At 50.9% G+C, this 70,265-nt stretch overlaps 1 protein-coding gene and 2 long non-coding RNA genes across 4 annotated transcripts; 1 reads left to right on the forward strand and 2 right to left on the reverse strand.

Annotated features, from left to right (window-relative positions):
* Positions 1 to 2,462: 2,462 nt before the first annotated feature.
* Positions 2,463 to 38,195, forward strand: TBC1D22B (TBC1 domain family member 22B). Its single transcript, XM_067531539.1, has 13 exons — positions 2,463 to 2,641; positions 8,501 to 8,557; positions 9,731 to 10,032; positions 12,864 to 13,043; positions 13,444 to 13,514; positions 15,641 to 15,769; positions 16,302 to 16,367; positions 18,512 to 18,626; positions 33,715 to 33,821; positions 34,646 to 34,721; positions 35,490 to 35,617; positions 35,926 to 36,021; positions 37,219 to 38,195. Exons 1-13 carry the CDS (start codon positions 2,586 to 2,588, stop codon positions 37,345 to 37,347), a joined length of 1,512 nt encoding a protein of 503 aa, XP_067387640.1. The 5' UTR covers positions 2,463 to 2,585; the 3' UTR covers positions 37,348 to 38,195.
* A 573-nt stretch (positions 38,196 to 38,768) lies between these two features.
* LOC137142276 (uncharacterized) lies at positions 38,769 to 45,106 on the reverse strand. Its single transcript, XR_010916876.1, has 3 exons — positions 44,927 to 45,106; positions 40,136 to 40,187; positions 38,769 to 38,898 (listed from the first exon to the last, which is right to left on the reverse strand). It is a non-coding gene; the product is annotated as an uncharacterized lncRNA (long non-coding RNA).
* A 1,183-nt stretch (positions 45,107 to 46,289) lies between these two features.
* Positions 46,290 to 57,313, reverse strand: LOC137142450 (uncharacterized). Of its 2 annotated transcripts, none has more exons than XR_010916932.1 (3): positions 57,169 to 57,313; positions 48,014 to 48,177; positions 46,290 to 46,422 (listed from the first exon to the last, which is right to left on the reverse strand). It is a non-coding gene; the product is annotated as an uncharacterized lncRNA (long non-coding RNA). The 2 variants fall into 2 exon arrangements; XR_010916931.1 differs by lacking the exon at positions 57,169 to 57,313 and adding an exon at positions 55,033 to 55,146.
* Between the last annotated feature and the right edge of the window lie 12,952 nt (positions 57,314 to 70,265).

Consider the following 70,265-nt stretch of genomic DNA (forward strand, 5'->3'; position numbering starts at 1 on the left):
GCAAGAAATACTCCTAGTGAATGTCGGTGAGTACTGCTTATTTTTATTATTAATACCAGGAGGAGAGATGGGGCGGGGCGCTAAGCAAACAGTCCCTTATTTTTTAAATACAATGTTGGTAACCCTATGTGTCGGGATGTCTTTAGGTCTGGGGTTTAAGCTCATGCCAGTCTGACTGCCTGCAAAGTCACTTTTAGGATCATATTAGTTAACATGTTCTAACGACCGTATTTTCTAGTGAACACCAGCACTGACGGAAGAGGGGCTTTTCTGCACTTGTTCTTCTCTCACACGCTTCTGTGTTAAATCAGGATGCAATTCCACTGATGGCAAAGCAGCAATGATGTGAAATCAGTACAAGTGAAGAGAGATTCGGGCCAAGCTTGGAATAAATATGCTGCCTGGGGCAGGTTTCTACTGAACTAGAATCTTTGGAACTTTCCCCTCTAGAATAGCAGGTGATATTGGATAGCTTCAGGTAAACGGGGGAATTCCCAAAGTGGTGTCATGATGAGTAGTTGCTGTACTACAAGAGAAAAAGATGGGGTGAAAACTGAATACGTTTGCTGAGGGGAAGCCCACAAATGAACATTAGAGACTTCCCAGACAAAGCAATGAATCAGAATTCTTAGCTCATTATGCACAAAAGCATTTTGGACTAAACACACTGTCTTCTGTTCAGTATGACTACTGGTACCCCTGTCTGTGTACCTACATATGCGTTTTATACTGCAGCCCTTCACTCTAATATCTGAGCACCTTTACATAAGATCAATAGTGAAAGCAAAGTCCCTAGTGAATTACATGGACTTTCTGGCACTTCTCCCATTTCAAAACTCTGTGTGGGGTAGGGTGGTTGGTTTTTGGAGGTTTTTTAGATTTTATTAGTTGCCTTTGTTAGTTACTGGTTTGGGGTGTCTGTGTTGAGTCTGTATGGAAGAAAGTCTGTATATTCTGAATACATTATATATACATAATAATAATATATTTTATTGTTTTATAAACTTGAAAATTAGGTTTTATTTGGTACTGGGTCTGCATGGTACAGGTGCAGGTTGCTTAGTTTGAAAAGTTTCCTGTTTGTCCTGTGTTGGTAATTTTGGTGTAGTAAACCTTCATAAAACGTTATTATACATATAGGAAATAATCACAACAAATGCTCCTGAAATAGACTGATTTTTACACTTTGATCCTTCTATCCAAGCGCTTCCAGTGACCTAAGCAACCTCTGGACCCCTGCTGAAAGTTGCCTCCTCCCCATTGAAATCTGAAATAGCACCGCTGCTTTTTGTGAGTTCCTTTTTAACCATCCTCTAAAATTCTATAGCAGGGTTATAATTATCTATTGTATTCGATAGGATGGTTCAAAAACACAATGGAAGGAGAGAGATGTGATGCATATCCATCTTACTTATTTTTCCATCTGCCTATCTATATTTCTGTGCTCATCACCAGGATAACTGAGTGCCTTATTTTTTGTTATCATTTTCCTTGTGTAACCCCACTTGCATGACCAAAATAAGATGTTTTTATCGTTCCTAGTTTGGGCAAATCAAGGTAGATTTCCAGCACGATTCCAAGAGGCGTGTGTTCCACCTGGGAGCTGTGTTTTTGATGCAATCCAGGATTCTGCCCCAAACCGCTCAGTGCTAGAACTGTTCGAAACATCTAAAATAAAATAAAGTTGTGAGAATGTTTTAATGCTAATGGAGAAAGCGCTCCCCCTCCCCTCCCTTTAGCTAAAAGTGTCAGAAACGTTTCCAGTCCAACTCAGCTTACAATCAATAAAAACAAACTTTGTCCTTGGGCAGAGGCCAGAACTGGGAAATTTCAGGTCACCCCCATGGAAAGTATGGAAAAGTTACAAGCAAAGGAAAGGGGAGGAGAGGGGGGTGATATGGAAACACTGGTTGGACTTAACTGATAGGAGTCCAGCAGCTGCCCCCCAGTTTGTATTAGTGACATCACTGTCACCCACTCCCTCTCAGTGCAAATCGTTTAATCCCACACCACCTCTCCTCCCCAGTGCAGATGGTTTAACCCTCTCCACCCCGCCTCCCTGGTGCACATGGTTTAACCCTCTCCCCAGAGCAGATGGTGTAACTCTCCAAGAGCAAAGAGTGTAACCCACTCTACCCCTCCTCCCCAGGGCAGGGGATTTAACCCTATTCTCCCCTCCTCTCCCAAGCAGAGATTGTTTCTCCCCTTCCCAACCAAAGACGATATAACCTAAGACTCCCCCCTCCTCAGTGGACATGGTTCACTCCACCCCTCCAATTAAAATGGTTTAGTCCCCCCCTATGCGCAGGTGGTCTCTCCCGCCTTGCAATCCCGCCCTCTCTGCCAGGCCCCGCGCTCCCTCGCTTCACGTCCCTGTCGGATCCCGGCTCGGGATTGGCTGGTTCGGAGGCCGTCGAGCCAGGCAGCCAATGACCGGGCTTTGCCCTCCCGGATCCAAGATGGCGGCGCCGGAGCCTGGGAGCGGGGCCTACAGAGGGGCGAGGTGAAGCGGCCTCGGCCCGCGGCTCCGGGACCTGCCGCCCCCGCTCGTCCCCCCCGGAGCCGGCCGGGGCCCGGCCCCAAGCATGGCCGCCGAGAGCAGCAAGCAGTTCTGGAAGCGGAGCGCCAAGCTGCCGGGGAGGTGAGTGCGCGGGGGGCGCCCGGACCCCGGGCTTGGTCCCGGCTAATCGGTGACTCCCCCCCCGAACCCCGGACTCGGTCCCGGCTAATCGGTGGCAGTGACACCCCCGGGCTCGGTCTCGGCTAATCGGTGGCAGTGACACCCCCGGGCTCGGTCCCAGCCCCGGCTAATCTGTGACACGCCCTGGGATCGGAACCGTCTAGTCGGTGATACCCCCCAGCCCAGTCTGGGAGTGGGCAACACTCCTCCCCGCTCCCCTCCTGATCGATTATCGATACCAACTAACAGGGACTTCCTAGCCCCGGCCCGGGGCACCCGCTCTTTGCATCCACTTCTCAGAGAGTGGGGTCAGACCGAGTCTTAGTGTTTCGTGGGGGCCCATTCCTCTCCCCCCATTTACGCAGGGAGCTGAGGAGCTTGCCCAGGAAGGGAGAGGGAACAATTTGGCCTGGATATTGGGGGGTGGGGAATCAGCAAGTCCTTTCTCCTTCCCTCCTTGTCCTGAAGTGGGGAGGGAGTGGGGCAGACAGGAGGCAAGGTGGAGAGGGGCTTTCTGGTCATCCAAAGGGCAACTTCAGAGCTGGGGTTATACAGTGCCCCCCTCCCACAAATGTCGAAGTAGGAGCCCTTCCTTCCCCCAAGGTTATACACTGCCCTGGAAGCTTCTCCTTGAACAGCAAAATCTCCCCTCACCCACAAGCAGGGAGCAGAATGGGTGTCTTTGCATCCCGCATGAGATTGTAATTCACTGCACTCCCCTTAAACCCTGCTTCATCCTCAGGAAGTGTCTATGATGCAGGCTGTGGGGGCACCTTCCTCACCTCACTTCCTCTGGCTGGGGAGCAGTAAGGTGCTGCTTCCTTTAGAGCAAGAGACACTTACTTGGAGGGAGAAATGCACAAAGCATTGTGTTAAAAAATATTTATGAGAGCTGGGGGCAGGAAATCTGCTCTGGAGAGAGACTCCTCCCATGTGGTTTTGAGAGGAAGGTTCCCGTAGACAAATACAAAGTAAAGGACTGGGGAGAATCACCCATGTCCCTGAGAGTAGTATTGTAAGGTTAGATTAAAGTTTGTGTCTGAACAGTTCGTTTGGCCTTCAAGGTTTCTGCACCCCTATTAATCTCATCTTGATCCTGCAATCTCCTCCTAGTGTGCAAATGCATAGCCTTTGAAATGCTTAGCTGGCTTTAAATCCTGCTTGACTAGTTAATTCTCTTTCTTTCTGATGCACTCTCACTTTCACTCACTGTCCCTGCTCAAACTCAGATTGTTGGGACAATCCAGACTGGGGGGAAGCCACAGACATAAGCCACAACTCTTCCTTTTCTTCTGGAAAATAAATTCCACAATGTGCATGCACGTGTCTGTAAGTGTAATCTTACTATCTGGTATGTTCCTTATCTGGAGTTCACATCCTGCCAGAGTAGAGAGGAGGTCTTTCAGATAGCAAGTCTCTTCCATCTCTAACCACTTTGAGATCAACTTTTGAGAGCTTAACCAGGCAAACTGGTTTGGGAAAATAACAAGGAGCCAGCCAGCCCAGACAAGGAACTCAAACTTCATAAAACATTGAATTCCTGTCTCTAAACAGGTCAGAGTGCTAATATTTGATCAAATCCAGCAGTGCAAGGTGGGGATGTCTCTGTTCTTAGATCCCTGCATTCTGATCCTTTCCCATAACCAGGAACCCTCAGGGTATCCCAGAGAAGCTCTGAATCACCCACATTTTGAAGCCATCACTCCTGGCAAGTCAGCAGAGCATGGAGGAGGGAAGGAGACTCAAGGCTGAGGGCCACAAGAGATTAAGGTTACCTAAGAGCTGCTTATCCAAACTTTCTCAGGTCTTTTCCTTTGTGTTTGCTGGCTCCTTCCCTCTATGCTGATCACCCTGGAAGGGACCGGAGATGATTTCAAAGGGTTTGGATAAGCACTCAGGCTTTCTTCATCCACCAGTTCTCTGATATAGAGTGCTTTTCATCCGCAGATCTTAAAGCACTTGGTGGGTGGTGTCATTCCCATTTTAGAAACTAGGGCAGGTGGAGGGCAGTGAGGCATAAGGTGAAGTGACTTGCCTGATATGCCCCAGCAGTAGCAGAGCTGGAACAAAACCCAGACTGAGTCTACCAAGCCACACGGCCTCTCAAATTAAAGACAGGCTGATTAAATGGTACATCAATATTAAAAGGTCACAGCTTCAGGATAAAAACCAAAAATCAAAAAATGAAGGTTTGATTTCTTGCTAATAACCATGCACTATTCCAATGGGAATAATGAACCTGGTTGATTACTTGGATTTTGTTCAGTGAAACAAGACAGGTCAGTTTCACTTGTTCTCCTGCACAAGGCTTGGTGTTCAGGTTTCCTGTGCTACAGAGACAGGTTCTCTAGGGCACTAGGAAGTTTGGGCCCATTGCTCGGGGTTTTAATGATAAAGTAGGTTGCAAAGCCTAATGGGAATAGAAATGTGATATATTTTTGAGTGGCACTGACAGGCTTCTTGGTTTTTACTTTCTGCTGTGGCATTGACAACCCAAGCAACTTTATTATCTATTTATAGACAGTAGATCTTAGAAGTCCCTGCTGAGGTCAGGACCCCGTTAATCTAGGCACTGAATGTGGAGAGAGAGTTCCTGCCCCAGGGAGCTTCCAACTTAAATAGACAAAGGTGGGAGAGGGAAGAGAGACACAGAGAGATGAAGTGACTTGAGCTGCTTTGTGATCTTGAACGGTGCAGAGATGGGAATTAAGAGTATATCTCCTGACCCAGTGCCCTATTCACTGCACTACACTGCTGACCCAGAGCCTTTCACTAGTGGAACAGAAGGAGCAAATGAAACTGACTAGATACAGAAAGTGGAATTGATCACACTAGCTAAGCTGAGTAAATGGCATTAGTGGTGCAAAGGAAATGAAATCTCTACATTCCATGAGATGACTTATTAAAAATTCCTTACTGGTCTCATTTACCTCTTCCCCTGCTTCAGTTTCCCGAGCTGTAAAAGTGGGGAAAGTTTGACCCAATATTGCAAAACGTTTGAGATCCTCCAATGAAGGGACTTTGTAGTGACCTGATCCTTCTCCCTTTGAAGCCAGTGGGAACAGGATCAGACACTAAGGACTGAATATTACTTTTAAAAAAAAACTTTTAAATTGCCATATGTTGGCTGCTAGGCTGTTCCCAGTCTTGTTCTGGATATTTTTGTATCGCTGGCTGGCTCAGGCAGGCCATTGATGTGAATAGCTCTTGAAGCTGATAGATTTTGCTATCCACCTCTACAAAAACTCCCAGTCCAACCACCATAAAGTTAGAGTTAAATGTAGTCATTTTCAGCAATTCTATAAGTAGCATGGTTAGGGGAAGTTTGCAATGTGCTAATCTCATCAGCTGGTCCTTATTGGTGTTATGTTTCTGGCCTGGTTTACTGGCTGGGGATGGCAGGCTAAGGAAGTGAGGCTTTTTCTTTAAAGTGAAAGCTCATGGAATTGCCAACATACCCTAGAAGTCATTGTAGCTTTCTCCTTGGGAGCGTTTTGTATTTCTTCCTCATTCTGCCCTTTACATCATCCCGTAAGGGCGATGGCAGTGAAATGAATGGCAGAACAAACAAAAGGAAATGTTGCTTTTGTCAGCCTGTGGAACTCGCTGCTTCAGGAAGCCAGTGTCAGATGCTGCAGCTAGCTTCCCAAAGGGGAGCTGGGAAGTGCTTGACCGATGACATTTTTAGCTAGTCGTATGAAAATAACCGTAGCTTGTGGGCTACAGTTTCAGAAGTGACTTGTGATCTGGGTTATCTCTTTTTATGGGTGTTGACCTTGAGATAGCTTAAAGAGACCTGCGTAGAAAATCACCCCACCTCCTTAAGATATCTTGCATTGATTAGCGATTTAGAGTGTGCAATCTCAAAAGTTTAGATCTGTGCTTGGGGGTATTAGCTGATTGCTCTGGGACATAAGGAAGCATTTCCTGCCTCCCTAAATGGGCCCAGCCCTTCAGGATTCACCATGTGCATTAAGGGTAGGGGTTTCATCTTCCTCCGCAGCATCAGGTATTGGCCACAGCCAGCCTGAGGCAGGATCCTAGAGTTGAGGCCAATGATATGTTCCCAAAGGGGACTTCAGTATTCATGTGTCAGTCCTTCCCTAGTGCCCTCCCTGTGTGTCCATGTCCCACAAGGAGCGTGTGGATTCTCGGTCACATGTGACACTGATCAGTGTATAGAGAGGGACGGCTTGGTGAGCTGGTTACGAGATTTTTAAAACTCCTGTTAAGCTTTAAAACAACTTGGCTGGCTTCTGAAAGAAGCTGATACGAGTCATTTGTGAGCAGCATTGATCTTGTTTTGCCCTAGATAATCTGCTCGTTATGCCCACCAACACAGCCACCTCTGTTTAATGGCTGTCCTGATACCTAGATCTTAATTAGCCAGCAAACTCCTTCCCAGCCTGATCACTGGTGGGTAAATACAGCTTGTCTATTGGGAGCTTCAGCCTGAAAGATGGGAGTTGCTGATGCAGCAAGAAAAGCCCACATGTCCGGCACCCATTGCTTTTCCTGGGTTCAGGGCCCATTGTCACCCTGTGGCTGCACTGCAACTGCCTGTGCCCTCGGTCACTCTTCTGTTTCTCCATCCTACCACATTGTATCTGTGCTGCCGCCCTCTCCCTCCCCTTAGCCAGATTGTTCTCAGCACGTTCCCCCGCTGCAGCCGGACTGCCTTCTCCCTCCTGTCCCGTAAGGCCCAGCTCTCTGTGCTGCTGGCTCTGCCTGGAGTCAATGGTGGAAGCAATTGCAATTCCATTGACTCAGATGGAGCTGGGTCTGCTGACACCGGCTAAGAACGGGCCCTGTTGCCTCTGCCGTTAAATAAAATATGTGACGTGTGCAGAGGGATGAGGTTTGGTTAGAGAGAGCGTTTCCCATCCTCCAGGAATGTTAGCGCCTCTCAGAGCATTACTCTAGAGCGGTGGAGGCAGACACAGCAATAGAGCGCACAGGCCTGGGGGTTGGAAGGGGAGTGGGGTGAGGCATGTATAACCAGCTTGAATCTCGGCTAAACGTTGGAATGAATCCCCTACTCCCCTGTGTAAATTGCCTTGGGGATCTTTAAATTGCCTGCAAAAGTAGTGATGGCCTCAGTTTACATCTGTGAAGGATAGGCCTCGTTGCATAGTCGTTTAGAGCTTCAAAACATTCTTGCCTCCTTTGAATGAGGGGAGTTCTAGTCCTGTTCCTCAGGTAGAGAACCCAAGGCATGAAGGTGAAGTTACTCGTCCCAGATGTCACTGACCAAGCTGGGATTTGAGCTCCAGTCATGCCTCTTTATACCGTGTTGTCCTCATAACTTTTTGCACTACTCAGCAAGGACTGAGAGCCCAAGAACTGGGGAGAGCTCAAACCCCCACCTTTTTCGTCAAGAGCTGGGAGTGCTAGTGGCTGTAATGCTTTGCCCTTCGCTGAGCACCTTCATCTGAGGATTTCAAGGCATAATGAATGACGCCTCTGATGCCCCATTGATGTAGGTGACTGTTGGCTTGAATTTACAGGTGAGGGGAAACTGAGGCTCATGCTTTCACAATGAATCAGTGACCCTGCCAGGAATAGAACCCAGAAGCCAGACGCCCAGTGACCTGCTCTCTCCTTCCCAGCTGAGCCAGAATGCGGCTGATAGTTTACAGTGTCTTTTCTGCTCTCACAAAGAATAAACCTTCAGCTGATTGTGGCTCTTTGGTCCAAGACTTTGAACTCTGACTCCTAATGAAGTTGCTCTCGGCTCCCAAGAACAGCTGAGGAACGTGACCCTGTCCGAGGCTGAGGCAGTTATTCGCAAATCTTCTGTGGCTTTTGTTTCCCCTGCAGTATTCAGCCTGTCTACGGAGCCCAACACCCTCCCCTGGACCCCCGGCTTACCAAAAAGTAAGTGCCGCATTGCCCCCTTCTGGCTCTGTTCCTGTTGGGGGGCTTGTAAACTTTTGCTTTGCTAGATGTTCTCTGTCCCTCTCTGAGCAGGGACTCCCCAGAGTTCGCATACTCCCTTGTAGCCTTCCAGCTGTAGGGCATCAGTTGGAATCTGTTCCCTGTTGATGGCTTTTTGATGGCCTGTGAGAAATGAGCCCGTGGCCTCCCCTTAGTGGAAGGAGTCCACATCATAGAACTACTATCACAATCACCACCTCGGGTGCTGTCAGCAGGGAGAGCAAGGATTTCTTGGGCCGTGGTGACTGAATTCCCTTCGCTCTTTTAGGGGATCCCTCCGGGGCAGCGGGGAGGACCTGGCAGAGTGTGTGTGGGACCGTGTCTCTACTGCTTCCCGTGCTGCCTCTGCTCTGAACGGACAGCACTACAGCCCCTAGGACAGTAGAGTCGGCCCCTTTCCCCAGCACTGAAAGGGAGACTTGATCTCCTGGCTTTGGCTCCTTATCACAATCAGTCTCATGTAGCGGGGAAGGTGCCTTCAGCTTGTGGACTTTGACTGTTGGCGTTTGCGGGCAGTGGGAGCACTCTTCCGGTGTCTGAAAACATCAGCAGGCCAGTCTCTGGTCGGTGTGAGCGATCACAGCTGCATCCTGCGTGTGTGCACACGTGAGCCCAGAGCTGCTCCTGTCTCCGGCTCTGATACACCTCCCCCGGGATGGGATGAACGTATCCGTTATTTTTACTGTTCTTTGTATGTGAGTGTGGCGGTTGCGAGCCTAGGAGCTGAATCGGTTCCTCTCCTTTCCCCTGCTGGGTAGAGTAGACAGACTTTGGCACCTTCCTGCTAGGGACGATTAGCTGGAGCATTGGCCTTCCATGCGTTGAGTCTGTACCAGCTCTGTTCTGCCTTCCAGCATTGTATTTGAAGTAAGGGGGGTTGCATGGAGGGATTTAATGCATTCCTGGTAAGGGGGGGAAGAGATCGTACCATGAGATGAAGAGGCATTGGGAGCGTGAGGCGTACCAGAGGGCAAAGGGAAGGAAGTGTTTGGAAGGGGAAGGGATTGTACCGGGAAGGAAGAGAAGAGGGTGCATGGGATGGTATTGTGGGAGGAGTAAAGAACATGGGGTTGGCTTTTTCTGGGGCACTTACCCTATTTCCCTTGCTCCCAGCTTCATTACGGAACGTTCCAAAGGCAACGCGCTGCCCCTGAAGAATAAGAAGGCCTCGAGCTTTCACGAGTTCGCGCGCAACACCAGTGACGCCTGGGACATCGGCGACGACGAAGACGAGGACTTCTCCGCTTTCCAAACCCTGAACTCTAAAGTGGCCAAGGCCACAGCGGCCCAGGTGCTGGAGAATCACAGCAAGCTGCGCATGAAACCCGAGAGGGCCCAGTCTGCTCTCAGCGAGATGCCAACAAACTGCAAGGTCATCAAGTCTAGCAGTGAGGCCCAGCTGTCCAGATCACCTGGTAAGAGAGCCCCTATCCAGAGGCATTGCCCAGCCTGTTGCTCATATAGTATCCTAGCTGGCTGCCTTTGCATTTTGTCTCTAGCTAGTGTCCCTGTGCTGTGTTGGTTGACTGCAGAATTCAGCCTCCAGATACTAATTCCAAAGCCTTCGTTTGCCCAGGTGATCCCCCTCCATTCTATTCCAGTGCTTCAGCTCCAGGCCGTCTGATTCAGCTCTGTCAGAGATGCTTGGCCCTACAGTTCTGTGGAGCTCCACGTGCTGCTCTTGGACTCTCAGGGCCAAATTCAGACCTTTCTGAAGCGAATGCAGCTCTGGTGGAGCTGTGCCCACTTGGAACAGGTCGGAATGGGATCCTTTGAGTCTGATGGGACACACTGCCTTGATCCCATATCTGGTGCACTATATTAACTCCTCTGGCTTAGGTGTCCTACCAGGTTGGTGCCGCATCCTGGTCGGATCCCAGGTATGTGATTGCTCTATCATCTGCCAAATACCTGTCAGCATCCTTTCAGCAGGCTGCAGGCCGATAGGACACTAGATGAGGAGGGCTCTGAGTCTCTACAGAGAATTCTTTCCCAGATGTCTGTCTGATGGGTCTTGCCCATATGCTCGGGGTCTAACTGATTGCCACATTTGGGGTCAGGAAGGAATTTTCTCCCGGATCAGATTGGCAGAGACCCTGGGGGGTTTTCGCCTTCCTCTGCAGCATGGAGCCTGGGTCACTTACAGGTTTAAACTAGTGTCAATGGTGGATTCTCTGTATCTTGAAGCCTTTAAACCATGATTAGAGGACGTCAGTAACTCAGCCAGAGGTTAGGGGTCTGTTACAGGAGGGGTGGGTGAGGGTCTGTGACCTGCATTGTGCAGGAGGTCAGACTAGATGATCACGATGGTCCCTTCTGACCTTAGAGTCCGAGTCTGAGGTCATACGAGCATGTCCTTTCATGCTGTTACGCAGCATTTCTCAGACTGGGGGGTCCTGACCCAAAAGGGGGTCACCAGGCTCTCGTAGGGGGTCGCGAAAGCGGTGGCTGCTGGCCAGGCACCCAGCTCTGAAAGCAGCGCCGCCACCAGCAGCAGCGCAGAAGGGTGGCAGTGCCATGCCATACCACCATCGCGTCTGCGCTATTGCTGGCAGTGGTGCTCCCTTCAGAGCTGTACACCCCCCGCAGGGTCCTGTACTTGGGAACCTGAAATATGGTAACCCTGCTGCAGGGAGAGGAGGTGTCATCACAGCCTGAAATATTTTCAAAGGGGGGGGCCAGCAGAAAAAGTTTGAGACCCCCTGTGCTAGTGGATCTAGAAACGCCGTCGCAGCTCTGGGCTGGGTCCTCGCCATGTGAAAAGGAGCCGGCAGATGAATCCAGCCACCAGGTGGCATCAGGAGACATGTAATTCCTCTGTTTCTGTTCAAAATCTGATCACTTGTTAGCCTAAAGGAGGCAAGGTGGGGCACACTTCACGGCTGGTTTCTCTGGGACTCCCCAGCTCCCTTACTTCTCTGCGGTGTGGCGGAGTGGTCAAGCATCAGGCAGGCATGCTGAATGCCAAAGGGGGGAAGGAAGGAAAGGAGCAGTGCTGGGAATGAGAGGGAAGGGTAGAACAGGAGGAAGTTATGGAAGAACAGCTGCAGGGAGCTGAGCTGATGGGTTTGCAGCCAGGCCATCCTGGCATCCCAACCTGTGCTGTGACATCCTCAGGCTGGGTCAGTGGTTCATGGTGGGAAAGCGTATGAGAGCTGCTACTGCAAAGCCGGGACTCCTGCTCTCAAGCAGCAGCTCTTGCATTCAAGCTGGAATGTGGATGTGATACAGGGTGGGGGAAAGCAAGTGAGGTGGTGATTGGAAAGGGGGTAGGGTGGGGAGGGGCAAACTACTGAATTAGTTTGAAGGGAGAGTCGGGCAAATGTGCGAGCGTGATTGTACGCTGCGTTACTTGTGATGGTGGACTGCAGGGCTTGGCAGCCTGGTCTCTTTCTGGTTTGTTTTATGTTCCCAAATCTCATGCTTCAGGACATCAGTCCGTCACCTGCAGGGGTCAGGAAGGGATGTTTCCCCCCAGTGTATTCTAGGTTTTTTTGTCTCCTTCCTATGAAGCATCAGATTTGGCCATGGCTGATGATGGGACAATGGATGGGGTGAGCCAGGGCTTTGAGGTGGCACTAAACACCTTAGGTGCTTGCCTGGCAGGTTCTTACATACTCAGGGTCTAACTAATGGTTATATGTGAGATCAGGAAGGAATTTTCCCCCAGGTCAGATTGGCAGTGACATTGGGGATGTTTGCCTTCCTCTGCACTGGTGCACATGGGCCCTTCCTAGTCTCTGCCTGTAGCACGTAATAACCTAGTCTCCTGTGGACTGGAATATTTTTGGTCTGGTTTCAGTAGTTGGATATAGTGTGCGGGTACTGGGGGGTGTTGGAGGCCTGTGTCTAGGTGATCTAGTGATCCCTTCTGACTGTAGACTCTCTGATTCAAAGGATGGTGATCTCAGCAGCTCCCTGGGTGCACTCAGGAGACCAGATCAAATTGTTTCTGGACCAATAAACTTTTTGAAGCATTTTCCAGTGGCTAGAGAGCAGCCACATTTATTGGGGGGCTCCTGAGATACTTCTGTACTATCTGAGGATCCTAAAGCACTTGTACAAATATGAATGAATGAATTGAGGTAGGGATTTATCCCCATGATGCAGATGGGGAAACCGAGGCACAGATTGGTAGGCGAATGAGGACTAGAACCTAGGTCTCCTGCGCTTTAACTGCGACTGTCTGCCTGCCCGCCAGCCCCTCTGCTCACAGCACATGTGAACTCTCTGCACCTTCTTCCAGAGGATGCTTGCGTGCGGAACGCCCTCCACAAACAGCAGTCCCTTCCGCTCAGACCCATCATTCCGCTCGTCGCCCGCATCTCGGACCAGAACGCGTCGGGGGCTCCCCCGATGACCGTGCGGGAGAAAACTCGCCTGGAGAAGTTCCGGCAGCTCCTCTCCAGCCACAATACGGACCTGGGTGAGTGTGAGCTTAGGGGCAGCCCCCGCGGGAAAGCTGGGTGGGTCATTAGGGCACTTCTGAGCCAGTCAAATGTGGGGCAGTGCCACTGGGATCGCTGAGCTGCACTGGACTTGGTGGGAGGCTTGGTGCTGCTGGGATGGGCTCTACCCCATCAGCTGCTTTCGCCCGCTGCAGCCTCCTGTCGATTGTTATCAATGAGCATGATTGTTCTGTGCTTAAACTGAGCAACCCATCCCAGGCATCGCTGACTTGGAGCCTTCCTGGGGGCTCAGTGTATCCGGAGCCTGCAGGAGCAGACTGGGGTTTCCTCTCCTTTTAGGTGTAGTTCTGCCTAGCCGGGGACCTCATTCAGGACGCGCCTAGGATCTAATCCATTGAAACCACTGTCCGTTTGCAGATGAGCTGAGGAAGTGCAGCTGGCCTGGCGTGCCCAGAGAGGTCCGGCCGGTGACGTGGCGACTCCTGTCGGTGAGTACCGAACACTGAGGCCTGGGATTCCTGGGGAAAGGCTGAGGCAGTCTTGCGCAGAGTTGGGCACGGCAACCCCTGGCATGACACATTCAAATCCACCTCCGTGCTGCAATCAATGGGTGCACGAGGGTGATCACAGCCTAGGGGCCCGCGTGTGAACTTGTACACGCAGAAGGGCGTGCCACTGAACGTGCCTGATGCTTGCTAGACAGGAACACTCCTGTCTGTGTAGAACTAGATGTGATCAGCTCTAAGTACATGTCCCCGGAGGAGATCCATGTGTGACCATCTAGATCCAGGACTGCCCAGTACCGTGGTGGGACGTGACCTTGAGTAAGGAGCTGTTGCTTATGTATAAATTGCCCTTTCCTGTACGTGCCGCGCTGTGTGCTACATGGCAAAGAACAGTCGTCTTTGCAGGGCACCTTAAAGGTATGTGGCAGAATGGAACGGAGAGCGCTGCCCCAAGGAGCCTGCAATCTCATCTAGGCAAATAGGATTCCAGGTGCAGAGACCCTCCGTGAAGGAGGCTCAGTGGAATCAGTGGGTTTTAAGGAGGCATCTGAAGGGGGTTGCTTACTGGCTGGGGAATGGGAGGCTGCTCTGACTGTCGGGAGAAGAAAGCACACGAACATGGGGAGACAGAGGCACCTAAGGAGCGAGGGATCTAGGATCGGACGACAAGAGGAGAACCAAAGGGCTTGAACCCCAAGATGGGTGGAGGGTTAGCACTGGCAAAGGGACCTCAGGGAGGTGACGTGGTTGTACTTAGCTCCAGCCACACACACCAGCAGCAGCAGAGCTTCACTAGCATACCATTGAGGTGTACACTGGGGTGTGCGAATGCATCCGGGGCACAGAGCGGTGACCACACCACTAAAACCAGCCACATGGAGAGGCTTAGGACAAGCCCGTAAAGGGAATCTGCAAACAAGATCGGGGGTGTTTGGGGTTTTTTTGGCCTGGCTCATTTGCTGCTCCTTCATGATATAAAAGGCCTAATTTTTCCAGCAAAGAAAACCTTCCTGCTTGGCTTACTGTTAGAAAGCGCAAGGTGATCTAGTCTGGCTGTCTTTGGGTTGCTGGAGGGAGCACTGGCGTTAAATTGCTCTCAGCCGTCAGCTGAAAAGGTGGAGGCTCTGGATTTTCACCCAAAGAGCTTTCCCCCGGAGCCTGTCTCAGAAGTTTGAATTACACCGATTTTGAACCAGAACAAAAACATTAACAGCCTCTGTATAGTATAGAATAGTTGTTTATCACACTCAGCGCCATAGTATGGGAGCATCTTCCATCAGTGCCTTAAGCACCATGGCTAACCTCTGCCATCATTAAAAATCCCTCCCTGCAGTTGCACAGGTTTGAGTCAGGTGTGATGTCCCAGTGCTGCTAGTTCTCCAGTCCTCTGAGGAGTCTTGCAGAAAAACCACGGCCGTAGAGACCTGAGATTCCTAATCTGAAAAGGCCACACTTCATGAGGTTGTCAATGGGCGCCATGAAACGGGCGCACACGGGGAGCAGCAGAAGCCGTGTTAAAATACAATTAAGGCTCCCCACTCCCTTTGCTTGTGCTGCCTCTGTGTTTAAAGCCAACAAGTTCTTCCTCAGCAGAGCTCTGATCTTGCACATGCTACACATTCGTTTCCTCTGCATCAACCCCTTTCCTCACAGGACCTCGCAGGGTCTAGCGAACCTTGGCACTACCCAGCCCCTCTGTGCACCCTGAGAAGTGCTGCTTGAGTTGAATGCTCACCCCACTGGGAGTGGAGCACTGGCTGCCCCTGCACACCCTGCGTAGTCAACCTGCAGAGCTCCCCGCTGCAGGCCCTCCCTGTCTTACTGGCCATTGGCAAATAGTCCTGCCCTGTGCTGTCTTTAGCTGGTCACGTGAAAACAAGTGATCAGATCTCCTGCAGCTGGGTGTCGGCAGATTACCCTGGGGTCAGGAAGGAAGGATATCAGGCGTCACGTGCTGGGTGCTCTGAAGCCCTAGAGAGCTCCCCCTCCCCCAACCTTTGCACGCAGGCTGGAAGTGCTTCCTGGACAAAGTGCTGCCCGGCATGAATGCAGGGGACTGGCAGGAGAGGGGAAGGGGACCTGCCTTGACGGGCTGCTCTCTGCTGCAGGGTTATCTGCCTGCGAACAAGGAGCGGAGGAAGCTGACCTTGCAGCGCAAGCGAGAGGAGTATTTTGGCTTCATCCAGCAGTATTACGATTCCAGGAACGAAGAGCATCATCAGGACACCTACCGGCAGGTATGGACCTGGCTCCTCCTCTTGGTCCCTGCACACAGGGGTGAGGCCCTTCAGCCACCCAGCCTCTTCCCCCTGTACAATGCTTCCCTGTTCTCCCTCTTCCCTTGCTGCTGCTCTCTGACCTGGCCTCTGGTAGCTAAAGCTGGGGAAAGCCGAATGAGCTGGAGTCCAGCTCCCCCAGTGAGGGCAGGGTTTAGCGCCCCCATGTGTCAATGGTTCTCGTCAGCTGGACTCCCGTCTTCTCTCAATTGCCACCTGTGCACCGGTCGCTAGATTGAAGGTCTCTTTGCCGTCCTAATTGCTCCCCCTCCTTCCCCAGAACTGAGCAGTGGGGCTGGAGTTCAGACACTTCCCTCCGCCTCTCAGCAAATGTCTCTGTCCCTGGGGGTGATAGAGGGAGTCGGACTCCATCAGCCCAGGGAGGGAAGGGCTGCGCTGTGACTTGTACATGTGAATCAAGGCTCCCTCTCCTATCCCAGCCTGACAGTCGAGGTCAGTGTGTCTGACCCGCTCTGCCTCTCTTCTCTTTCAGATCCACATCGACATTCCCAGGACAAACCCTCTCATCCCGCTCTTCCAGCAGCCGCTAGTCCAGGAGGTGAGGAGGGATGAGTCTCCCTAGCTTTTCCGCAGTGGGGCAGGCCAAATCTGGCTGGTGATCATGGGCTTCTAGTGAGAGACTCTCCCATTCCACCCAGGGCTTCAGCCCCATCTGGCTTTGGTGTGTTCTCCTAGGGGCACCTATTTTCTGCTGAGGGCCATTCTGATAGCTCCCAGTGGATTTAATCTAATCATCTGGAATTGGAGATTTGCATCCACCCAGGGCGGGTTTCCTTCCTTTCTTATGTGTGGTTTAGGACCAGTCTCACCTCAGTCTGTTTGGATGGGGAGTTTGGATGTAAAATGTAGCTATTCCCACCCCACCGGTCAGACACCAGTGCCCCTTGGAAAGGGGGATTTTTGCACAAGACGGGGTGTTTCCTCTGGGTAAAACTAGAAGGGGGCACTGTTGGCGTCCCAACTGAGATCAGGGCCACATTGTGCTGGGTTCTGTACGCGCGTGCAGCAAACGACAGCACCTGCCCCAGAAAGCCTATAATCTAAATAGATAAGACAAAAGGGGGAAGGAGAAACTGAGGCACAGAGTGGATGTGACTTGTCCAAGGTCACAGCAGATTATTGACAGATTTGGAATAAGAACCCTGGTCTCTTATGGCCACAGTCAATGCTCTATCCATTAGACCACAGACACCTGCATCATATCTTTAGTTAGGTGTCCTGGCTGTTGAATGGCAAGTCCAGTCCCTTCTACCTCATGGCAAGAGTGTGTTTGGTTGGGCTCTTCTTTCAATGGAACAAAACCACGATTGGACTCAGTCATGCTTTGAAAGAAACATAAACTAACCTTGGACAAGGCCCTGTGATTCCAGAATAAGTGTATATGCCTGGAGAGTTCTAGCCGTTTAACTATATTGGTATAGTTCTGCAGGTAAATTTCCTTGGGTAGATAAATCCTAATGACTTACCAGGAAAGTTCCTTTAAACCTTTTGGGCTAAAGATCTGACCTAGGTAAACTGGCCAGGAGCTCCAGTTTATGAAGGGCACAGATATCGTTGGCTAAAGGTAACTGAGAATTGGTCAAGAATCTGAAGTTCTATTTGAAACCAGCTCAAGCCAGAATAGGATGTGTTTAAATTCTTGCCATCAAAGTTGGATGTGCATGCCTTTTCACTGGAAGAGGACGTGTGGGAAGTGGCATGAGAATCCCAGCCTCTGTTGGAAGAGAGGTACAGAACGTTGAGGGGGGTTGCTAGGATCACCTTTGAGAGACTGTACAAGCACTTTGATAAGATTGCCTTAAGTGGAGATGAATCCGGTTCAGAGGTCTTGGTCCTCCAGTTCCCAAAGAGGACTAGCATGTGTTGTAGGAGGAACTCAAAGACTTGCACATAGGCAGAGCTCTGCTAGGGCATCTGGAACCTGACGCCTCTTCCCACTAGCGTCTCTCCGATCACAGGACATCGATCTGCCAGAAGAGGACGTGGGATTCTGGAGCCTAGGCACAAGGATACTTTGGAAGAAGCCTGTATGGAGTTGGTCAAAGCGTGTTGTATAATCCTCAGGGAAATCATACAAGCAGGGCACCCAAGGGTTTTTCTAACTATTTTGGGGTCCATAACGGGCCCCTGACGTACCACTGCAGAAAACAGACACAGCAGCCTGGCTTCGAACTTGGATGTTCAATAGCAGGGAACTGGCTCAGTCTGGAGCCATCTGACAATGCTGCTATTAGCTCAACAGTTAAAGACTCAAGCTCATGTGCAGATGAATATCTTGGGTGACCAGCTCTGGCAATTTTCAGCGAGTCAGACAGCTCTGGTAATACACTGCAAACTCTTCCTGGCCTTTGGAAGGGCTTGAAACCAATCCAGGGCTGCATCTGGATCTTAGCGAATCAGGCTCCGTATTCACTTAATCCCAGGCTTCACCAAGGAGACCTAACACTGACGTTTGGGGACGTGTGGGCTAGGCTGAGAGGGGGATCTATGCTTCATTTACACCCAGGAGCCCTGGTACTTTAGCTTGTTTACTTTTGTTCCTATCAGTGTTGCTGCTAGGAATGGCTCTGCCAAACCATGACACACACATACACACACCCCTCAGCCCCCATGCATACTTCTCTGCTTCTTCTCTGGGCCTGGCTAACACAGGTGTCTGGCTTTCCTCCTTGCCTTTCATAGATCTTTGAAAGAATCCTGTTTATCTGGGCCATCCGACACCCAGCCAGTGGCTACGTCCAGGGGATAAATGACCTGGTCACTCCATTCTTTGTCGTGTTCCTCTCCGAATATGTAGGTAAGTGACATCCGATGCTCAGAACAGGCTGTCACTGTTGATGTGGTGCTGCAGTTGTTCTAAACTGGTAGGATCGGACAAGCTTATCCTGCAGGAGTGGATCTCTTTGCTGTTCAATGTCTGCACAAAGCTAGAGTTGCACTTTAACCTTGCTGCCACTTTCCTCCTCTTTTTGGATTGGCTTAAGCCATGTAACAACGAGGGCCCAGCAGAAGCGAAAGTGCCAAGGGTCTATTTACATTTGAATGCGCTTAATCCGGCGGTGGTTTTACACATAGTGGAGCCTTTTATTTATTGGCAGGCTTTGCTTAAACTCAGCTGAATTTTTCTTGCTCTTATCACCGGAATTCCGAGGTAGCACTTGTGCAACACCCAAACACTGGAGCTGTAAAGGACCTTATTGACATACAAAACAAAGTTAAAATAAGATTGCTGCTCTGTTGTTAATGCAGCCACAGCTGAGTCAAACCGAGAGCTTTTAAAACATGAATTGATTTCTCCTGCTTCTGCTGTGCTGCTGCTTTTTTTTTTTTTTTTTTTTTAAAGCTTTCTTCTTATTAGCTGATCAGTTTCCCTACAGCATCTGGTCAGGTTCACTCACGTGAAGTTGCAGTTCTGGTCTGTGCTGTTTTTTTGTTTGGGTTCATTGCATCGCAGGGGAATGTTTAAAGTCTAACCGCTCCTTGCCCCCCCAAAAACGTTCAGTGTCCCTTTTTAAAAATAGAGGTTTACAGAATCTTGTTAGAAATAGGATGCTAGTCTGTCATGAGGTCAAACATGTTTTCAAACTGCCATTAAGGGCCTGATGCAAAGTACACTGAAGTCAGTGAAGACTCCCTCCGATTTCACTGGGGTTTGGATCAGGCCCTGACTGAGTTGACGGTGTCTGATTCCAAGGGCCTGATCCTGTGAGGGGCTTAGTCCTTTCAACTTGCATTCAGTGGGAGCTGAGGGTGCTCAGCACCCTGCAGGATTGAGCTGTGCGTAAGGGCTGGGGAAGCAATGGCACGAAGCCTAAAGACCAAACGTGGCTTGCCGATTTCCCCACCCTCTCCCAGGGGAATTTCCTTTCCTATGTAAGTATCCGCAAAAGAACCAAACTTCAGTCCTGTAACTGAGCAACTGAGAGGGGGCCCCTGGCTAGTCTGTAACTTAGTGCTCTACGGGTGCAACATGGCACCAAGCCCCCGCTGTGGCTCATCCTTCTGGTCTGATCTCCTGGATTCGAGGCAGAGCTGTGTGAGCCAAGTGAATTACCTACCCGAGAGCAGGACTGGTCTGAAATTTCTAGTGCACTGTGTCCATTGCCTGTGGGTAATGGGGCTGGTCTCGTGAGGCTGAAAATGCCATAGGGCCTTACGCCTTCCATCCATGGCTACGCACGCAGGGCTATAGAGTCTGTGCTGTAATAGACATGCTAGTCTGAATGTCTGTCTGGTGACAGGCCCTGATTGAGTTTCAATCCTGTTATCCCTTAAGATCAAAACCTTCTTACTGAACGTCTCCCTCCTGGAAGCTGCTCCTGAAACATGGGATAGAGGGAAATCTTTGGCTTGTGAGATTTACCCTTTCACTCAGTTGGTTCCAGGGGCACAGCAGCTTGTCTCTTCTGCCTTTCACCTCTGGAGACCTAGATTCAAATCCAGTTTGGATCACAAGTGAAATGAACTTTAGTCTCTTAAGGGGATAATTGTCCAGTGGTCTGGTTCTATGGCAAGCTTTTCCTCAACAAAGGCCTGGGACAGGACCAGCAGCTTGCGCTGCATGTCTCCAGAGGTGGGTAAACCTGGCGCAATGTCTGGTGCTACATAGTGCTCTTCGCCCCAAGTTCACCCACTTACTCACTGCTCGCTTGGTGCTGTGGAGCTGCGGCTGTTCCAAGTGCAGCAGGCACCAGAACAACTGACTCCTGGAAATGTCTGTTCTATAGGCTCTCGTGCTCTGTCACTAATCCCAAGGATCAGGAAAGGCTGGGCTTACACCTGAGCTTTTGCAACAGGAGAGAGGATTTTTATCTTTTAATTTTCGCAGTTGTGGGAAATTGGGGAGAAGGGGTCTGGAATGGAGAGGGAATTAGACAATAATTTAGTGACATAGATGTTGAGATCCCAACAGTTAAAACTTTTATAATGTTAACATCACATGTCAGACTAGACAAAGGAAATAGCCTTAAGTCACACTCTACTAAATTCTCAACAGCATTATTCTTATTTTGGCTGGCTGTCAACGTCGATGATCGATAGGAATATTTGTCATTGATTTGTGCATGTGCGATGAAATTGACATTTACCGATAATCTAATCTTCCAAGCCTATTTATAACACGTTGCTTTGTCCAAGTCGGTATTGGATTCTGGTGCTCTCAGCACTTAAGTTGGGGCCTGTACCTCTGCCTGATAGCTCTGCTTAGAAAGAGCTTCCTCTTTCACTTCAACCCAATATTCCTACCCACTATGCACCACCTTAGCTACTTGTCCCCCGTTCAGCTCTTTCTCATACTCAGACAGCTGTCTGCCCCACCACAGTCCCTATGTGGTTGGCTCTTAGAAGTGACTACTAGCATTTTCCTTGATCTTCTCCCGTTGGTCTGTATCTTCCTGGCAATGAGGACCCCAGGACTGTGTGCCATGCTCTAGGCACGGTGCCATCGGAGCTGCACAGAGAGGATCTAGGGTGACTCGGTATGTGCAGCCTAAAAGAGTCTTTGTTTCTCCGCGTGTCATATTCCACTGCAAGCTCATCTAGTTGGCTGCCCAGCATCCTCTCTAGATCTGACTTCAGAGCTTTCCAGACCCCTCCTTCCCTTGATGCCAGAGCCTCCAGTCAGCTGAATCAGCAGGAGGAAAGCAGCTCCCAGGGGAATGGTCCGGTGTGGTGTAGGGAAATAATTGCCATGCTGGAAGTGGGAGTTCGGAAGCTGTTGCCTCCAATTAAGTGTTCAGCACAAGTCCAGGCTGACACTGGAGCCTTTTACTGTTTGACTTCTAGTTTCTCTTTTAGCATCACCCCAATGACAGATTGGCCCACCTTGGACGATCACTGTGACTCATTAACTTTTCTCATGCCTCGGCGGGCAGGTATTGTATTCCAAGCCAACAAATCAGCCGCAGCTTTCATACAGATCAATTACAACCTCTCCCCTTAACTGATCAGCCGGTCAATACATGTCTCTGGCTGATCGGCTTCTCTTCTGCAATCGATAAAAGCACTGGGCCAAGAGTTAAAACAAGCAGCAGCCAGAAACATCTCTCCACGGGGCTTATCTGGACTCACTCCAGCTGGAAGGAAGGAGTTAGAGAGGAGATTCTGGGAGACGATATGCATGGAGGTTATGGTTATGTGACATAAAAGAAACAGGTAGGGAGGGCACAACCTACTCCCTCGACTGGCTTCAGTATCAGAAGTGCTCAGTTCACAAGCTCAAAGCCGGTAGCTTCCTTCCTCTGAGGTTGTCGCTTAACAGTAAACGCTCTGCAGCTGTAACTTGGCTCACTTCGTTGGCCATGTGTGAGGCAGGACCCCTCTGTCTTCCTCTGGGCGGCAGGGTGATCTAGTGGTTAGAACAGAGTCAGGAGACCTGAGTTCTTCTCCTGGTTCCTTGCGTGACCTTGGCCGGTCACTACAGGTTTTCTTCCCATCTGTGAAATGGAGATCCGCCTTTGGAACGCTCCTTGGGTGACCAGTTCTGTCAGTGCGCAGTGGGGGTCTGCCGCCAGGCTTGACGCTTGTTCAGCAGTGAAATGAACAGATCAGGGAGTAAGGAGGTGCTGCTTTGACAAGGCCCTAACCAATCGCTGCCCTCAAAGGTTTTTAGATGTGACCAGAGGAAACTCCTCTGCTACGGGCTTGGGCCTCCTTAGCCTGGGGTTGCTTAGAAACCTAGAAATGCCATGTCCTCATTGGAGGTCCTGGGTCTGTAACCCCCAGGGCTGTCTTGGGAGTGAGCAGCTGCTGAGTGAAAGCAAAGCAAAGCAGTGAAGTGTAGCTATCATGACTGGTAGTGGAATCTGGGGTTATCCTGTCTGGATGACTAGTTCTCATCTAGTCCAGGAATGACCTGTTACTGCTCTCTTCTGTCTTCTAGTCCAATTCCCAGCCAACAGGGACTGCTAAAACCTCCCTCCCACCGGCCCTTCCTGCCCTGTTGCCAGTCTGGGTAAGGAGGCTAAAGCTTGGATCGGCCAGAGACAGAACTTCTCTCCCTTCTAGCAGCCACCCCGCTCACTTCAGAGCCATGCGCACTGACGCAGCGCTGTGACAGAAGCTAGTGCTGCCTATGTGGTACCTTTCCATGGACAAACTGGACTTGGGTCTCCTTGGGCTGTTGGTCTGATCCCCTTCATCACCACTCAAAGAAAATAGCAGCAGGTGGGGCGTTCTCATAGTGTATTCACTCAGTGTACCAGCCTGGACCGCTGATCTGTGTATTTGGCTGCACTGCTCCGGCCACATGCACCTGTCCTAGGTGATGGCCAAGCCTCTCGGCTCAGTCTAGTGCAAGATTGTTCCTCGCGGAGCATTTCTTGGAGTTCACTTCAGCCTGGCTGCAGAGTGCTCTGCTGCCCATACGCCGGCACCTCCCTTTGGGGGTAGGTCAGAAGGAAGCTTCGTTAATCTGAGACACCCCCTCACTGCGACCTCTGGGCACAGCGGATGGGATCACACAGGAGCATCAAGTGCCGTCTATGCCCAGCGCTTACAGCAGATCATTAGTCTGTCAGTACGTGCCCGGGGGAGTTTAGTGGGGTCAGTATCTGCGATGCCATTTCCCGCTGCCCGTTTCTTTCCCGGTGGTGTTGGGATGGGAACAGCCCTGTCTCTGCATTTCCTTGTTTCTGAAGCTCCACTTGTCTCCTTCGTGCCACCCTCCCTTCCCCCCACTGACAGCTGTGAGCTCTTTGGCAGGTGGGCTGCAGCTGGGTCCCTCAGGCCCATGCCTGCCTCCCCCCCCAGCGCTGAGCCGGTTTGTATGTGCCCAAGACGTTCCGTATCCTCCTGCTGCAGAAACCCAGCTGCCTCAGCGAGCTGGCAGAGTGCGCGGATGCTTTGGCCCTCCGCCAGAGCCAGATCTATATCTGGAGCGACTGCTGCTCCCACCTGATCCATGGCTTCAGCTGAAGATCGCTGAGCGCCGCTTGTTTCAGCGGGTGCCTTGGGCCAGAAGAGCGTGGGGGCAGCGTCAAGGCGGCTGCAGCAGCTGCGCCTGCCGTTTCACGTCTTGCAGGTGGAGCAGCAGGCTGCTGAGTGTGCTGGAGTGGCAGAGCTGCTGGGTGATCAGTCAGGAGATGCAAGCTGGCCTTGGAGTAACCAGTGCAGGTGTCTCACGCCGGGGTGCCTGGCTGCACACGCTTGAGGAGGGAGGGCAGGTGCGTCCAAGTAATTTCCCAGGAATTACCGTGGCTGATCTTGTGCTTCTCAGACACCCCTCTCAGAGCACCTTACGCACTGTGCCCTGGCTTCCCTGCAGCCTCGGGTGAAATGCAGCCTCGGTTTACCCGCCCAGAGCAAACCCACCTGAGTTAGGGCAGGCAGTGGAGACAGCAGGGGCCATAGGGGTTGAATGTTCCTGCTCTTATAGAGAACATCCTGGGCTGCTTACCAACCCCAAGTGGGAAAGGGCCTCTGTTTTCATATCAAAGATGGCTTCATAGCATCCAGGTGCCCCCGGCACCATGCTCACCACACAACCCCATCTTTCTCGGGAGGGAAGGACACTCTCTGCTGGCAGCAGCCTTGCTTTTTTTTCAGAGAAGCGGTGGGGTGGGGTAATGACAGCAATGGGGAGAGGGATCCATACTGCTCCTTTACATCACAGGGGGGTTGTAAAGGTGACTCCTTTCTTGGTGGCTGGAGCTGGTACTGCCGCGCGCTGTACCAGCACTGCTTACTGCTCCCCTTAGTTTGTTGTATCATCTACGTTTATATTTAACAGTAGGTTTCTGACCTGGGGGGGAGGGGGGTTGCTAAGAGAATCTTCCAGTTCACTGTGCCTTTTTTGAACCACGTCTGCAAATAGGAACAATCCCTCTAAACCGTCCCTGTTCATCTCCGGTAGTGTTAACACTGAAGCCTACTGATGGTAATTCAGATGTGAACTATGTCACAGCAGCTAACAGAGAACTCTCCAACTAGTGTGAGTGCTTGTACCCAGCCCCGACTGAGCCCTGGGCCCGATAGTCAGCGTTAGCATTAGACTCAACTAGCCAGATGCTAGAGCTAGCAACGTGCATGGATCAGGCTGGGCCCTTTTATCCTGCACCTGCCAAGCCAGGAGTCTGCCTTTGACCAAGCCCTTAGTATGGTAATTCTGCCATCAATGTACAGGGTACACCTGTCCAATCCCTAGCACAGCTGTACACTGAGGAGCAGCTGTAAATATCCAGCGAGCAGCTCCCCTCAGCCCATAATACAGCAACAGCAACCCAGCCCCCGAGTGGCTGCCTTCATTAGACTTGGAATGATCCATCCCATAAAGAGAAGGGAGAGGGAGACGGGGTCAAAGTGCACGTGCAGGGGTGGGTGCCCCCGTTGGGCCATTAGATGGGCTGGAGTTTTCGGCTAAGGGAATTTCATCAGTTGCCCAGACAGCTCGCCTGCAGCAGATACGGGGCGCGGGGGTTAGATTCCAATGCCAGGAGCCTGGTTTTCCCAAGACAGTGGGGCACCAGGCACAGCAACAAGCTGTGCATGCCCGTTCGCTCGTCAGGCTACCCCAAAGTGCCCTGTGCCACCGTGACAGCCGCAGCCCTGCCGGAGCCTCCCTCATCCCGGAGCCGAGGGGCTGGGGCTCAGCTGCTGGCTCACTTTCAGTTTCTGTCCGAGCCATATGTTGACTACCCAAGTTCTTTGTGTGGGGCCTTTTTAATGATGCTGGGGAACAGATGGCTGTGCTGAGCGCCGGGGAGATTGTTTATCAAAGCTTCTGGTTGCCAGGCTACTTGGCTCATGCCTCCCTTCTGATCCTGCCACTTGCTCCCAACCAGTCATTGGGGGACACGGGTGGGGTCGGAGTGGCAGTACTGGAGGAAGGGAGCTGGACATGTGCCCCAGGCTCTTCTTCTGTAAGCATTGTCCTAAGCTTGGTATGACACAGCCAGGCTTCCCCTGCCCAGTCCCTTGCATTTACTGTCCTGGCTTTCCACGACTCCTGTCCTGGAGGCTTCTTGCCCTGCAGGGGGAAGTCCATTGAATAACACTGAGTTCCTGTATAGAGAGAATCTCCCTGCAAGACAAGCATTGATATATGAACGGAGCCCTCAGTCTTACACCTTAATTTGTCCCTCCCGTTGAGATCTCTGTTCCCACACTTCTCTGGTCGTTCATACACTAACTTTCAAACTTTCTGTAGTGCCTCCCTCCTTTTATTTTGTCATTCTTAGCTGCCCTTGGTCTGAGCTGACTGTAAGCACCCCCAGCGCAGAGACCTTTGACTCCCCCCCCCCCCCCCCCCCCCCTGAAAAGCATCAAATGCTATAGAAATAAAAATACAAATGTACAGAGGGCTCCCTTTTGAACTGTTGAGCTGCAGCGAGCTCCGGGGTGGAAAGTAGCAGGTGGTGGTGTACAGCAACGCTGCCGCAGTCTAGCCTGGGACAAGAAGCCAAGAGTGCTGTATCCAATTGAAATTGAAGGTGGCAGAATCCAGCTGCACAAATTGGGCTCTCAAAGTGTGAGCAGTGCCAGATGTTCAGTAGCCGTTGCTGGTCAGGACAGGGTTGGAACTGTCATCTGAAAGATGGCATCTTGCAGCAGTCTGATGTTCCCTCCCCTAGTTTCAGTGTGACCCAGCCGCCAGTGTGCTCTCCACTGAATTATCAGCATCACTGCCCCAGCACGTAGGTGGATAGTGGAGGTCCCCCAGCATTCGTGTTGTCACCTGTGCGTGGGAGTTGCACAGGAAAGATGCTAAGTTTTAAAATACTAACAATCCTTTGTGGCTGTGAACCATTGGGAAAGGGGGAGGACACAGAAAAACAATCCAATGCTTCTGAAAATTACCCACAGCCCGAGACCCTTCTTCCTACTACTCCTGTTGTTAGATGATGAGCAGAAATTAGCAAAGGATTAAATAAGAGTCTCAACTGTAAACCTCAGCCTTGGGTTTGATTCCAGGCCAAACATCACCAGCTAGAGACATGAGCCATGGCAGCTGCTGGGTGAACCTGAAACTTAACTTTTTAAACTAATTAGGGATCAGGATCTCCTCTCAGGGTGAGTCACCTACGGTTTTTCTAGGACAAGAGATGCTCCTGGCAAGGGGACAGAACAACATCCGCTTCCCCACGAAGCTGGGCTGGCCTGAGTGGGTGGCCTCTATGGGGCATGGGCTGTTTTCAATAGGATTTTCATTTTCCCTCCTCTTCCATTCATTCCTAAGCAGCATCAAATAACTAATTTGAGGCCTAGCTGGGTTTGGAATTCAGTCAAATGAATTTGCTGTTCCTATTGTTGTTGTTAATTAGTATGACAGTAGCTGCTGGTGGCCTCATGGTGCTGGACACCAGACAGCCTCTGCCCTAAAGCACTTACAATCTAAGCAGGTAAGACAGAGTGGGTGGAGAAACTGAGGCACAGGGAGAAGCAGCGATTTGCTCAGAGCCAGGAATAGCATCCAGGTCTCCTTACTCTGGCGCCCTAGCCATTAGGTCACACTGCCTTCTCCAGGTGTCCTGACTCCAAGCACCAGGCTCGGGCCTCATGCAGTGCAATGCCGCTCTGGCCCTGGTGTCGCAGTTCTTTGTGTGGAAGTCGGTGTTGTCTTGCAGTGCTGCTCACGACTTCTCGTCACACACTTTGATTTGACTTTGAATCTCTCCTCCTGCCCTTTCCCAGGAGCCTGTTCAAAAGGAAGGGCTGCCTTCCATGCTCTGCATGCCCTTCAGGGACTGAAATCTCAGCAGCATTTGCCCACTGTGATCCTAATTAGCTGAATTTGAAAAACTAGATTGAAAATCTTGAGTCCTTTCCGTTCCTTCCCCCCCAAAAAAGAGAACCCTTCATGCCGCCCCTCTAATGCACAGGGCTGGTTGCAGTTACTGGAGCTCTCCTTGCAGGTTTGCTCAGGGATGGCGGGAGGGAAGGGGTCCTTCTGAAGCTGAGCAGGAGAAGGAGCGCTGTCAGGTCAGCAGCGCTGATTTCTCCGCGCTAGATTTAACTTTCAGACCTTTGCTGGCTTGAATGACGATGAAAAGCCATCACGCCTGCAGGCCTGTGCACAAGCTGTCCAAAGAATCCCTCACCGGCATTGACTGAGCGTGTTTGAGAGACTCCAGCAGCCACCTCTGCCTCGCTGCCATTCCCGTCAGCTGTTTTTATAACTGCTGGTGCCCTACTGTTATCTCCATACCCACCCTACTCTCAGCTGCGAGGCCAGCGCGCTGCCTTTCCTGCAGGGCCGGCCAATCTGCGCTGTTGTGGTGGAGTGCTGCTGCAGGGGGAGGTAGCCAGGATGCTAAGGGAAAAGGTAAATCCCGTTATTATTCTAACTGGAAACGGGCATCGATGATTTAAGCTCTTATACAGCTCACAATTAACTGCATGTCCTTAGCACCTTCCCTCTGAGGAGCACGTTAGACAGCAAGGCTGGGCTCAGGCTAAGAGAATTTGATGCATTTTCAATTTAAGTGAGAGTTGGGCACCGCCCATTCCTTATCTGTTGTGTGGGTGCCTCAGTCATGGAGCAGGAGCCTGTATAAACCCAGAACAAAAAGATGACGTGCTCCAAAAAGCTGACAACCCTCGTCCCGTGTTTTCATTTGAAAATCCCAGCTGGAGGGCCTGACTTTCAGAAGTGCTCAGGACCAGCAGCTCCGGTGAAAATCGAGGGGAGATGCAGGTGCATCTGCACCTCTGGAAATTGGGCCGAGTCTCCTGCCAGCCCTGTGAGGTAGGGAGGTCTCTGCCCCGTTTTATAGACAGGGACATTGAGGCAGAGAAGGGTGTGATGATGTGCTCAGCGCCATGCATTGTCTGGCAGCCCCAGAAATAGAAGCCAACTCTCCTGGCTTTAACCACTAAACCATGCTTCCTACGGGGCTTTTTATTCCAAACACCACGGAACTGCAGCTAGCTGTCGGGTGGAGGGGAGCAGCCAACAGCAGGGCTGGGGAGAGGAGAAATGTTAGCTACAGCTGCTGGGATAACCCTGTTCTTGAGATCTTGCTTTAAAGGGTGGAACTGCAAAGGGTGTGGGTTTGATGAGCCAACCTTTCAAATGGGCGTTTAACCATCCCTAGGGATGGCCTACCCACAGTTCCATCTAAGTCAGGATTCTGTCTGAGAGTAGCCAGTACCAACCAGATGCTTCAAAGGAAGGTTAAAGAAACCTCACCTTACGCAGCTGTGGGATAATCTCTCCCCCCACCTCCTTAGGTTTCCTTCTAGTAACAAACAAGATTGGCTTATGCCCTGTGCATGAGGTTGATGAAATCTGCCTGCCTACTCTTGTGATTCTGTGAAAATGGCAGATTCCTTCTGAGTTCCATGTGCAGGAGTCTACATTTCCCTGATGTAGCCTAGATCGGTGTCTCTGCTCTTAGACTCATGAATAGACATCACTTTCCCAGCAAAGGGGGGAGAGTGATACCAGGTTTGATTCTCCAGTGATTCGTAGCAATCAGAATACTCAGCCCTCCCTTGCTCCCTGGGCCTCTGTTTTACTTTGATGCAGAATCAAAGCACAGCCTTTTCTAGCCTGAGAGTGGATGTGTCTAAGGCTAGAAATGCAAAGAGAGAAGAGGCTTGTACAGAGCATAGATGTCAGCGGGGTGTGCTGCTCCCATCCCAGGCCAAACCGAGATCTGTATTTATTATGCAACTGTCACTGGAGTAGCTTGATCAGCGGCCTTTCCTGCTGGGAGCAGGGATTCTCATGCTGGTAGAGCAGTTCGACAGAATAAACTGTCTTGGACACACTTGTGTGAGTTCCAAGGCCTGCACTGATTTTTTATTCTGTAGCCTTTAAAGGAAGCTTTTCTGACCTCTCCAAATGCAGGGCTGCACTCTAGAGGGGCTTATGAAGTGAAGACTGGGTCTCTGCTTCCCAGCAAGGGAGTGGGGGGTGGAACTGGGCGTCCCAAATCATGGATTCTGATGCTGTTTGTGACAGTCTGTGTGACTGCAGGCAAGTCACTTAACTTCTCCCTGCCTCAGTTTGCCCATAAGGAGATAGCAGGGTAATGATGCTTCCCTATTTCCTAGGGATGCAGGGTGATTTGTGGGTAAAGCACTTGGAGCTGCTCCGATTAAAGGAGCTATAAAGGTGTACAGCACACCATTTTCATCATCAATACTTGCGTGGACTGAAGGAGCAACTGACTTTGGGCACTGCAGGGGGAGGGACTAGACTGCTCGGGTGTCATTGACCATCCTCACTACCCATCTGCCTAGAAGCAGCAGCAAGCACTGGGCAAGTGACTGGTCTGAGTGGAGGGCAGTGGGACAGAACGACCAGGCTGCTACCTGGAGTAAGAGTCCATCCCACCCCTCAGGCCACTTTGTGATATTGACGAAGGGAGGTGCTAAAAATGAAAGGGTCACCCAAGGAGGTACCTTGGCAGCATTGAGATCTCAAGTGATCTCTGCATGTATGGCATTTAGGGCCATTGGCAGGCGAGTTCTGTAACCAAACGAGGTGTGTCTCAGTGGGTCTCTTCCTCCATAAAACCATTAACTACTTCTGTGCAGACACAGAACCAAACTGAGCAGAAGGCAGGCCCCCAGGAAGTAGACTGTGGGAGCCGGCATCTCCCACGTGACCCCCCTGTAGGAATGAGATTGTGCCTGGTGTCTGAGTGAATCCTCCATAAATCCAACATGTGCTTTCTGTGGGGATTGGTTGTGAGGCCTACGTAGAAGACTGGTCAGTAGGCAGTGGTAGTACACAAGTCCTGCCTCTTGATGTTCTGTGCAGTGGCAAATTCAGGCTGGAAATGAGGGGTACATTTTTAACAGCAAGGGTAATGAACCAGTGGAAGAGCTCACCAAGGGTCGTGGTGGGTTCTCCATCATTGACCATTTATAAAGCAAGATTGGATTTTTTTAAAAAACTATCTGCTCTAATTCAAAAGGAATTATTTCAGGGGTGTTCTTTGGCCTGTATTATGCAGGAGGTCAGACTAGATCACAGTGATTCCTTCTGGCCCTGGAATCGATGAAACCTCAGCCAAATAGCAGGTTTCCCCTGCAGAGACAGGATCACTTGCGTTGTGATCTCCTCAGATGTCCCAACTGAAGCAGGGTCAGGCCAGTGCTGGAATGACAGCCCGTCCAGGCAACCCATGTTCTGTCGCAGGTAGTGCTTGGTGACCCAATAGGTGGTGCTGTTCCCTTTATGGCATTAGTTACCCTCTTCCTGATAAGAAAATGCTTGCTTGGCATCATTAAAGACCCCAGTGTCTCAGCCAAATTCCAGTTCAGGCAATTAAATTCCATGTACCTGAAATCTCCTCTGCCTTGGCAGCATTTCTCTTTCCTTTCTGCCCTGTGATGCTGCTTCCTGTTAAACAGCTGCTGCCCTCCACCTCAGAGGTGGATGCATTTCACTGGTGGGTGAAAGGCACTCTGAAGCAGCAGTGTCATTGGATCCCTCCGTGCCTGGATTCCCTCCATAGGGGTTGGTGCCTGTTTGCATCCCAGGGCTGCTGACTTTCCTGTGGGCTCAAGTTCTCCCTCCCTTTAAGGTGCCTTCAGAGAACTAGGTCAGTTGCTCGGTAGCCGTTAACTGGCCTGTTGTTACTTTCTGGTGCCTGCATGTGACGGGCGACATTTAGTCTCCTGCTCAGTTCTAACAGCAAAACCAGGCCTTAGCCAGAACACTTTCTCCAGTAGCCGTCAGATCTATTAGCAGGGCAATGGCCACTGAAAACTGAAGGCAGAGATAACCTGTTGGTACTTTCTCTGCTGCCTTTAAAGCTCTGGGGTTTCTGGCTTGGCAACCAGTGCAGTAGGAAGGAGCCTGAGGAAAACTGCTGCAAGCAGCCTCTGGAGGAACCAAGCCCAGATTGAATATGCAATCAAGGGAGCCCCTTCTGTGCCTTTGCAAAAGAAGGCAAGGCTTTGAGTGCGTGGTGGCATTTTCCTTCTCATCCCTCTCTGAATCTTGGGCTTTAGATCTACCCTGTGTGCGTCTCTTGGGGCATCTCCCTCAGGTTGGGTTAGGCATGAGCCCCCTGCCTTCACAGATAGAGGGAATCGCTGTGTGGCCATGGCCTTCAGGGATGGATTAGGACTATAAATGGGGCCAAGTCTCCTCCCTCCCCCATAAAATACCCCATTGAACAGGCTTTTCCTCCCAGCCTGCACTCCTGGATCTTCCTCACCCAACTTCCAGATAGACTGTTTGCTGATCCAAGGAGACGGCTGGTCCTCTCAGACCAGCAGGCCTGACTTTAAGGACTTTGCTTTAATACACCAACAGCATTCTCAAACACAAGATGTAAATAGGCTTGGCTGGATTAGGTTTTTATTGGTAAATATTGATAAATGTCCATTTCAATGCACACAGGCAAACCCACAAAAATATTTCCATCAATAATAATCAACATTTAAAGATAGGCAAGGTGCTTGAGAACTTAGAGTCAAAACAATCTAGTGATTTAGACTTTTGAATTAGGCTTGTTCGAAATGGGCTCGCAAAACAGGTATGATTTGTTGAGTTAAGGATATTTATTTTGTATATTCTGACATATGATGTTGTCGGTTTGTGTTTTATAAAGCTTTCACTTTTTGAATCACAATGCCTACTGTAATTAAATAATTATTGTCTGCGCCTCCCCGTAATTTCCCACAACTGTGACAATTTAAACCGATTAAAATAAAATGCTTAAAAACAAACATCAATATTATCCCTCAGAATGATCAGAAATAAAAACTGAATTCTGCTGAGCCTAGGTGTAAGCAAGGAGGTGAACCATTGGTTGTGGCGACCTTGATGTGGTGCTTGGGGATGGTATGTTGTGTGCATTACAGGCTGCCTGATTTGATGATTAGATACACAATTCTAGCCATTAGGGACAGTGCTGGTAAGGAACTTCACAGCCATTGTAGCATCCATGCTGGTTTATCTAGGGAACAGCATTGTAGCTCTGGGTTCAGCTCCCATCGAGGTAAAGTGCGGTGTTAGATTGTTAGCGCTTTTTGTTCTCTGTTTGTGCAGCGCTTGGTGCAATGGCTTGCCCAGCACTTGGCTTGATCTGCGCTTGGGGCTTATGTACACTACTGCCCAACAAATAATTGTGTTCCAGGTGACCCCAGGGCAGTGTAGTGTGCCATGTGCAGCGGCATGGGGCTTTCCAGAGTTCCCTGGCTGATTTTTGCTGTGCTGCACGGCTTTGTTACAGCTCTTGTTCGAGAAGATGGAGCTGCCATGCACCAGTTCTGCTGACCCTCTTCCCCCTTAATCCCTGCATGCAAGAGTGACTCAAAGCCAAGGATAGGTTGTACCATGGACACGGAAATCTGTTTTCTGCCAGGATGGTGGCACTCTGGGGAGTTCGGCCCAGCATCCTTCCCCATTCAGGTGTCCTGATAATCAGGGGTGTCAAACTCATTTGCTATGGCGAGCCAGATTTGAATTAAATGTACTTCAAGTGGGCCATACATACCATAAATCAAAATACTAGGCACAACCATTTTTATGTAGTATTATATTTTATTTGCTAGATATCAGCGATATAAAAACTGCAGTCAATTCACTTCGACAACTATTACTATTTTTACGATTAAAAGAATTGACCAATGATTAGGAATTATAGTACTGTGTGATGACCCAAGACCACACTGTCCTTCTCCCGCCTTTTGGAGCGCTGTGTCTCGTGCACACAGCGCTCCACGCGCTGCCACCAGAGTACACAGAACTTGTGGCAGCGCGCGCTGCTGCGAAATCTCGCAGCATTGTACTCTCTGGCGGCAGTGTATGCTGCTGCCAGGGGCCAGACCAAAAAGGTTGGTGGACCGTATGCGGCCCACGGGCCGGATGTTTGACACCCCTGTACTAGATGTTCACGTGTTTTCTCTCCTCCTCCTCCTCTCCCCCAGCCCACACCCTTAGAGACAAGTGTTTTGCATTCTCTCCCCCTTTTGTTTTACAGAAGAGGATGTGGAGAACTTTGACGTGACGAACCTGTCTCAGGATGTGCTGCGGAGCATCGAAGCTGACAGCTTCTGGTGTATGAGCAAACTACTGGATGGCATACAGGTAAGTGCACTGGGCGATGGGGCTGGGCCTGAGCAGATTTCCCTCCACTCCCTTGGGTAGCAGTCCCAGTGCCCTTCCTCTCTTTGGATAGCCATCTGTTCCTTCCTCAAGCCGCACCCCCAACTTGAGTGACATTCCTAGTGATCTGTCTGTGCCTAACCCCTCTGGTTCCAGTCTGAGTCCTGTTTCTCAAGCGTGTTCTCTTGTGATCTGAGCCCCCTGTACGTAGCAAGAAACAAGACGCACAATGGGACAAACATCGAAGTCAAATGCCTTCCTCTTAAAATAGAGTAATTACCACTTAGCACCAATCAGGAGATCTCAAAGCACTTTACAAAGATGGGGAAACTGAGGCACAGAGAGGTTGAGGGAGTCGTGTAAAGTCACATCGTGAGTTGGGAATAGAATCCAGGGGTGAAAGCCTGGCCCCATTGAAGTCTACAGCAAAAGGCCCAGTAGGGTCAGGATTTCACCCCAGGTCTCCTGATTCTCGGGCCGTATGTAGATCTAACTACTAGACCACCCTGTCTCACCAAGCAAAACCCTCGTGCTCCTGTTTTCCAAGGATTCTGCCTTATGCTATGCCTGAAAGGGCAGCAAGCTTCCCCACTAGGGAAGTGAATTCCAGAGAAGAGAATCGCACCACCCCAAACTCGCTGTTCCTAGGCAACTCAAATCCAGGGACTCTTAGCAAAAGCTTGACAGCTGAGCTCAGCTATCCCGAGAGGAGGCAGAAGGAGAGCAGGTCTCTTAGCTGGGTTGCAAGCCCCGTGATGCTTTCACTGCAACAGCTGCTGCCTTTGACTCTCATTGTCTTCCTGCAGGATAACTACACCTTTGCACAGCCAGGGATCCAGAAGAAGGTCAAAGCACTGGAGGAGCTAGTCAGTCGGATTGATGGTAGGTGGTCAGGAGATCCGAATGGGAGCAAGGCAGGAGGGGGGAGGTCATGCAGTGCACTCTTCTTCCTCACTCCCTGCAGTTGGATCTCAGTGGTGTGATGGGTCTTTTTTGGGAGAAGTGAGCATTCAACAGGATGGAAGCTGTTGATGGACATGATTTCCTTCTGGAATTCTAGCATACGCCCTGAGGCAGAGAGCAGGCTTGCACAAGAGGTTCTTAGTCCCAGATGGCATTGGGACCAGAGCAGAGGCTTGGAACCATGGGAAGTGGCTGGAAGTGGGGCTTGGTTGGGAGATGGAAAGTGAGCTGTAGTTAGTAGGTAGGGGTGTGGTTTGACAAGGAAGGGGGCTGGGTTAGTTGGAAGGCATGCAGTGGGGATGTGGTTTTGATGGAGTGGGTTGGGTAGCAGAAGGGACTCAGCGAGGGTAATGGCTTGGCAAGGGCGAGGGCTTGCTTGGAAGGCATATGGGCCAGGGCATGGTTTGGCATGAGTCAGACTCATTTGGCCAGAAAGCACATGGTAGGAGGGGCGGAGGTTTAGCAGGGAAGAAGACTTGGTTGAAATGCGTGTGGGACGGCGGGGTTGTTTAACAGGACAGGAGACTTTAATGCACATGGTAGGACAGGGTATAGATAACAGGACTGGGTTGAAATGTACTTGGACAGGGGAGGGGATTGTCCCTGAGATTGCTTTGAGGGGCAGAATATTAGCACAGCCTTGGGCACCATGGGGATCCAGATGCGTAATGGAATGTGCTGTTTCAGAGCAGGTACACAATCACTTTAGGAAGTATGAGGTCGAATACCTGCAGTTTGCCTTTCGTTGGATGAACAATCTGCTGATGAGGGAGCTCCCCCTGCGCTGCACCATCCGCCTGTGGGACACCTACCAGGTACGTTGGACTAAAACTTCCCAGCCTCCCGGTTTCTTGCCCTAGTGCAGGCTCCCAGCAAAGCCTCACCAGTGGTGTGTGTTGGGCCGCTACAGTGACAGGGAGGATCTTGCGCTTGTAGAGATGAGCAGCAGCCAAATGACCTGCTCCCTCGTGTGTCTGCCTCTTAATGCAGCGCAGCCTGAGCGTCTGCCACAGGCCTGCTGGGGAGAGCTTGGAACAAAGGCACGCTAAGGTGGGCCTGCTGGGCACTAGCCTCATGCTGACTCTGCTGCAAAGACTGACCCAGAGTTTTGTGTCCTTTCCAGTCGGAGCCGGAAGGATTCTCCCATTTCCACCTGTATGTCTGTGCTGCCTTCCTGATCAAGTGGAGGAAAGAGATCCTGGATGAGGAGGATTTCCAGGTGAACCCCTGGGAAGCAGCCCCACTTGTGGGGAGAAGGCGGGTGGTATCATTGTCCCTGTTGGGTGGCTTGTGTGTAGATGGTTAAACACCAAGCAGTCAGAGCAAGTAGAGAGATGCACGCATGTGGCTGTGTGCATATGTTTGCACCCAAGTGATACATCAGATCATACAGTTTACACCTGGGTGCAACCATTCAGCTCCTCTGAACAGGGGACCTCCACATAACAGAGGATACGTGATTGGTTTCACTGAGCACAGGGCAGAGCCAGGCACTCTGGGATCCTATGCCACAGACTCACTGTCTGATCTTGGGCAAGTCCCTGCATCTCTTGTGCTGTGGTTCCTGTCTGTAAAGCAGGAGTGCTAATGCTCTATTTCACAGCGGGGTTGTGAGGATCAGTTAGCGCATGCATATCTGTCAAGTGCTCTGAGATCCTCCAGAAGCAGACTGGAAGCTAAAGAGGGCCACATCAGAGTGTGTATCCATATCTGGGTATGCAGTTATTGCTGCTGCAGGAGTCTGAGCATGTATAAGGAAACTGCAGTCGTTTCAATAGACCAGGGAATGTGAAATCCATTTGGATAAAGAGGGAGCAATTCATGTGTGCTTATATCTGGCTTGTTCGTATAAAGGCCCATGTGTTGCAGACTTGAGACATGAAAGCTTCAGTGCATCAGGAAGAGGTTTGAGGGCTGTGATCCCATTTTCCATGAATAAGTGAGGATGGCTTTGAGTGACGGGCAGCATGCAGTACTGATATGCGTTTCAGTGCACCTGTGTCTGAGTATGTGCAGTGCTGATGAAACATTGCCTTTTTCTGCCTTCAGGACCACTCTGCCATTCAGATCTAGTGTAAACAGGTGCACCTCCACTGACATCATGGAGGCAGCATGGTAGGGGTGACCAGGGCACTGGACTGGGACTCAGAAGACCTGGGTCCTAGTCCCAGCTCTGCTGCTGGGCTGTTCAGTGACCTTGGGCATGTCTCCTCTCTGTACCTTAGTTTCCCCCTTGGACCATCTTTGTAAAGCACTTTGAGATCGATGGATGGAAAGTGCTCTATATAATAAAGCTAGAGCTTATCATTATTCTGTACCGCTGCACCTGCTCAGACGAGATCTAAATTTGCCCTATAGCTAGAATCCTTGATCCACTGCTCTCCCAAAATAAGAACCCCCTTTTCTCTTGTTTCAGGGTCTTCTGATGTTGTTACAAAACCTACCCACAATACACTGGGGCAATGAAGAGATTGGACTCCTCCTTGCTGAAGCCTACAGACTCAAGTACATGTTTGCGGACGCTCCCAATCACTACCGCCGATAGGTGCCAGGACTCGGTCTACCCACCCTGCCCTGATCTAATCACTGTGGCATTTCATCGTCGAAGTCCTCGGACACATGGCTGGAGCCACTCCTAGCTGTACAAAGCTCACATCGACTTTTGTCTTAACTCTTACGTGTGCCTGCTTGCCACTCCCTGTGTGGATGTGCCACTCCAATGACCATCAGTATTCCATGCCGCTCTGGTGGCCCAAGTCTGGGGGAAAAGGAGGCAGAGAGTGGCAGCTCCAGGGGCTTTAAGTATAAACTGAGCCTCTGGATGCCCCCCAAGCCTCGCCTGGCTGGCTGTCACCAGCCATCTTAGCCTTGCTGTCTTGTTAACCCACCCAGGCACACATGCACATACACTTCCAGCTGGGTCTATTTTCCCTTCAGACACAGTTTGATCCGACTCCCAGACAAAAATGCCTTACCAGAGACCTGCCCAGCTGGAACCTTTTCTGAAGGCAGCAGTGATGTAGGATGCAAAAAGCTCTCAGGGCCTAGCTTCGCTCCAAGTGTCTGAAGAAATGCAGCACTTCAAGGGTTAACAAGAGACATGCTCGCACAGGGTGCATGCATATTGGGGGGGTGCACGCTGTGAGGGAGGCTGGCCCATCCCTGCACTGTCCTGAGTGACACACGTCCACTGGACAAGACTCCTGTGACTGATCTGACCTGCTGTGCGCGCAGCCCCCCACCCCATCTCCCCAACAGGGCTGGAGGGGGAAGCTGTGCCTCTTGAAATCCTCTTTCCATGACGACACTCCTCATCCTCTAAGGCATATGTGTATATTGTGGTCTTGTGTATATGAGTAAGAGATGTACAATATACGTCTTCTGTTTGTAGCAGATATGATTTTATATTTATAACATGCGTCTCGTGTGCAAAGGCTGCCTAGATACAAGTACTGTAGGGCTCCAGTCTCCTCTGGCGTTGGGGGTTGCCGAGCTGTAGGCATTTCTGCACTAGCACATTAAGAGATGAGTGTTGAATTCCTATTAGGAAAACTTGATCAGAAATTTAAAAATTGGTTTCAAGTGGCCTCCAGTGCAACAGGAGCTGGGAATGTTGAGATTGGGGAGGAGCAGCCCCTGGAACAGCCGGGATGTGAATCTCTCCCCAAGCACTATAGCATGGCTATTGTCTGCTGTGGCGGCTTGGGGCCATTACTGTACAATATTGAACTATCCTTGTGAAAGGGGAATGGGCATCAGTCTGCTTCTTTTCTCCTGCCTCTCTATCAGATTGTCCCATTGGCTCTTCAGGGCCAGGAAGAGAAAGGCCTGGGCTCTCTCATGTCTGTATGTGATTCTGGGGAACCGAGAGAACAGAGGTGACGGTTTATGCCCAGACTCCTCCTCTCTCTCTACTCCTTCCCCCCAGACCTTGCATCAATGTGCTTTTAAAAACCCAAACTTGAATGTTTTAATGTAACATTTTATTCCTTCCAGAAGGCGCCATCTCATTAGTGCCAAGTGTTAATCTCTTGAGGCTGATTTCTTCACGGGGGGGGTCCTCCTCTCGCTGCAAGGGATGATTTCGGCATGTCCCCTGGGGACCCAGAGCACACTGGTTATTTGAGTTTTTCTTTTTGGAAAGAGAGAGTCCTAGTGGTGTTAGTCAAATAACGATTGCCAGAGAGGCCATAGGATGCGAGAACGTGAAAGTGAGAGCCGTGTTGCCAATATAACTCCAACCAGTGTCTCAAGAGTAGCTTTCCTAATCTGGAGTTGTTTTCTCAGGCAGTCTGAATTTACTTTTGTGTGTGTGTGCCTTTTGTTGTTTTCTCTGAGAGAGCGAACCGGTAGTCATTCGTTTAACATGACTAATTAAAAACCAAAACCCAAATAAAAGGTGTGTGTGCCAGAAGCTGTTTTATTTGTTGGGGTGGAGGAAGTGTAAGTGAAGCTCTGCCACTGGACTGTTAGGTGACTTTGGGCACGTCACTTCACCTTTTTGTGCCTCAGTTTCCCCATGTGTAAAATGGGGATGATGATACTGACCTTCTTTGTAAAGTGCTTTGAGGTCTTTGTATGACAAGTATTATATAAGGATTATTATTATTATTATTTATTAAGGGACTTTAAATAGATGGAATATTCTTCTCCTCTCTGAATTAACCTCTAGCCCCACTGCCTCCATCACGTCCAGTCTTGATTTAAAAACTCCAGGTCTTTCTAACAGATATGCTGTAGTTTAGTCACAAATGATTGGGCTTGATGCAGGCATGTTATAGGTGAGGTTCTCTGGCCTGTGTTATTCAGGAGGTCAGACTACGTGACCATAATGGTCCCTTCTGGCCTTAACATCTGTGAATCTAGACGCCATAAATCCCAAGTCTCTTATAAATTAAAGATTCCTTATGACTCTGAGTGCTGGGGAAAGGTGCTGCGGTAAACCCCATGGAAGCTAAAGTGCTCAGTGCTTAGACAGGTATAGTGTGGGAAATGGTGTGAGGGACATATACCCACTGGTAACTGGACCAATTCATTAGGCTACTGCCACATGGCTATTACTGTGGCCCTTAGAGGCTCCATTGTGCCAAGCACTGGTACATACACATAGTAAGAGAAGAGTTCACCATCTAAATAGGGGCAGAGTGGCTGTCACCCAGTGACTACCCCAGGTCTCAACTGCCAGTCCAGGGCTCTGTTTACTAGATCACGCTGCCTCCTCACATGGTGACAATTTTTGGCCAATACGGGCCTGAGTTGGGTTCAAAACAGGACCTTAAAGAGGAGAGAGGCAGTCGTCTCACCTCCCCCTGAGCCATCCAGGCTGCTGCTACCTGTGACTTCTCCAGGAGCATGAATCCGCCTCCTTCGCCTGCCAGTACTTGTCTGAAAAAATCAAAAAAAGGGCCATAAAGCATAGAAGCATAGTTTAATTTTGATCAAAATTGGCAGAAAGTTTCTAAATACAATTGATTATGCAACTCTGTACTCAAAATAGTACTGTTTGGGAATGTTTGGGAACTGTTTAGTCCCGGCTGATATATTTTATGCATTTTCTTATACTTTTTCGCCTGCAGTTAAAGCAGGGGTGGGGAACCTTTTTCCTTTCAAGGGCCATTTTTATATTTATAACTTAATTCGCGGGCCATGCTGCCGATTCCGCCGCCAACTTCCCCCCCCGCCGCCGAATTCCCCACCGCCACCGTGAAACCGCGCCGCTGCCGAATTCCCCCTGCCGCCGAAAAGGGGCAAACGGCGACAGGGTTTCGGCGGCGGGCACTGCCCCCCTCCCCACCGCCGTGAGACCGCGCCGCCGCCGACTCCTCCTCCCGCCGCCGAATTCACGCCGAATTCCCCGCCATCGCCACTGAATTCCCCCCGCCGCCAGACCAAATGATTTCATGGGCCTTATTATACAGCCCGTGGGCCGGACCAAATTATTTCGCGGGCCTTATACGGCCCGCGGGCCGGACGTTCCCCACCCCTGAGTTAAAGCAACAGCGTGTGGCCACATGACATCTTGTAATTTTTAGAGCGGACTGATTTGAGAAAAGCTTTTCTGTCTACTGTTTTTATGACATATGCTGATAAGACCCCTTAGCCCCTAATTATAAAACATATATTTGATGTTATCTGCTCAGCTGGAGACATAAGACTAAAGCACACATAGTACAACTGTAATTATCATCTTACTATCACTGAATACAATACATGTAAACGTCTTATATAACAGTAATAACTCTTAGTAGGACTATAGAACATCTTGTATGAATATATCATGTGAATAACAAAGTATAACCAGGTATTCTTATGTAAACCCACAGCACTATGAGCTACCACACGTCTTATGCAACACCCCTTTGAGCTCTGTTCACTCACAAAAATAGTCACAGTAATTTGCAGATAGTTGAAACATTTCTAGTCCCCCTCACAATCTGTGTTTGACATGTTCATTACTCAGCTGCTACGCTCTTCATTGTTACAGTTGCACGCAGCAGAGCCCCCCCCAATCTCCTTGTTGCACAGGTACACTCCCAGCTACACTGCAGAAAGGTGAGGATGGCTTCTGGAGCAGGTGGCAGAACCATCCTTGTAGGAGCCAGATGTCCCATGCTATCTATCACCCATCCCTTGTTGACAGGGGACACATGAAGATAATGAACTGTTGCATGATTCCAATCTGAATGACTGATCATTTCATCTTTGAAATGCTGCCTGAAGGAGGCCATGATGGGTGGCAGTTTCCTCACTCATTTTGTTCTTCTTAGCAAACAACTTGTAGCGCATGTTAGCCGGAGATGCTGGCGTCCCACAGCACAATACAGATGCCAGTGAGCCACAGGCTGCTAACTCTGAAAAAGCTGCAGTTGGCTTGGGCTGCAATTACCTACTTTGAAATCATGCTAGTGATACTGAGAAAGGACTACTTCTGTCAGCTACAGCTTGGTTGTTCGTTAACTCTCTAGTTAGGTCAGTTCTGTCTGTAACATTAATTCAAATCAATGGTCCTAATTTATAAAGCCATCAACACGCTGAGATGTAGCTACCTCCTAGACGGTCAGATCATCTTTGATATGTGACCATGTCTGAATGTTTTGCCTCTGCACTCAAAACTGCTGACATCATAGGTGAGTTTATAAGTAACAGCATGCAGTTAGGCGACTGACACCCCACAGCTGATATTCCACGCTTGTTCTCGGGATGGGCTGAAGTCACCTTTGTTTTGTACAAGCTGGGGGGCAGGGGGCACATAGAACGTATCTTACTAGCCTTCCACTGATCTGGCCAAGAACACAAACTTCAAAACCCAATAAGCTGAGCATTATTAGACTTCGACGGTGCTACTACAAAGTGATGCTCCTGTGAGCAAGACATGGAATAGCAACAGGCCCAAGACACACACAAGGCTGCAATAGCATTTCTGTTTAAAGGTAAACTCTGCTAGTAGAAGGCTCTGGGGTCATGGTGAAGGGGTGTCTGAGCTACAGCTGCTTTTTCCTCTGGCAAATGACCTGTGCTTAATTTTAAAGTGCTCTAAAATGCAGATGCAGAGCTAGATTAGACTGAGACCTGGTATGCCAGATAGAGACCTAGCATAACGACTGAGGTACAACTGTGGGGTCAGCTGGTAATAGAGCCTACTCTATCCTGTGACCTGGAGAACTCCAGAAGAGTTTTAGTGGTGGTACAAACAGCAAATTAGTGTGCGCAGTACATGCTGCAGTCCCACAACACAGAATTCAGAGGAGCGGGACACAGTCTGTACCACAAGAGAACTTGGTTCAATTTCCCTTGCTACCTGATGAACTCCTTCAGCCTTTCCTCTTGAAGCTGTTCCACCTTAATTCACTATTAATTGGGTCAAAGCAAGACTTCACTATAAGAAACACTGTGTAGTATGGTGGTGAGAGCATTTGCTTAGGATGCAGGACAACCCCAGTTCAAGCCCTTCTGCCTGAAGGGAGTGTCCTTGGTTTTTCTCTTGATGCGGTTCCACTTTAATTCACTATTAATGGAGTCAAAGCAAGATGCTAACATAAGCAGCCCTCTCTAGCCTGGTGGTTAGAGCTGCAGCTGGCGCTGTTACCACCCCTAGTTCACATCTACCTGGAGCGGCGAAAGGGGCTTCCCTCCATCCTCTCTCTTGAAGCTGTTCCACCCTAATTCACTATTAATTGAGCCAAAGTAATAGTCAAAAGTGAGCAGCCCTCTATGGCATAGTGGTTAGGGTGTGTTCCTAGGATGCTAGACACCCTAGTTCAAACCTGGCTGATGGGAGGGGAACAAAGAGCTCTCTGAGTTCTTTCCTATTGAAGCTATTTCACTTTAATTAACTAATACTAGGGACAGCTTGAATACTAGAATCACTGTATTCCAATGGATAGGACACTCACCAAGGATGTGGGAGTTCTTGGTTCAAGTCTACCCTGTGCCCCTTAAAAAGGGGTTTGAACAGGGATTGCCTCCCTCCGAGGTGGAAGACCCTTGTTTAAATCCTGTCTCCTTCATGGAGCCATTGTCTTCCTGCAAAAGAGAGGGTGGGGTAGGCCGGGGATTGGGGAGGAGGGGTGCGCCGGGGGCCGGGCGGGCCTGGGAGGGCGGGCCTGGGAGCAGGGTGGTGGGAGGGTGGTCCCTAGGTTGTGAGAGATCCTGCTTCAAGTCCTCTGGCATAGGGGGGACTGGATCTCCCACAGCCTAGGTGAGGGTCCTGGACGCAAGAGTGATTCTTATTTTGGCTCTGAGAGCCATTTCATATTTAAAATAAAAGCATAACCTGGCTGCTACATCACTTATCTGCCAGAAGAGGCTGGAATTGAACCAGGACCTTCAACATCCCAGCCCATACCCTTAACCACTGGACTAGGGAAGCCTTCTCCAAAGGGTAGTCTTGCTTTGGCCCAATTAACATTCAGTAGCTCCCAATCCCATGGAGGGGTCACATAGAGTACACGGTTATTCATTGCTAATCACCTCCTACATTCACATACGAAATGCTAAAGCCCTTCTAAGAGTCCTTATTGTTATTTAAGTAGTTTACATGTATTGTCAGTGTAGTCAGAGGGAGAAGATCATTACAGTTGTCTCATCTGTGCTTAGACTTACCTCTCTGGCCAAGCAGATAACAGCAAGCAAACATGTTTTATAATTAGGGGGTAGGGGTCTTATCTGCATAACTTCACAGAAATAGCAGACAGAAAAACTTGCTTAACAAACTAAGCAAACTGGGAGACATCAAAAGTGGTTTTTCTTTCCCCACCCCATCAGGTAATGGCTGCTGCTGGAGGCAGGAAACAGACAGCCGGGCTGTCAACACTAAGTATCACTGCACTTGATCTCCAGACTAGCGTATTTTGTATCCACACCTACAATGCCCCTGCTCCTATTTCTGAGCAAGAACAGCAGCAGTAGCTATTCAATGGGCAGCAGAAATTGCACCGCAAGAAAAAATCCAAGCACATCTTACTACATGTGACTAACACAGACACTAGACGGGGGCAGTGGCTGAAGACAGCAATGTAAGGGGACAGTAAGCCAGGGGTGGCTGCGGGGCCTCCACGGGGTGTGTATGGAAGGGCACGATGGGGGGGGGGGGGTGAGGAGGCGGATGTGGCAGCTGCAGGAGCTGGTATCTGGGCTGCCTATTTCAGGGGGTGGTTGGGAGGGGCAGGGCAGGGCTGCATCGGGGGGGGGGGAGGGGGTTGATCCAGGAGTGGCTGGGCGGGGCGGCTGGCAGGGGCCAGGGGTGAAGGAAGAGGGGGCGCTAGGACTAGCGGGGTGTGTATGTACGGGAAGGGCCGGGGAGGGGGGGCTGAGGAGAGTGGGGCTGTGAGGGGCCGGGGGGGGGGGAAGGGGCTCTGAGGAGAGTGGGGGGGCTGTGAGGGGGGCAGTGAGGAGAAGGGGCCGGGGAGGGAAGAAGAGGGGGGAGGGGGAGCTCTGAGGAGAGTGGGGGGGCTGGGAGGGGAGGAGAGGGGGGCTCTGAGGCGCGGCCCGTGGCTGTCTCTCCCCTCACAGATCCCACCCCCCCCGTCCGCCCGGCCCGGCCGCTCCCCGCCCGTAGTCCCAGCTGGGGGGGGGTCCCGGCCGCTAGCTCGCCCCCCGCGCTCGGCCGCGCGCCCCGGCCTCACCTGGCTGCTCTCCCCCTCGCGGAAGGCCTGGGCCACCCGCTGCCGCAGGAAGGCGCCCAGGTCGCGGCCCCGCTTGGTCGCCTCCCCCGGCCACTCCGCGCAGAGCGCAAGGAGCCGCCTCTAGCCGGCAGCCGCCATCTTGGGACTCGGTCCCTCTCTACGCCCCTCCTCCACTTTTACCAGGACACGTGACTCTCACGCTAACGACCTCACTCATTTTCATAACTACGGGGGGCGAGAGGGACCGCGCCAAGAGCGGAAAGCGCATGCGCAATTAGAGGGGGGGTTCGCCCGAGGGTCAGGTGGCGCGTGCGCAGCACAGTCCAGAAAAGCCGTGTGCTGCGGCGGGCGCTGGAGCCGCGGGAGGCAGCCGCATGCGCCGAAAGGGCCTGTGCCGGACGCTGACATGCGTCCTGAGCGCCCCCTTGTGGTTGGGTCTGGGAGCAGCGTGAAAATCCCCAAGGGGAAGGTGGGAGTGGAGGGATGGAGGGGGCAGAGCCCGGTGCTGCATGCTGCCTCCAGCGAGGGAGTAGGGGCAGAGATTTTTCTAGACTGAAAATGGCCCATGGTGGAGGGCCTTGAACCTTTATAAGCAGTGTCAGCAAACTCCCTCCTGCGGCTGGGCAGCTTTGGGGTGACTAGTCCCGAGCAGGCGGTGCAGTTTACGGCTGCCCCAGGGTGCGTTAGTCGCCCTGTGTTCTTGTCCCTCGTAGACGGGGAGATGCGAGCAGGGAGGAGAAGCCACAGGAGTTCTGGGTTTTGATGTCCGCACGCGGAGCCTGCAGCTGTGACACGATGCATGGCAGCAGGCCTGGAACTCCCTGCCCCACCGAAAAAAATGCAGCATTGGGTTTTTATAGAGAACCTTACGTTTTTACATTCTGTGACAAAATACAAACATGAACTGAAGTTTACTGAAAGTACCCGTCTCACTGATTCAATGTGCACAACCTCCCCCTCGTGTGGTTCATTTTTGAATGTGCTTTAAATTTACAGGGGAGCCCTGTTTTATCCGATTTAATTGGGACCGGGGCCAGATCGCATCATCAGAAATCGGGATAATCAGGAGAACTGGCAAAGCGCTTTCTACCTCTGACAGCCAGAGCCCAGCCGCCCAGGGCTGACCACCCAAACCCTACCCGAGCGGCTGGTAGTTCAGTTAGTACAGAGAGCCAGATAACGGAGGCGCAGATAAATAGGGTTCTCCTGTATATCAATAAAACACTGTGTTCAACTGGCGCACACACACATTATATATATATATAGAGAGAGAGAGAGAGAGAGAAAGTGGCTATGGAAACTACCGTTCAGCATTTCATTTTAATCATGGAAAAATGTAGATTTTTTATGGGTTTTTTAATCAGAGAATTTTGTTTCTTTTATATCACAGAAAACTAGGATCCCTGGATGATCACCATTGTGAAGCCATCAGATGATAGTTTCCTTCCATAATACTTGTCTTTGCAGAGAAATTGGGCAGTATTTGCTTGGTAAATCTTGAATAAAAAGAACAATAATCTAGATTATGCAGCTCTCAAATTATTGCATCTTCCAAACACCCTGCATTTAAGCAATCTAGCTATTTTGACAGAAAGAAAAGCACGTAGTTTAGAGTTAATCTAAACTGAAGGGAGCCATAATCAAGCTGATATGTGACGTTTAGTTCCTCTCCAGTCTCAACAGCATATGGCAATTTATGCACCAGGCTTCTGACTGAATCTGAGCTCTTCTTTAAACCACTGTTAGCAAGCCACCGGTATAACTTCACTGGTGCAAACCCCTAATGTAGACATGTTATAAAACGCAATTCGCACTGGTGCAATTTACCTCTGCTTGAAACAGGTATAAAATGCATGGGTGAAAATAGTGATTTTATAGCAATATATTCCCGTCCACACGAAGGATTTGCACTAGTGAAGCAAAACAGTAGCTGAAATTGGGATAAACAACCATTGTAGACAAGGTCTTAATAAAGATGCCGAACCCTCCCTCAGCTAATAACGCACAATGCTACAGTCTTATTTTCCAAAACATAGAGATAAAGAATGGCAAGAAAATCTTGGCAGGAATATCGACACAATCAAGATCTGGGCGTGGATACAGCAGTAGTTTACATAGCACATGTAATTAACACACGTCCATCAGGGAGAGGGGCACTGTGTGGCATGCATGGCCCCTCTCTTCAGCAGAGACAATGGCCAGCGAGAGGGCAAAGGGGCTCAGCAGGTGCCACAGCCGGCCCCTGCCGACATCCTCTGCCTCAGCAGCCAATGAGTGCCTTGAGCTCATCACCCAGCCCTGCCCGTCAGTCACCACGCAGCACCCTGGTGTGCCTCACAGGCACCCCCTGCCCGGGAACGAGGGAAGGGCTCGGGGGCCGCCAGCCACAATCCTGACACAGTGCTGTCCAGACGGAAACAGAGCGGCACAGCCGAGCCCCAATCCTTGGGGGGAGAGGTCACAGGGCTGATACTCTAGGAGGCCCGACAGTCATATGTTGCGGGGCTGCGGCAGCGCAGAGCAAGAATGGCTATAAATCCTCCAGCTGCCTTGGGAGCTGCCACCTCTCGGGACTAGCCCCTTCTCCTTGCCAGCTCTGCTTAGTCCTCTGCTGCCCTCCATGGGCGCTGGTCTCCTCCGGCTCTAGGCAGGGGCCATTGCTGGCCGTCACTCCGCCAGCATAGACAGTTTGTGGGGGAAACACCCCCCCTCCCCAAACTCGGCCCATGGCAGACCACCCGGGACTGTGTCACAGCCCACCTCTGGGCCATGGCCCATAGCTTGGGAACCCCAGGACTAGACAGCTCCTAGAAATGAACGAGCATGGAAAGTTTATCTTCCTCTTTCTTCCAGGTTCCAATCCCAACTGACACTGTACAGCAGCATGGGTGGAGAATCAGGACAATGCCTGTGTCTAGGATCGGATTCTTAGCTGATGTAAAATGATGTAGCTCAGTTGAGGTGGAGAATGAAGCTACCCCAGTTTAGATCAGCTGAGAATCTGGCCCTTAGAGTTTACTATGTGGTAACGCCTTGTGCTTGTTTTGAAGAACAGAAATACTGAAAGGATCAACAGGTCCTTCCTACCTGCATTCCACAGACGCGAGCTCCATGAGATCCAGAAATGCTCTGTCCGCTCTTCTTTATGTAGCGAGCTTTCTTCTCTTCTTGCATTGTATCCATGCTGCCTGCTTCCCATCTTTACATGGGGAACGCAGGCATATTTATACAACCTTTTCAAGCAACAGAAGCTATGGACACATGAAATAAGGGAGACTTGTTATTATTAATGTACAACTGAAAAAGATCTTAGATCAGGGGTGGCTCTGCACATCCTCTGACGTTCACCATAATCGTTCTCAATTGGAATGAAACTTTGCAATCCACTTTTACCTGCACTTATCACAGCTACTGGCCCCTGTTGCCAATTCCAGCCATTTAATCTAAGTGCTAGATCACCAGTTAAATTATCAATGGCTCCGTTCTCTAGTGTGGATCCAGCCCAGGGCTGTCAACCCACCACTTTCATTAACACCAAATTCATTAGAGTTTGTTCGTGGTGAGGTTAAGCTACATTGATCACATGACTGGTGATCATAGGAAGAAGACCTGTTGCTGTTTTGAAACGTGTGTGTTTTGTAATTCCTACATTATTGTGTTTTGAAATATATGCGAAAGCCTCCCTTGGTTTGGATGGACACCCTTTGATGTGGCGTTTCTTTTAAACAGAGACAGAGAGGTCGCTGTCACTCAGTCACAGGGCTGATCGTGGTTTGAACAATGTGTGAGTGAGCGAAAGGCCAACCAGCGCCTCAGGCGGGCCTGAAAAATTAATGTAGTGCGTAAACATTTCCTCAAAGAGAACAGGTCTGGGGGCACCAACAGCTGCTCTGTGGACTCCTGCGACAGGGTCATAGAATTCCCTCTGCTAAAGGGGATAGATCAGCTGATGGCATTCTTCTTAGCAGCATCCTCTGCTGCTTGAGATGCCTCATTTGGCTGAGTTCAGCGGCAATGAATGAACGCTGCTGTCCTGTCTCCAAGTAAATTATCCCACAAGGCTTTAGGAAACTTCAGGGACGATTTGACCGGCCAAAAGAGAATTGATCCCTGGTAAATCCTCGGGTGCCATGTCCTAGGTGATGCCCATCTGGAAAACCTGACCCAAAAGACATCTGTTTTGAGAGGCCTCCTGCACATAAAAGTTTCGAGGAGGGCAGGAAGAGTTCACAGCTGGAAACAGCCACCCCATCCATTTTTCATGCAGACTGGGCTGGTCGCAGCAGGTCATGAAAACCTCCCCTCCCTGCCCCCAGCCCGAGTTAATTACTATTAAAATAAAAAGTTCACTGGAGTGGAACAAACGTAATTACTTTTTGGGAACCTAATTATCTGCATTTATTGCCAGTGCTTTGTTGTAATTGATTGCTAATGGCCTGCTTTGCTCTCACATTATCTAATTAATACCGCCACAGAAACAGGGATTGCAGACTGCTCTCGGAGAGGGAGATTTTTCCGCAGTCTCCGGCCTGTTCTTTCGCCGCTTTCTGGCCTGCTTGCTCATGTCTGGCTGTGCATGGCAAGTGGCTAAGCTGCCTTCTTTTCTGCCACGTCTGGCCACCTCCTGGCTGCAGGAGCCCAGTCCCTCTGCTATTGTGCTGCAGTCTATGCCCTCTGCTCTTCTCCTGGGCTGCATTACACCCTCGCTGCTTTCCATCCTACGGCTGGCTCTAGTCCCACCTCGCTGCATCTTCTCTGAACGCCCCCTTTGGCAGCTCCAACCTTCTCAGCTGTTACTCCGGCTGCCTATTGCACGTCATTCTTGACCTACCACCGCGCGCTGCAAGGTGATGCAGAGCAGACGTCGCTGGAAGCATTTGGCGCCGTTGCTTTCAGGGCAGTTCTGTTTTGAAAAGCGGCAATGCAGAAGTGGCCCCGGGCTACCCAAGAGATCTGTTCCCAGTCGGATTCGCTCCTACCAGCTGGCCTCGGTCATTAAAAGGCAGGAAAGATCTTATTTCTCTTGTTAGCCCTGCAGGACTCAGCCAAGAACAGGCTGGAGTCTGTTCCCGCAGCCGTTATTACTGGTGATGCTCAAGATGGACATACCGAGGATGGTATTGAGGCCTGACTTGCAATGGGGATTTGCCCCGATTCCAGCCACTGGTGCAGTTGCATCAATGCCAGCCCCTCATGCAGAAAGGCAAAGCTGCTGTGTGCATTGGGGAATTTATCCCAGTGTCATAGATGCTTAGAGCTTATGGCTAAAAGGGACTTTTAGATCATCTACTCTGCATAGCACAGGTCTCCTGCATAGCACAGGCAATTCAGTTTCACCCAAATACCTCTGTATTGAGCCCAAATAACTTGAGTTAAACTAAAGCATTTCAGTCCTCTAGAGACAACTGCATGTGCCCCAGGCAAAGAACAGGAGAGGCCAAAGGGCTGCCATGGAGACACCTTGCGGGTGGCAAGTTCCAAGCAAAGGTGAGCATCGGTGCAGTGTTTGCCTCTCTGCCCTAGGGGTTTGCAGGGGTGCAGCGGCACTGATTGGAGACCAATGCTCTGCATGAACAAAGGCTGTCAAACAGACTTGAGAAGTTTCCCCATTTGTGCTTATTGGTTTAAGGGCTGGGGGGGGAGGGGGGAAGCATTAGCTTGGTGGGTAGAATACTGGCTCCGTTCCTTCCGCGCACCGGGCACCATCGATGAGGGAAATCAACTGTGCTAAAGTGAACAGCTCCCTTCCCCGAAAGGTTAAATGCAAGGCATGAAATCAGGCGAGGGCCATGCATGGTGACCTGGCTGCAAAGCCTTTCACAGTCTGCCTGGCCCAAATGGAGTGAAATGGAGAAAGGACTCAAACAGCATCAAAAGCAGTGAAAAAACTCAGTGGTTAAAATTTCTTCTGCGTCAACGAGAAGAAGCGAGGGTTATAAGGGTGATCCGTTATTCCCCACGTCCACCAAGGGCAGGACAAGAAGGAATCTGCTTACATTGCAAGGAGGAAGACTGAAGTGGGAGATTAGGAAAAATCTTTCTAACGCTAAAGATGGTTAAGCATGGGAACAGGTTACGGAGGGGGGCTGTGGAATCCCTGTGGTTGGTGGTTTTAAAGAAGAGGTTAGACAAACACCTGGTCCTGCCTCAGCATGGGGGGGAAATGGCCTTTCAGTGTCCTTCCAGCCCAACAGGTCTATAATTCTAGAAGAGGTAAATGGACCACGGCTATTTTAAAATGACTGAACAGGGCACTGGAGGCTAGACAGTGTAGTCTAGAAGACAGAGCGCTGGCCTAGAACTCAGGACACCTGGGTGCTAGTCCCACCTCTGCTACTGGGTGACCTTGGGCAAGTCACTTCACCACCTGATGCCTTGGTTTCCCTAGTTTGTGAACTGGGGATCATGCTCCTGACCTGCTTTGGAAAGTGCTTTGAAATCTGTTGATGAAAAGCCCCGTGTAAGAGTTAGGTGTGATTATACTGACCTACCGCATTGGACTCTCTGTGACTGGAACACTAAAGCAGAACACCACGCCCTGAGACTCCCACGGGTGATATAGAAGAATCTGGGGCCTGACCCTGCCAAGAGCTCTGAAGTCAATGGGGTGTAAGCCATGCAGGCATAGGGGTCTGTAGCTTTGGGACCTGTCAGCTCGGGGGGGTGGCTACAGTGCAGCGGAAGCTAGCCCAGTGTGCCTACATGTGAAGATCAACTAGCCAAAAATAACTCCTAGGAATGAGCAGCCAGAGTGTTCCTCTCTCCACTCCCCGATGCTGTTTGTTTACAAAAAAGCAAATTAATGCTTCAGGCCCCCTCCAGGCAGCTCAAGGGTGGTGGGGATCAAACCTTTTCGCTCTCAGCCTGGCGTCTGGCTACAGTAAAAAGGCTCAGTTTGGGGTTAGATGCAGCCACAGGAGAGTATACAAGAACAACTACGAAACTTCCTCCCCCTTGTTCTCTAGAAGATGCTGTCTTTGCTACCTTTCTCAGAGGCAGGCTATTTGGACATAAAAACAATCCAGAATGATTTCTGGGCTTGCAAATAGATGCATCCGAGGAGGAAAGGTTACCTGGGGAATTTCAAGCCAAACTGTTGCACAAGAAAGAAGTAAACCAGGGGTTAAGTTGCCAAGAGAAGCCATCAAAGCAAATGCCAGAAGTGTGGTTTTAAAAGAGACAAGACACAGGGGGGAGGGACTGAAATATACAGCAGGGAGGTGGGGTGGAGAGAACTTGGCTAGTTCCGTCCATCTGTTCTTTCTGTTCTACCCTTTCTGTTTATTCTTCCTTTGCAATATGGAGAGACAGCGATAAGGAGGTTGGTGTGACCCGAGTTCCCTTAGAAAGCAGGGATCAGATCTCCCAGATGTGCCAGAGGCCCTATGTCACTGTTCAGGAGCTGATGAAGGGCGCTCTGTGGCAAAGAAGAGCAGAAACTCAAGCTGCAAAGAGACAGGCCAAGCAATGAACAGGGTTTCCTTTATTCCCCTGCCCTCCCAGGAGGCTGCCATCAGGTGCGGCAGAGCCCGCTGGCAGGAGGAATTTCCATTTCAAAAGCGTGAAAGCTTTAATTGAATTGTATTCCCAAGCAAAGCATCAACATGCCAACAAAGTGAGGTTGATTAGAAAAGACCGAGGACGCCTGAAAGGCAACCCCGGAGTTGCCTGGGGAAGCTGCTGCAGAAGTAAATCAAAGTCTGAGTCAGTTCAACCGCCCGCATACATTCCGGGAAGTTTAAGGCTCTGGGTGGAAATGATAAATCGCAGCGATTCAGCCCCATTCACAACAGGACAGGGCCTAGCAACAGTTTGGGGAGGGTCCTGCCACTGTTAGAATTTCATCAGCGCCTAGAGACACTAACTCAGCTGTGCAAGGGGCTGTGCACAACAACAGTAACAGCCGGTCCCTGCCCCGAAGCGCTTACAATCTAAAAAGACAAGGCTGGAGTGGAAATAGAAGCAGAGCGACTTGCTAAAGGACACACGATCGGTGAGTAACACAGACAAGGATAGAATAGAACCCAGCTCGCCTGACTCCCAGTCCAGGGCTTTATCCATTGCATCACACTGTCGTACAGGTCTGGGTGAAGGCTGAATTCCTGAGAAGGAGAGGGGCATGGACCCTGACAAGGATGGTTCTCTCTAGACAAAGCGAACCTGAAATCTCAGGGCTACAAACCACTGGCCAGCAAGAGATGTTGATTCTGTCTGTAAGGTAGAACTTGCTGCCCTGTTACAGCTCTGTGGGAGCTAGTCCTGCATCTAGATAGCTGTTCCTTCACTGGTTTGTTTACTGTAGGGTTGTCACAAAGTCCAGGCCATTGTTGTTATTCCAGGTTAGTTTTTGAACAGGGAGAACTAGTGAATTGGTTGTATGGGGGTAGAGAGGCAGGGAAGGCGTGCCAAGCACTTTCCATTCGGAGGGCTGAATAAAACAGCTCAGACGACCCTCCTTCAGAGCTCCCTGGAGTGGAGTTAGAACTTAAGAACGGCCACACTGGGTCAAACCAATGATCATTTTGCAGATGCAATGAATAGAACAGGGCAATTTCGAGTGATCCAATCCCAGCTTGTGTCATCCAGTTCCAGCTTCTGGCAGGTGGAGGTTAGGGGCACCTGAAGCCTGGGGTGTGTCCCTGACCACCGTTTCTAATAGCCACTGATGGATCTGTCCTCCATTTACAGATCTAAATCTTTTTTGAACCCATTTATATTTTTGGCCTTCATAACATTCTCTGGCAACGGGTTCCACGGGATGACTGTATGTTGCCTCTTTCCATTCAGAGGTAAAAATTCCCCTCTCCTTGGGTGAAACAGCATTTGTGCATAGATGTAAAAAAAAAATCAGTCACGCCCAGCTGGGATTTTAAAACCGTTTGTTTATTACACGTAGAGCCCTGCTTCTCAGACTCTGTCTCACTGGGATCCCATAAAACTGGGATCGTTAGAAAAATGCATTGAGTGCCTAATTGCAAAACAGAGCCTTGATAAATCACGATGTTGGTCTTTCCTCACTACCCAGTCTTGGGCCAGATTCAGAGGGAGTAACGTCTTACCCTGCCAGTTCTCCTGCTGAACTCAACAGAGCAAGGCGCTGCTCATCGTGATTAAAAGTGGCACAGCTGGGCCATTACTGGAATTAGCCAGTAATACCTGCCTAAAGCAAATGAAATTGATCCCAGTAAAGGGCCAGCCCTGTGTTAATTCCAACACAAGTGATTTCCTTCCAGAGGTTTTACTCCAACCAAGCAGTGATTGAAAGGGGAAGGCACAGAGGTTAGTGTCAGGGCTGGCAAGACAGCCTGGTATTTGTGGTATGGGACGGAAGCCTTTGGGGTGATTGTATGAACTCCAGACTGAATTTCTCCAGGGTGAGCAGAGGAGGCTAAGACTCAGCCAGTGCTGGGCCATCTGCTCCACTCCAGTGATGGGAAATGGGATCAATGGAGCAGCATGATCCCACCCTCCCCTGAGGATGCGGCTGCAGAGCCCTGGCCCTGCAAACACCACCAAGAACCTGGGATGCTAAGTCCCAGTAAACCTGTGTAGAGGGGAGGTAAGTCAACTTACTTACCGATTTTGTGCTACGTCGTTCCTCTCTTTGACAAGGTATTTGCAAAGACCATGAATTCCTATCCCTGCAAGAGACTACAGCTGGACTTTCTATAGGAACCTTTTAAAAACTAAACATGGAAATTCTAATAGGATTCACTTTCTTTCTCGTCTTAGGAATCCAGTACCAGTTTTTACCATAAGATAGTTTTTACACACACGCGCACACACACACACACGCACACACACATGCTCTTCAGATTCCTTTTTATGAATCACACTCCAAAAACAAACCATTGCACCACAGCAGTTACACTGCCCCCTAGCTAGACTAACATCACCAACTAGAGATTTGTTATTTTTCCTTTTAAATGAAGAATATGACACAGGGCCTAAATCCCAAATATATAAACACCTTCTGCTTTCACATAGGCTCGCCCTGGGTATTATATGGACAATTAAATACAACATTTAGTTGTGCTACAGCCAGTTGTTTCAGCATCCACGTTACTGAGCGTATCACAACTTCAAGTGAGAAAAAAAACAACCACCTGTACAATGACCACAGCTATTAGACCCGCACGCTGTCTCTGGTTCCATGATGTAGCACACCTCCTGAAGACAACTGGCCTCCAGTCCTAATTACTTCTGTAAGGGGTTTTTCCCAGTCTCAATCCAACTGACTTCTGTAAAATGACAAGAAACTCTACTGAGATCCAACTAGGGCTGCCAACACTGTATTTAAAAAAAAAGGGGCTGTTTTCTTAGCACCCCTGCCCCACCCCTTCTCCCAATATTATCGTTATTAGAATTGGCATTGTTATTAAGGCTAAACAGCACTCACCTACATTCACCAGGGGCATTTCTTGCTGCTTTGTGCAGCACCCAGCACCACCCGCTCTTGTTGTACAGAGATGAAAAAATAAGGATATCCCGTGTAATAAGGAACTGTTGGCAACTCCTGGGTTACCCCTGGCAGCTTTGTCTTCTCCCTGCAGGTCTGGGCTGGATCCCACTCGTGCCCTACCAGTCAGGGCACACGGCCATGCCTTGTGTCTCCACAACATATATAACCACACAAACACAAGTGCCCTACTTAATTCTAAGCTTGCGTCTCAGAATAACATGGGTGAGGCCACAGCCTTTCAGGCAAGTAGCAAACGTCTCTGGCCCAATAGCGATACTCCACTGCTACATAAAAATCCAACTGATTTTCCTTCTTGGACCTAAGGGCCGTACAGATATCTGACCACGGCACTGCTGCAGACCAGTAATCGTCCAACCAAACTGTAAAATGAGAGGAAACTGTATTGAGATCCAACGTACCGCTCAGTCTGGGTTACCCCTGCCGGCTCTATTGTCTCCCTGCAGAGCTGGGCTACCTCTGAGCAGGCTTCCACTTGGCTGCCAGTTTTGTACCCTGACAGAACTCACTCTTGATTACTGATTAGCCAGGAGCCCTCGTCTTCTAACTAAGGGGAGATGTGGCCACATGACATGCAGGAAATCAGCCCTTAATGGAGCCTTCCACATCAGCTGCCAGGCCAGGGTACCAACTTCTGGCACTCCCTCTAGTGGGATGAAATAGCAACTGCTTCGTCCATACTGCCACCTTGTCCGAGTGCAGGTGGCAACAGCTGCTGGAATTACAGCCCTGTTTGGCTGAACGCCGTGAAATAACACCATGATGTTGTGAAGGCCAAGCCTCTACTAGGGTTCAAAAGAGAACTAGATCGGTTCATGGAGGATAGGGCCATCAATGGCTATTGGCCAGGATGGGCAGGGATGATGCAAAACCATGCTCTGAAGTGTCCCTAGCTTGTGTTTGCCAGAAGCTGTGAATGGGAGACAGGGGATGGATCTCTTGATGCTTTCACCTGTTCTGTTCATTCCCTCTGAAGCACCTGGCATTGGCCACTGTCGGAAGACAGGATACTGGGCTAGATGGACCAGCAGGGCTGTTCCGATGTTCTTATAAGAAACAGAAACGGAGGTTACACCAGCATGGAGGGGTTTTGTTTTTGTTTGTTTGTTTGTTTTGAGAAATTAGCCCGCTCCAGGGCACAGGTAGCCAGTTAATCTAATAATATCTAGCTCTTACCTAGCACGTTTCACCCATAATATATGCTTTACAAAGGGGATCAGGAGCATTGTCTCCATTTTACAGGTGGGGAAACTTGGGGCACAGGCGGGGGAAGTGATTTCACCAAGATCATTCAGCAGGTGAGCGGTAAAGCTAGGATTAGAACCCAGGTCTCCTGAGTCCCTGTCTCCCTCCACTAGGCCACACTGCCTCTGGTATGGCATTAAAGAGCCCATTACTTCTCTCACTGATGTCAAAGACTGTTTAGCCATTGGCCTTGACTGGGAGCAGGACCTCGGCCTAGCGGGTGGGTAGGAGGCAAATTACCCCCCCAACGAATCTGTGTGGGGCTGGAAAGGGAGGTGGTCAAGGCCTGGCCTAGCGTCAGGAGTGGGGGGGGGGAAAGGTGGTCTAATATCAGGAAGTATCTAAGGGACTGATCCTGAGACGCCCAGATCCTCAGAGGTATTTAGGCGCCTAATGCCCATGAAATCAATACCATTCCCCCTGACGCCTGCGTGAGCTGAGAGTGCTCAGCACCTCACAGGATCAGGTCCTGCACACTCAGCAGGCCGCAGTGGGGAACCTTGTGGTTTGTACGCACCGGAGCTGGTTGCTGCCTCTGTCTATGGGTTAGCGCTCCGTCCCTGGCTGGTGAGCGCCCAGGTTCCAGAGGCTGCAGGGGTCTGGGGAGCAACATCCTCTTCCACCCGCATCTCCGGTAGCAGCGCGCTACTCTTTTAACATGCTCCAACCCCAGCCTTATCTGCACTTAGTCAAGCAGCCTTGATTTCTTCTGACATCCTAGAAATGTCAACATTGCTCTGGATTAAAGGTCAAATCCCGATGGGTGGATTTCAAAATGTCATCCCGCGCTGCGCCAGAGCGGCTCCCCTTCCGCCTGATGTCTCCATACGGGGGAGCGAGCGCCTCAGACACTGAGCTGGCCCCAGTGAGCTTCCAACCTCGCCCCGCAAGTATGATAAACCCATCTCCCCCCAGCGGGTCCTCAGACTCACGTCTGATGGCGCTGCTAGGCTTGAGACACTGTCACGCGTTCAGAGGGTCTCAAGAGGGGGGTGATATAAAGAGCGTCAGAGAATTGATGTTGCTTCTGTTACACTGTGCCCCTGGCTGCAGGGACTGAACCTGCAACCACTGGATCTCTCAACAGGACCCGAAAACCCTGCTCCGATAGCCAACCTTGCAGCGCCTTCTTCAACCTCTTGTGTATGACTCCTAGTCACCACTAGATGGGGCCAGAGCACAATTTGGGCGTGGCTTACAATCAGCTGATTATGAGGTTCTCCTGCCCCACCATCAGACATTAGCAGCTGAGCAAATTGGTTCCTTTGGCCTAATACATTCAAGGAAAGCCAAAGGGGCAGGACCAGGCAGTGTCACTCCCAGAGGGCGGCTGACCTACTGGGGAGAGAACCGGCTTGGGCATCAGGACTTCTGGATTCTAGCCCCGACTCTGACACGGATTCCCTTTGTGACCTTGGATAAGTCACTTAGCTTTCATGTACCTCAGTTTCTCCACCCGTAATATATGTCTGTAAAGAACGTAGAGACCATCAAATAGACGGGCCTGCAGAACTGCAGGATGTCATTGCTATTATTTTAGTGCTAGTGACTGGTTTGAGGGCAGCCAGCAGTCCACAGCTGGTCCTGCTGCATTTCACTATCGTGTTCGGTATCGTTGCAATGTGTTTGCTTGTCTGAGCACACACTCGGCCCCCGCGCAGACTGCAGGTGCCAGTGACTGATGCCTCTGTGGAGCCGCTCTGGCACTCACTGGCAATCCAGACTGTCTTCGCGTTCCCCCGCCCGTGGATGGACAGGTGTGAGAGCTGCCCGCTAAACTCAGCGCGGGCCGGAGGGACATGCCTGCTCCCTGCTGAATCCAACTGGAAAGGCAGATTAACTGACAGAAGCAATGGACCCATGGCCCTGCCCACGGGGAGCAAAGCCCACCTGGCGATTCAGACCCTCACCAAACGTCTGCTGTCCACTTACAGTGCTGCAGAATCACTAGGCCATGGGAGCTCCCTCCCCGTGGCATGGGGGCCTGCTGCTGAGCGGTGCTGGAGTGTCCCCAGCGTCCACTGATGTCGGGTCCCTGAGTGGGAGCTGCAAACCTAGGCGGTGGGGCTCATTCTTCTCCCCTGTGGCACAGAGCCAGGTCTGAGAATGGGGCCAGCTCACCAGCACCGTGGCATTCCCTTCTCTGCGCGTTCTTTGGTGCAGCCGTGTGTGTGCTGGCATTTAGTCTGCTCAGTTGGCGAGACGGGTGCGGGAGGAGGCGATGATGTCTTTTATCGGCCCAACGGCTGCTGGAGCGAGAGACAAGCTTTCGAGCCACTCGGGGGCTCCTCTTCAGGGCCCAGCGGACGTCAGATGTAACACAGGGCGCCTCTCACGTGCACTTCCCAGCAGCAGCGAGGTCAGTGGTCCGCAGCCTATTTACCACGGTGGGCTGCGTATGCAGCTCTCTCTGTATATACACAACGTATATACGACCTGCATGGCCCTGAGGATGTCACATGGGCTGCAGACACAAGGGACCTGCGGGCCGGGAACTACCAACGTAGGTGATGTGTACATACTCACCAATGCACAGCGCATTTTCTCAGAACACAGCATCTCAGCTATCGACCCTGAGCCGCTTATCCACTTGTTTGCTTAGTTGTCTGCCAGGAACGCTTGGAGTCCATGCTCCCAGAGCCCCCCCAGCAGGCAGGCAAGGGACAGTCTGTGACGCTGCGTTCGCCAGCAGGCAGGCCTTGGCCCCGAACTCTCTCTTGCAGCTTTCACATGCAGCTTGCGGATTGGGTGGGGGAACCGCTACCTGTTGCATGTCACCCAGGCCCTGCTGGAGGGCACGTTTCCAGCCCTTTCAAATGGGGCTTAAAGAAACCCGGCTGCAGAATTATGATTTATTTCTTGCCAACGTAGCATCGTTGGGCTCAGAGCCAAGAATTGTGTGCCTGCTGCAATTACGGGTGGATAGGCTGGGAAAATACCTGCCATTTGGCTCCATTCATTAGGGGGCGCAGGGGTCAGCAGATCAATTACCTAACTGGGTAATGGCTCTCACCGCAGTTGGGCAGGACAGAGGCAGAGCCAGAGGTGGGTGGTGGGGTTGGGGAGGAATCTGCGTGGGGCCTAGAAAGACGCAGGGATGGGAAGGCGACTGTGGGGATTCAGGGCAGTCCTTGGGTCCATGGGCCAGCATGTGAACTGAAGTCAGGGATAACTTGGGTAGCCAGAGAGAAGGATGCAGGGACCCGGTGCATCACGGAGGGCCAGAGAGGCTACTGGTGGGTCAGCAAAGGGGTAGGGAAAGCGTCAGGGAGCTGCAGATCTCGACGGAACTGCCAGCAGCATCAACGCGAGAGAAGTTGAGGTGTGGGGCAGGGTGTCCTGCAGTGGGCTAGTGACACGTAGCAGGTGGCTCCTCAGGGCTCAGTTTCTGCAGGAATGTGTCTCCAGGGAAACCCCAGGGGCTCCCTTATCCTGTCTCCCCATGCTGCATCCTCCATGGGGCCTAGAGGGGCTGGCTGCTCCACTGAGCAGAGCCCGGACCCTGGGGAGGTGCGGCAGGATCGTTAGCGCTGCCCCGCTGGCATTCAGTGGGGCTGGAGAACCCAAGAAGCAGGGCGAGGCTGGGCTGCAGTGGGAGCCAAAGCCACTCAATGATCCCTGAAAGAGACAAGCTGAGAAAATAACTATTTGCACCGATTAGCGCCACCCCCCCCCCCATCCCCTCCACGCAGAGGCTAACCCTGCCAGGCTGCTCTGCAGCTCCCGCCGGGAGCCGGGCCAGCAGCTGTTTTACAGTTACTGCCTCTGAGTCGGGCTGCGTGAAGCTCCCAGGGACATGGCGTGCCAAGGGGCCGGTCACTGCGAATTAGGGTGATGGAACTGAGCTGGGCCTGCCGCCCGGAGACCCCACACGGGCCCGGGCAAGGGGCTGCTGCTGAGCCTGCACCCCTAATAGGGAGGGCGATGCACCTGCCCCCACTGCTCCCTCTGTCTCTCTCTCTCACACACACACACCCTGGCATGTTTTCCAATGTGCTATTTCCCAGGGCAATATTTCCTCCCCTCCCTTCCTCATGGCCTGGCCTGGAGCCCGGTCCCGTTTCCCACCCTTCCCCCACTAGCCGTCCCTTCCAGATCTTTTCCCCACCACTGAGCCAAGGAAGAAACTAGCTCAGAATTCTGTAGGAAGATGCTATCTGTAACCCCCTGGGGTGTGCAAGTATGCAGCCTGGCCACGCCCCCTCTTCCTGGGGCAGAGTTAGCATGCGTCGACCTCCAATTAACAGGGTTTCCAGGGGACAGGTGACCCTCCTCAAGCCCTTCCTTCCCCTGGTCACAGCTCCTCCAGGTTCGTGTGCAGTGGGTTTTCTGATGATGAGCCTTGACTGGGGGTTGATTTCCTGGGTGACACCGCCTTCCCACCCCACTGATTCACACAGCAACCCCTGGCAGATAACCCTCAATGCAAAGCAACCAGTGCAGATGGTGAGTCTATTCTACCGAGCAGCTTGCCTTCCCGGCAGGACTGAAAACACAGCCCCACACAGGAGACTATTTGTTCCAGTCAAATTCCATCTGAAGAGTCTGGCCCTCCCCAGTTTTCCGGGTAGATTTAGCTGACTATATTTATGGTGTACTAAATCCATGGCTGGTGAGAATACAAAGGGGCGTGTTCTTCCCAGCAGCAGGGCAGCACTGCACACACATACCAAGCACCCTGCACGTCAGGATTGTGCAAATGAAAGCAGCCAGAGGCTGCTTTAAAGGGTGCTTCAGGGTGCAAGCCCATGGAAACCACTGGACGGGGCAAGGGGGCATCAGGAGAAGGGTTGCAAGCACCTAGGAGGACAGGGCTAGAATTCGAAAGGAAGTATTGGAGAACTGGTCTGAAATCAACAAGGTGAAATTCAATGAAGACAAGTGCAAAGTGGGAAGGAAAAATCAAATGCACAGCTCCCCAATGGGGAATAACTAGCTAGCGGGCAGTGCTGCTAAAACGGATCCGGGGGTTACAGTGGCTCACAAACTGAGTATCGGTCAACAATGCGATGCAGTGCTATAGGGAATCTCCAGCGAACACCTAGGTTCAATAGAGGCCTAGCTGGCATGCAGCTCAGACTGGGTCAGCCCCCAGCACACCCACTGCTATGGGGCACTGTCCTGCTGGAGCTGCCATCTGCAGTGGAGATATGAACCTCAGGCCCTGAGCAGTTGTGGTCATTACTGAGCCCCATGACACGTTGGTTAACCCTGGTGTCCTGCCTGGATTTAATCAAAGGTTATATTCTGCCTGCCTAAAGTCTCCTCCTTGCAGTTGCCAGTGGGATCCTCCTTCCTAACCTGGTTTGCAGTGTTCCCATGTGCATTGCGGAGCAGTTTCCTGTGTTTCACCCCAGAGGTGGCTGCCTGTTGGTGACTAGTGAAATGACGGGTCTCTATCTATTGCAGTGGGCTTCTCCCCAGCCTACCTTGGGTTGCCAGTAAGTGCAGTTTGAGAGAGGCTGGGGGGATGGGAATTGATGCAGTTCTTTGGAGGGTGAAGCCACGAGTTGCCAGCTGTAAGGGCGGCAGCTGCTGCTATGGGTGAGGGCTCGGCTGCATTAAAGTTTGTTGGGATTCTCATTCTTTCGGATATCTCTGATGCTACAAAATAGCGTTGCCTCTTTAGGACCCGAGCGGCTAGTCAGATTTTGGGACCCTGGACCGGAGATGTTCCAGTTGGAAGAAGAAATTGCTGGAGTCTGTTGTTTCCCTTGATGCACTCTTGTTTACTTACAAGCCATGTACTAAGTCCTGCCTCTCTGAACACAGGAGGAACCAAAACCAAAAGCCTACAGCCCCAAGACAACAGACCCAAAAGCTCTCTCTAGCTTTTTCCAGCGTCACACTGTGCTCAGAGGTTGGCTTGGCTTTCTGGCTTTTTGTCTCCGCCTCTCTCTCTCTCTGTTCTTGTCTGTTCCCAGTTTCTGTGTGTTCTCTGTCTCTTCCCACACACACACCCACCCTCAAAACAATTCTCAGCCAAAAGCTCCTGGGTGCATTCACACACACCTTTTGTCTTATGTGGGAGCTTATGCTTACAGTTATGTTAATTGAAGGGTGCATTCACACCTATCACTCTCAATGGGCTTTTAACTCAACCCATGACAAGGTTTCTCCTAACAGTACCCCTGACCTACAACACATGGGTGTTGGGAAGCCCTAGGACTGGAACTTGGAAGTCCTCTAGGAAACTATTATCATAGAGAGGAGACTCTGAAATCTACAGTATCCTCCAACACTGATGGGCTTCCCCCTCCTGCTCTCACTGAAGGAATTCCACTCTCTCTCTCTCACTTCCCTTCTACCTCCAGTTTCCTTAGGCTGCAGTTTTGTCCTGTTTCCGCTGTCTGAAGGAATCCAAGCCCGAGTTGTCATGGAAACTGGCTTGTTTGTTTTGCTACACTGGAAGAAAAGCTTAACTAACTCTGACACTCCGGCTGGAGGAGGAATTTCTTCACCATCACAAGGATGTGGGGGGCTGTGCTGCAAAAGCGAGCCACTAACAACCCGATGTGGCCAGAGCCTGCTGTGCACCAGGGACCGGTGATTTCATTGTCTTCAGCTTCATCAGCCGATTAAATGCGCACGGCTGGCACGGAGAACCCCAGGGCACCGAGTGAGAGCGAAGCTCCAAACTCATTGGTACAGAGGGTCACCCCAACCCCTCCACTGCATCAGCCCCCTCCCATCGCCCCCCATCACCCTGTGAATGAACAGCCCCGTCTTCACCAGGCTGAGTGCAGGCCACCCCGGGGAATGGGGGAGGGAGCAGGCCAGGGATCTCTGCCGAGCAAGGCACAGGGCGTGATAACAACGAGGAGGGAGAAGGGTTCCTGAAGGGGGCCCAAGGGCTGTTGAATTAACAGCAATGGACTCAAATTAAGTAAGAGAAAACCTACGCCAGACACCAGGGAAAACATCCTGCAGGCAAGGTGTATCAGGCTGGGGCGGGGCGGGGTGGGGGGCAGTGGTGGAGAGCTCTCCCTCAGCAGAGACATTTAGATCAGCTAAGGCCCTAAGACATGCACCTGGTCGCTTTGCATGTCTGTTACATCCCTCTTGGACTGACTGCCCCCTCCTTGTGGCGGTGACTGGACCAGCTCTGGTGTTTGGCCCACAGCCAGCACCCTCTGGGTGCCGCCGCAATACAAATAACTATCTGCTCGCAGGTTTACCTGGTGTGCACCTGCAGGCCTGGTAACTGGGCACGCAAATCGGGTCAGCAGCTGTGTGCACCATTTTCTGCACGCGCTGCTTAGGGAAATCAGGCCTTGAGGCCTTGGCGTTCAGCAGAGAGCACGACTGGCAGCCGTGTCCTTCCCTTGGTGGGAAGTCCTGCGGAGTTCTAGCGTAAGCACACCTCTTGGGGAACCATGGGAGTTTGGATCCCTTTCTCCCACAATTCCCCTGGGCCCGCTGTGAAAGTATGCCAGAATGCCAGGCAAAAGTACCCAGAATGCACCATACCCATCCAGACCAGTGTCGGGAGGGAACTCAGGGATACATAGAGGCACTGGGAAGCTCTGTCCTCCAGGGCACGGCCCTAATACCACACCCAGAAGGCACCTGGTGCATGCCAGCTCCTGGGTGAAGGCAGGGCACAGCTCCCAGCACTGACAGGGCAGGCGGCTCTATCAGAGTTAGAACAAGGGGCTGAGTTCACTCCATTGATATTACACCCATTGGGCTTGCGAAAGGAGACAGGACCTCTCTTTGCTACATTTCCGCCCTGCTCTGTAAAATGAAGAGACTGGTACTGACCTAGTAAGGTTGACTGGATCATCGCACAGGGTCTCCCCCTGCCGTAGGAAAATGTTCTCCCTGGGCTGGTTCTAAGAGAGGAGACAAAGGTCAGGTTGTGGAGCGTTAGTTGTCAAGCGTCATGCTGGGTAGCAAGCAATCAGTGGGGTGTTTCCAGTCGACCATGCATGGCGAATTCCCTGCTCTGATCCTCTGTTTGATTCACTAACAGGTTAACCTTTGCAACCTGTTGTTTGCAGCATCCGTCTCTCTCTTTCCCCCCCCCCCATCCCTCACTCCTTCCCCAACAACCAGCAGCAGCCAGCTCTTGGTGCCTCTGCAAAAAGGCCATTTCTCATGCTGAACAGCTTTTTGCACCACTGATTTATTCCTGACAGTAAGCGGCGCCTCTCTGGATTGCAAGCCGGTGGGGAGAGCACAGGGGCGAGACGTGTAAACCTGATTCTTCGCTCACACCTGCATGTCTCTGAGGCAGGTTGGAAAAGGTCAATCCTGTAAAAACCCCCCCCTCCTTTCCCCCAGTCTTTTCCTCTCTCTGCCTCCAACTGGTGCCTGAAGGCATGTGGATGGGTCTGTGCAGGAAAACATCAGCTGGTCCTGACGAATGTCGAGGAGACCTAGCGGAGACCCAGGGAGCGCGGCCACAACAGCTGGTGGGAAAAAGCAGCAGCCAGACGCTCCCTCCCTGCAGCCCACCCACCTCTAATGTCCTCTTGTCCCCTTGGCCTGCTACAAACTCAGCAGCTATTGGGAGGACAGACCCCCCTTCGATCACAACTCAGGATGGGGAGACTATTCTTCCTCACTGTTATTTTGTTAGCCACATCCCCCTACCCCACCCTAAAAAGGGAGTGGAAGTTCCAGAATCTTGTCCACAATCAGATATTGCCCCGATTCAGGCCCCTGCACAGCTGCCCAGGACTGAGCCCTGAGTGCAGACAGAGGCAAGCTGGGTTTTGCATTGACTGCCAGTAGGAATAAGGCTCAGTTTGTCTACACCAAAGCCTGGCTAATTACACACGACAGTCGCACCAATAGCATTGTCCTTGTCATGGGGCAGGCAGGTGTGTGTCCACACTTGTATCTGCCACCTGTCGAAATAACCCTCAGGGACTTCCCTTTTGCAGAGCACCACCAGCCCATGCCACTGGAGTTGAATCAGTGCAAAGGCAGTGTGGATGCACGTGGACACAGCTATAGTGCTACCGCTACAAAAAGTCCTCCCACTGCAATCCCATGCTGCACTGCTCCCTTCTGCAGTGACCTGGCTGGTAACCGTTTTGAACTTTACTGCACAGTGCTCAGAGTGACCGGCAGTTCACCTGGTTTTTAAAGGGCCAGTGCATGTTTGCCTATCACACTTGCAATGTTACAACCTGAGGCAGCGACGCTGAATGATACTGCTGAGTTGGGGGAGCCTCAAGTGTCAGCAAAGCCTGAGTTTCCCCTCTCAAAATACAGAGCAGCGCCTCTTCCTGGAGCAAACCGGCCAGACACATTTTACTGCAGAGATGCATTTCTCTGTGGCAAGCGATGTATCATTTCCAGACATCAGTGTTCTCCATTGCTGAATCCAGTGCTCATGGAACAAAGTGAGGGATTGCAATCCCTCCTACTATGCTAGAAGGAGCCCGGCAGGAAGAAAGGGAAGAAAGCAAAATGCTAAGCCCAGCCGTTCCAGTTTGCACAAAGAAAGGATCTAGTTTACTCCTGAAGTGCAGCCACATAATAAAGCATAACACTGGGAGGGATGTCAACAGGTTAGTTAGAGGAACCTGCCCCTTTTGTCTCCCCTTCCCAGTGGCTGTGCCTATGGCCAAAATACAACCTGGAGAAATCCAGCACAGCTGTAAGGAATCCCTAAGCCAGGCACATTTCACCGTGAACCACGACAAAATCCAAGCTTAGGTCCTACTGCGTGATCATCTTTTCTCTGGGCCAGTCTCCAACAGAAGCAGACTGATCTGTGGGTGACACAAATCCAAGCTAAGCTGCCCCTTGAAGTGCGGGGTTGTTTGCTGTGGGAGATTTCTGGCCTTGAGTTTTGGTGACATCCCTTGGCTGAATCTCTGGAAGAAGGCCACAGATCTGGGAAATCCCCAATCCCCATAAAAAAATCTCCACCTTTATCTTTGTAAAGAAATCAGCCCCTCACTTCCCAACACCCACCTGGCTTGCACCCAGCAAAAGCCGGGTCTTCCTTTTGCTGAGCCCATCTCTGCTTCCTGCAAAGCTCTCTCAGCAAGCCCAGTTGAAGTGGGACAGTCACACCCCGCCCTATGCGCTTGGGCTGAGGACCATCACGCAAGGAGCCACTGGGCTTTCCATTCCCTTCTCCCTTCTCCGAGCTCCTAAGAACAGACGCCTCAACTGTGAACCTGAGATTAAAGGAGGAACTCATAAAGGAAAGCCCAGATCCCACCTCTCCACAACACTTAGAGCTTGCTTCATGCTTCCCCCTCTTTGTAATGTCCAGCACCAGGCGCATGGAATGTTCCTTGGTTTAAAGAGCTGCAGGCACTTACAGAAGAGAGCAAGAAAACGTCGCCTTCAGAAAGGAATTGGCTTTCCTTAGCTCAGATTTCTATTCGCTGTGAGTCTCCGGGCTGGTCTACACTGGCCGTGGATTTTGGCGGCAGTCGACGGGAGGTATGCAAGCTATGTACAGTAACTTGCATCTCTCCCGTCGACTTCCTAATATCTACTTTCCATGGTGTCTCCACTGTGCTGCGCCGACAGCAAATGCCCTCCCCTCGACGCAGCGCTACGCTACTTGCCGGGGTGGATTTACAGACTGGACTTCCGGTTCGATTGAGTGAGTCTTTACTGCTGCTCAGTCGAACCCGCAAAATCGATCCTGCACTGCCGGCGATGCCACCGGCAGCGTAGACACAGCCTCCTTCTTTCCCCCTCTCTAATTATCACTAGTGATCCAGTGCCATAGATTTGCAGGACGATTTTACAACCTTATAAGAAGGCAGGTGTCTGCCCCAAAGAGTTTGCAATCTAAATAGTCTCATGGTCATTCTCCTCTGGTCCTGTTTCCTAGTCCCCGTTTAGAAACCTTCATCCACTCTTTAAATGTTTCACAACTAGAGTACTGCCCCTTTAAGACCGTGCCCTGGGCCTCTGCTGTACTGCCACCTCGCGGGGAGTAAAAGGAAACAACTTGGTGACAGTAGGGAGCCCAGGGGGGTCTGCTGGCCTGAGCAGAGTCCAGTGTGGGATAGGATGTGAATGCATAAGCCTGAGGTCTGCATCGCCCCTGACCCTATGGATGTGGCAGGACTTGTTGGTCTGTGGCTGCATGTGTCGCACCAGAGCCCCAGGAAACGTATCCAAAGAATGCACCAAATGGCAACTTCGCCAACCAGCTCCCTAATCGGGTTTGTCACCAGGTGGCTCCGCTATTCGCTTTGTTCCATAAGAACGGCCAGACTGGGTCAGACCAATGGTCCATCTAGCCCAATGTCCTGTTTTCTGACAGTGGCCAAGGACAGGTTCTTCAGAACAGGCCATCATCAAGTGATCCATCCCGTCGCCCATTCCCAGCTTCTGGCAAAGAGCAATCCCGCCCCATCCTGGCTAATAGCAATTGATGGACCTATCCTCCATGAAATTATCTAGTTCTTTTTTGAACCCCTTATAATCTTGGCCTTCACAACATCCTCCGGCAAGGAGTTCCACAGGTTGAGTATGTGTTGTGTGAAGAAATAGTTCCTTTTGTTCGTTTTAAACCTGCTGCCTATTAATTTCATTCAGTGACCCCTAGTTCTTGTGTTATGAGAAGGAGTAAATAACACTTCCTTAGTTCCTTTCTCCACACCAGTCATGATTTTATAGACCTCTATTCTATCGCCCCTTAGTTATCTCTTTTCCAAGCTGAAAAGTCCCAGTCTTATTACCAGGTGGTCTCTCCTCATGTGGAGGCTGTTCCATACCCCTAATAGATTTAGTTGCCCTTTTCCAATACATCTTTTTTGGATGGGGCAACCAGATCTGCACACAGTATTCAAGATGTGGGCATACCATGAATATGTAAAGAGGCAATATCATATTTTCTGTCTTATTATCGATCCTTTTCCTAAGGATTCCCATGTGGGCACTAAAAGTCTCCCAGTGCTTTGGATTCCAGGTGATCTATAAATAAACACAACGTAATCCCACAGCAAGTCTGGAAAGGGTACCAACTTGCCCCGGCTCCACTAACCACAATGCCCCCTCCTCCCCTGCAGCCCAGAAGCAGCTGCATTTAAGTGGTGCTTTGCTTTGCCAGGCTGTAAAGCATGTTGGGATGAAAGATGCTCTAGAAAGGTAAGATTCCATTAGTACAGAGCCAGCTTGGACTGAATCCACAATCACAGGTATGCTATAGATCAGAGCATATTCCAAATTAGCTGCAAATAAACCTACAGGGCAGAACTGAGGAGACAGATAAAACCTGCCAGCGCTCTCCCCTGAAATGATGGATGCAGCGGACAAATGGGTGTTGCATCCACTAGCCAGCAAGAGCCTACTTCTGCGACCGCTTAAAGGAATGACTTGTTTTGCTCAAGAGGCGGAGGCTCATGCTATGTGGCTGAAGCACGTGGATTCAAACCCTGCTGATGCCCCCTTCAAGGAATCGCTGCACCCTCCTGGCTGATAGTCCATCCTCTGGGAGCCGCACGAAGCAGGGTTTAATTCCTCTCCCTCACCCCTTTACAAAGGGCTTGAACCTGATTGGTGCTGAGTGCTGGCACCTCCCGATGACTTCCACAGGAGCTGCAGTTGCTTAGGATCCCTCGAGATCAAGCCAAGAGCGGGGAATGTTCTCCTCCAACACAGGTCACGGTCACACATCTCAATTAAAGTGGAGCTGTTCGGGCTTTCACGCAAAAAGGGACCCAGCTGGAGCGTCACATGCTCTGTCCCACCCCTTGATTTTTAGGTGGTGGGGGAGAAATGGAGTCAGATTTGAATACCGGGGCATAAACCAACCCTATGGTTTTGGCTCCAGACTAGATCAAAACCATAAAAGGGCCAAGTTTCTTGGTCTGGTTCAGATACAGCCCAAAAGGGTAGGACTTTCATACAATTTTGGTGCCCCGCCCCCAATCTAACCTAGCTACAGCCCCAAATGTCTCCCACCTAAAATCCCTCGGCCTGGTTGCTCTGCCCAAGGAAGTACTGCGCCGCCATGCAGGATGAAGGCCCTGGGGCATCCCTTCAAGACTCCTCACTGGCACTTTGAACCTCCCAGAAATGAGGCCAGCCACAACCACAGGAAATCACCCCCAGACCACACGCTGCCAGAGGACTTTGGGAGTTCAGGCTGGGCTGCGTGGATGCCCATGCAGTGCAGACAGGCTCAATGAGGCTTCTGTGCATGCCCTCCATGTCAAGTCCCAATACTTTGATTTAAGAAGCTCCTGTCCCCAGTAGCCAAAGCCACAACAGCATAAAACCTGAAACAGATTAGAAAAGGTGCAACGTGGGACCCACCTACGTTCCTGAATGAGGCGAGCCAGACGCCTGCCAGCCCTTCTGGCACTTTGCCAGCTGTTTCTGGGCTACTGATTGGCTCTCCCCCTCCTCCAGTGATGGCTTTTGCCATGGAAACGATTGGAAATTGCCCCGAGAGTGGAGCACGCAATGATGAGCGATAAATCACCCTGGCGTTTTACAGTGAAATATGATCTCCCTTTAGGTACTTAGAAAGCTGTTTGCATCATGCCATGGCTGACACGGGCTTCTGGGGGCATCTGCCCGCGGTTAAAGGCACCTTGTTTGCTTGTTTCATGTCTTCTGAACCTTTCTTTTCAGCCACGCCAGTCTGTAGTGTTGGGTAATGATCGCACGAGAAGCCCC

The sequence above is a fragment of the Emydura macquarii genome, unplaced genomic scaffold (assembly GCF_026122565.2).
Source record: "Emydura macquarii macquarii isolate MOO-44397 ecotype Brisbane River unplaced genomic scaffold, CSIRO-AGI_Emac_v2 contig_3220, whole genome shotgun sequence".
In the NCBI taxonomy this organism is placed as follows: Eukaryota; Metazoa; Chordata; order Testudines; family Chelidae; genus Emydura; species Emydura macquarii.

Bases quoted from the DNA above. Each gene is read 5' to 3' on its own strand.
- TBC1D22B (XM_067531539.1), top strand. From the start codon at position 2,586: ATGGCCGCCGAGAGCAGCAAGCAGTTCTGGAAGCGGAGCGCCAAGCTG. The intron at 33,822-34,645 runs GTAAGTGCACTG...GTCTTCCTGCAG, and splicing joins AACTACTGGATGGCATACAG to GATAACTACACCTTTGCACA. The intron at 34,722-35,489 runs GTAGGTGGTCAG...GTGCTGTTTCAG, and splicing joins GCTAGTCAGTCGGATTGATG to AGCAGGTACACAATCACTTT.